This window comes from Stigmatopora argus, chromosome 4 (assembly GCF_051989625.1).
Source record: "Stigmatopora argus isolate UIUO_Sarg chromosome 4, RoL_Sarg_1.0, whole genome shotgun sequence".
Classification (NCBI taxonomy): domain Eukaryota; kingdom Metazoa; phylum Chordata; class Actinopteri; order Syngnathiformes; family Syngnathidae; genus Stigmatopora; species Stigmatopora argus.
Genome location: NC_135390.1, coordinates 17458323 through 17529650, shown reverse-complemented (window position 1 = coordinate 17529650; position 71328 = coordinate 17458323). Strand labels below are relative to the sequence as shown.

Below are 71328 nucleotides of genomic sequence, written 5' to 3'. Positions count from 1 at the left end.
CGTTAGAGCGCCGGTGTTGCCGCTGCGCTTCGGCGGGGCAAGCGTGGACGCCGCCGGCGTGCCGGTCAAAGCGAGAGAAGACGTCGGCGGGGGGTTCCCGGTACCCCGAGGGGGCGGCCGGGGCGTTGTCGTTGTCGTTCCAGCGGTTCCAGCTTTCCGCGTGGGGGCCGGCCGCCGAGGTCGTCTTCTCGGCGGGCCGCAGTTCGTCCTCGCCGCTGTCGGAGGAGCAGGACGAGGACGAGCTGGTGTCCATGGAGACGGCCGACTCGGCGTCGCGCATGGGGCAGCGCGGGGACGAGGGGTTGGAGCAGGATGGCGAGTCGGAGGAGGACGAAGATGAGGATGAGGACGAGGAGGAGGAGGACGCCGAGGGCGAGGGGCTGGCGTCGGCCGGCAGAGGGGGGCTCTGGTGGCCGTGCAGCATGCCGTGCAGCTGGCTGTTGTTGCTCATCATATTGTTCATGGCATTCTGCATCTCCAGGAGCATGCGCTGCTTCTCGCGCTTAGGGATGCGGCCAAATCGCACGGCTGCAACGCAAAGGCTTAGCGTTAAAACGTGACTTTCTCCATTTAGTAGAATCACAAAAAAATGGCTCACCATTCACTCTTTTTTTTTTAAATGTACATTTCAGTTCTTATGCAATAATTAAAATATTAGTTTTGTATCAAGTGTGCTACATGGTACTGAATTGTGAGACATTATAAATAATTGCAGTTCATTTCACGAGATAAATCAGACCCATTAAATAATAAAAATAAATAATGAAGGAAATTATTTTAATCGTACTTATCATACATTTCTATTTCATTCAGATGATTCGAATCATTTCATCCCATTCTGCAATGAAAATGTTCTCAGGAACATTTTTCTTCAGTGGCTTTGGCGCCATCTGTTGGCCAACCTATGTTACAGCAGCACTTTTTTCTTTCTTCCCCCCCCCCCCACAAAAAACTAACCTGTCCCAAAAAACATTTCCAATTCATTAGGCTCAAACGAGTCAATTGATTCTTTTCCAATTTCCTTCTTTTTATAAGACACATACTCGCGAGAGCATTTCTCCCCCGATCGACTCCACCCCCTTCCGTTACCGCGGCACCCCGTCCTAAAACGACCCGCTATTGCCCGCCATCACGCCGCACGTACTGACCATCTCTGGACATGCCGACGGCCAAGCACTTCTTGAAGCGACACTGCTGGCATCGGTTCCTGTTGATCCTCATGATGGTGCAGTTCTCCATCTTGAGGCACTTTTTATACTGGATGTTTTGCTGGATGCTCCTGCGGAAGAATCCCTGAACAGACAACGGCGCCGCGTTAGCCTGCGAGCGGATGCCTTTTTCTTTAGCGTAAAAGTCCAAGCGGTCGCTGCGACCCCTCACCTTGCAGCCTTCGCAGGCGTGGACGCCGTAATGGAAGCCCGAAGCCACGTCTCCGCAGACTTTACACAGCAGGACCATGCCATTGATTTCTGGGAGGGCAGAAAAGCCGCGTGAGGATCGGGACGGCGTCCGTCCGGCGGCGGCTGAAGGGAGTAAACCGGGCTTACTTGTGATACCGCTCTTGGAGGCGGAGCGCCCCATCTTGTCGGCGCTTCGGCCCGAGCTCTTGGCGGGTGGCGCGATGTCCACCAGCATGCCCACCGCCCTGCTGGGCAGCGAGGGGCGAGTCGGGACCGGCGACGTCGACAGGAAGCCGGTGCCGGCGCCGGGGCTGGTGCTCATGCAGGATTCGGGGCTGGAGGCGGCGCCCGACGAGATGTAGGCGATCACGCCGCCTGAAAAAAGATTTTTGTTGGTCAATCTTTGTTGGCTTTTGCTCGGATTTTTGAATTTATGCAGCATTTTAATTGGTCACTTGTAATGATTCTCTTGATTTAACTTGATTTTTTTTTAAAGATAATTAGGCAAAAAAAGAGGTTATTTTTTTTACTTTGAATTTCTCGAGTGAAGTCAAGTTTTAAAATCCAAATTTAAACATAAAAAAATAGAAAACTGTTCATAAAATAATTATAGATTTTTTAAATTTTAGACAAATTAATTTGAATAGATAACACTTTATAAAAAAACAATTCCTCATTTTAAAAGTCTTAATTTTGGTTTTACAATAAAAAGTACACGGAAAAGTTGAAAAATTAATACTGAGTGTGGATACTAGAAACTCATCAAAAAAAAGTTTACAAAATTCTGCTTTTACTTTGAAAAACAGTCACCTAGTTCCATAGTATTTATCGACCACCTTTTTCTTCCAATGCCATTTCCAGTTAAAATTCTAAACACTAAATAATAATAATAAGATAATACAGGCGCATGAGCTGATTTTTTGACAGGCACAGTTCATTCAAAGAGTAAGCTTTTCCCGCATGCCCCTTTTAAATTTAAAGGCTGATACTTGGATGGGTGTGGGTGAGGGTGAGACCTGCTTTATCACCTCCAGCCTGCCAGTTGGATAACGAGTGTTACATAAGAGGCAGTCCATGTGCATGTATCCATGTGTTTGCATGTGAACGCATCACATCGTGTACATAGACAACGGTTCACTAAACCAGTGGAACAACAAAAACATCTTAAAAAAATAAATAAATAAAATAATAAGTGTACGCACGCATCCACGCAAAGGACGACAACAAAAGAAAAACATTTTTGGGCAAGATTACAACTGGATTATGACAGAGTATATTTTCTGACGGGGTTGGTGAATTTGAATTTTGGCAAGGTTTAATGGATTTTTGTGGGATGATTCAAGAATGTTTTTTTTTGTTTTTGTCAGTTTGGCTATTTGATATCTTGTATGACACGTTCCAAACAATGTTTAGGGACATTTGAATTTAGCATTAGATTCTTGATAAACACGAGTAACGGGTTTAAATGGGAGGTTTTCATCCTTTTGTTTTGAATTTAACGGAGTTTGTCGCTAATAGATCCATTTGAACCGATTCAACTGGATTGGACGGCTATTTCTGTCAATGGCAGCTAGGGAGTAAAATATTGTTCGGTGTCAACATACCTAACATCTATTTAGGACCTTTTTAAGTTTTTATTCTGACATTTCAGAATTTTAAAAAAAATAAATGAATGAATCACAAATGATGGGTTTTGGACGTCTATCACCGTCATTGGCTTTGAAAAAAAATGTCTTTCAAAACCAGCCCTCCAAGTTTTCAATATGAGTAAATTAAATATTTCAACATAATTCAATTTATCAGCAGTGACTTCCTGTAAGTACTTTTGCATTTAATTTGTGGGAAAGCAAAAAAACTACAAGCGGCCATTTTAGAATGCCAACGAACGGCATTTAAACGTTGCTTTTCCACATGAGACGCGTGATTCGGATGGAGAGTTAATGAGCCTTCTTTCCATTCTCGTCGCTGTCCACGTAAGTGATTACCTAACATGCACCGTGACTTTTGTGTTTCTGCCCCCACGCACACGTGTCGCGCGTCCCAGCCGTGGGTGGCCGCCAATCTGTCGAGAATGTGGGTCATCCGGACTCACGTGTACCTCGCACTGGTGTCCGATGCTGGATTATGCAATACCACGCGTCACAGGCTCGCCGTCAGCCAATGAGAGTGCGGGGACGCTCGCGCGAAGTGGCAGCGACGTCACGCCTACCCAGCACGCGCTAGCCAATGAGGGAACAGCTGGAGACGAGCGTGTACACAGAGGCACATGGCTAGGCTATCGTGTCCATGTGAGCCGGGCGAGGAAGTGGAACACCGTTGTTGTCAATAGGAAAGTGAACGAAGCAAAGACTCCTAACCCACTTTTCGACACCAAAACGGGGGTACATTCGACTTTTAACACCGCGAAACCCCAGCCGGAAGACCCATGAAGGGTTTTTGAGCCCCACTCTCAATATATAGTGTTTACAACAAATGTAAAGGTCGAGAAAAGAGGGTTGTTGTGTCGAATGGGAGTGAATGAAACGACGGAGGACTGTCAGTCTGAACACTATTTTACACCCCAAAACATGTTTAAAGTCGACTTTTTCACGGTGCAACTCCTGCTGGATCACTAGTTTAACATATAAAACCAAGTTTTACTTTTAAAACGATTTATTTCCGGTCGAGGGAGTGCAACGAGGTTAATGTGACAAGTACAAACGCCGATATTAACACCCCAAATTCGACTTTTATCGTCGTGCATATCGCGGATGAACACATTATGAGGCATTTAAAGCTATATTTAGCATGTCACGACTTTGACAAAAAACTCATTTCGAGCTGCCCATTCAATCCGCCTGACGTGAAAGCCTCAGTATTACACGTGTATCGGGTGATTAAGTTCAGGTGTTCGGTTCCACAAAGCAACCGGCAGACATTTTAACGACACGTTCGTCACTTTACACTGCATTTTTCTATTCAAATAGTCGCTTACTTACCAGGTTTGGCTGGTCCGACGTCCTCGGGCATGTCGACGGTGAGGAAAAGACCGCAAAATAAACTCAAAATAACAAGGTTGCAGCTAAAATAGAGACTGCGACGAGGGGGGCAAAGACGACCGGGACGAGAGTAGGTTTAGGCGGTTCGTTCCCGAGGTCGTCTTCGGTGACTCGCAGCTTGTGTGTGAGAGAGAGGTAACGACTTCCTAGGAAGGAGGTTGAAAAGAAAATGAGAGCGAGAGGAGGGACCGTCAAGGCAGGTACTCCCCTCCTCCTCTTGTGCTCAGCCTCGCCGCACTAGTACTGAATGTTCCTCCACCGTCGTCGGTGCGCTCATGGGCTGTCCGCCCATGTGACCGAGCTCCAGCCTCCCCCCCCCCCCCCCCCCCCCCGGCCACGCCTCTCCGGCCAGCCCCGTTGCAGCCACTTTAACCCAGTGACACACTTTCAGGTCCCTGACGTGGGCGGAGCTTGTGTCGACGCGAGTGACGTAACACACGCAATCGAGGCGGCGTACGCGGCGCTCACGTTGCAGCCACAACGTGCTGCGTGAGACGGGTCGATGTGCGCATGCGCCAAGGTTGGAGCTCGTGTCACAGCAGTAGCAGCCTCACCCAACCTCATTTTTTTTCAATGCGTTCACTTGTGTAAACACTGAAATTAAATGACACACAACAAGATTCACATAAGCACGTAATAGAATGACCTTTCTTGTCTGGCCCGGATCAAAAGTCTTGCAAGTGAATGAAAACAATTAAACATGCTTTTTGGTCAAAGCGCACTGGTGCAACAAGTCTGATATTAACAATGGTAGTGTGGCTGAATTGCAGTTTAAAAATATATACAGGAAGTTAAGTTCATATGTTAAGATTCAGACGTTAGATTTTGTGATTAGTGCTAATAGTATTTTAAATTATTAAATCAATAGATAGATGCATATAACTGGGATTAAATTATTGAAAGAAATGGCATTCAAATAGGTATGAACAGCATGCATATTCATGCATTTATTTTTACTTTATTAAGTAGTAGTTTAAACAATGACAGTTGGGGAAATTCTATAGAAAAATCATTTTAAAATGAAACAACACTAAGAGAAACATGGATTTTTGTTGGTTTTGAAAATAACAAAAATATAAAAATTCATACCTGTAATGTGACTACATTCAAAATTTCAACAAATATGAAATAAGAGGAAAATTTGACCCCGCCCCTTCAACATATACCTATATCATAAACACTATTTAAAAAAAAATCAAACTGCACTTTCCTCATACATAAAATCCACATTGAACCGAAACTTCAGCGCCCCCCAGCGGTGGGGCAGAATGACCACCAAATGAGCAATTTCAAAATCTTCCCATAGCTCTCTAGGAAAACTTTCACCCCAAAAAAAGGCTTTGATGACCTCAGACATTGATATTCGGAATTAAAAACAAACACAAAAGAGTCACCAAAATGTTCCAAGGCATCTGTTGTGTCCTTGTTTTAAGTGTTGTGTACACAGGAAAACCACTAACACACACTGGAGAGCAACACCGTCTATTTAAAGGCAACGACACCCTGAACGGGAGCCTTTTCCCCCTTTTTTTCCTTTTACAGAGGTTTTCCTTGGGTGAGTGTTTCCTGCAGGCCCTGGAACATCGTGTGCTCACAACAGCTGAAAGACACGCAGCAGGCGCACGTGTCGGCAGTACCGCATGATCCTCTTGACAATGTACAGCACATGGCACTGTATAGTAAACAAAACAGTGGGTTTGAAGAAATATGCTGGTTTTATTTCGAAAAAAAAAATGATTTTTTTGGCTGTTTGATTGAGAGGAAATGCGTTTACTTTGAAAATCATGCATGTAATTTTTTTTTTCTGTCAGGCTAATGTTTAAAAAAAACATGTTTGTTACTATTTTTAAAGTCTGAGAACACTACAAAAATGTTGCAAAAAACGTTTTTTTTCCTTTAAAAACTTGAATTTTGTTGAACTTTGATACGTAGGGGCCAGACTCAAAATACATATATTTTTTTGACAAAAAATACGTACAATGAAACCCACTCGTTTGGTTCCTGTCAAATCTGAAAATAAAAATAAAAATACTTAACCTTAAAGCCTTTTTAAGATTCCAAATTTAAAAATAAAATCAATTAATTAAACATAAAAACAATGAAACCCATGCATTTGGTTCCTTCCACACCTAAATAAAATTCTTAAAAACCCTATAAAATGTTAAAAAGAAGCATTTTTTTAAAATTCCGAACTTAAAAAATTAAATACATTTCTTAAACATAAAAACAATGAAACCCATGCATTTAGTTTCTGCCACACCCCAAATGTAAAAACCATTTTATACAATCCAAACTTAAAAAATAAATTTAATTAAACATAAAACAATGCCCTTTTCAGTTTAGCTCAATATCTCCCATTAGTATTTTTGATCCAATATTTACTTACACTGTCAAAACTACTCATTGAACGTCATGTTCATTTTCAAGGCATTATCAGCACGCACAACTGTTGACGCAACAAATCTAGCGTGGTGACGTTTGGCATCTCGTTTGTGGCCGCAAAAAGTTGGACCATTAACTTTTTGGCTCTTGCTTCCTTGATTAACAAGCGGCACATTTGCATGCAACCCGCAAAACCGTCTTTCTTTTCTTTCAGCTACGTCGAGTTATATAATAAGGAAACCGAGGAGTGACGCAGACTTGTTAAGATTAGATAATAAAAAAGAAATCTTCCTCTATAACAAAAACATTGCGGTTAAGGTGCTTTATTCCAAACGGTGCACGTGTCAAGTACACGGGTTAAAAACAATGAAACTACAAAAGCCAAGACTTACTATTTGTTCACTGCCGGTGACGTCTGTTTTTCCGAATACTATTTAAAAACTACTCCGTGTTTAGAGAAATCCAAAATAAGCCCCCCCCCCCCCCAAAACCAATTTCAGAACAAAAAGAATACCCATACACGTCTTCTTTTTCCGTTGTGTTCTTTTATTTCATATTTGCGCAGATAACTTAATCAGGAAGCAAAAAAATATACCAGACAATAAAGTACTAAAAATCTGAGATAAAAACCAAAAACCCCTCCCTAACCCGAGCCCCCCAGCACAGACCAACCAAAACCCTGCCACCACTTCCACCTTTTTTTTCTCGCTCCTCGCCCGCTTGGATCCCTCGCCGTCGCCCCCTGCGGGTTCATGTGGCGTATCGCTTGGTCCACTGTTTGGCCGTTCGGTCATGTTCGGCTCTGTTGGTCGTATACTGGGTGGCGATGCTTCCCACCAGAGGGTCGGCTGTGGGTAAAGTGGGACATTTGCTTTCACTTATCACACAAGTGCGCCTTACCCAAACGTTAATGGACGCGCATGCGCTAATTTGGGAGCCATCTTCAGGACTGATCCGCAACATCGAAATGAGCTGTTGAACCAGCATGACTGCCGTGTTTATTCCTAAATAGCTTCTCGGGGCTTTTATGTAGATTTTACTGCCCAGTAAATTTTATGTTTCTGACTTCACGGCCTGATTTTTTTTTACAGAATCTTTACGACTACATTTGTGGACATGCCCACCAAATTCCATTGGCTGATTTAAAAAAAAGAATTTAAAAGGAGCTGCCAAAATGACCCATAGTATGGCATCCTCAGACCAAAATGGCTGCCGTCCTGACATCTTTTGAGCATGGTGCGTTGAAGCTTTTCATTGTTTTTTTTGGTGCAGGTCTACTCATAATCGAAATGCCCACTAACATTTTAATAAATAAATTTAGTTTAGCGTTTCGTCTGTTTATCTTTTCTCTATTTTGAAATAAATGACCGTATCGGCCGCACTGTCTTGCGTAATGGCGGTTTTTGTCACATTGCAGTTTCGTGCATATAAGCCGTAACCTTGATTCAGTCATCATTTTTTTGCGAAAAATACGGCACACATGCGAGAAATTACGGGACTCATAATGGGACGTGGCTGGCCAATTTCCTGTCGCAAAAGCAAAGCGTAATTTTTACCTGGGTTGCAGTCTGTGAGCAGGGAGCAGATGGACAGCAGCACCTTGGAGATGGTGAGGGCGGGGCTCCAGTTGTCCTTCAGGATGTCCAGACAGATGACGCCCTGGCTGTTGATATTGCAGTGGTAGATCCGAGTGCGGAAAGTCACCTAAAAAGGCAACAGCGGCAAAAACACGGAGTAAAAAGACAAGAACTTAACGTAATTGCCCAAGTCTCTTTTACTTTACAGTAAAAAATAAACTAGTGTCACCATCAATCATTAATAATGTTTGCAATTCCCCTTATTAAGCGATTAAAAAAAATGCAAATGCAACGCGGCCCATATTTACTCACATTGGGCGCACGCAAGTCTAAAAATTTCTCCCAAGTGGACGGCTTTCTGATGCCGAAATGGGTAAAAAGAGATCCGTTTTTACGAGAGAAAAAAACCGTACTTAAACAAAAGTTATGACGTACACAATTTGAAATTTAAAAAAAAGTATAAAATACGGTTGAGGACAGACTAGCGAGAAGAGCTTTTTTTTTCTAGAGTCCACGGGCGCCCTCTGGTGGCTACCTTTAGTGTGCGCATGCTGTTCAATATTCATTCATATTGATTCGCTGAACTTTCCAGTTCAAATGGATTGGACGCCTATTTATAACAAGTGGAAGTGAATTGGACGTCTAACTAATAGCATCTACTAGTGACAAACTCCCCTAAATTCAAAGGAGAAGACGATTGGACGTTTCTCCATGTCAACGGCACTGACCGAGTTACACGACCATTCAATGCAAGAAGACCGTTCGTTCCCAAGTATACAGCATGGATGCAATCGGGAGACACACCTTGGGGGGCTTGAAGGGGTAGTCGGGCGTGAAGGCGATGTCCAGGAAAAAAACGCCACCCTCGTACACGGAGCCCGGCGGTCCCAAAATGGTGGACCTCCACTCATAGATGTTGTCTCCTTTGGGGCCCGCACTGTACATCAAAAAATAAATAAAAATAGAACATTAAGAGTGAGACAAGTGAGAGTGCCGCCCCCAAACCACATCCTGAAAAGTCAAGTGACATATTGCTGCAAAGAAAAACAGTGAAAAGATGTGTATGTAAGATATCTAAATAAAGTGGGTTTGCTGACAATTCGTTCAATCTAAATACATTTAAGGCTGTCAGTTGGTATTCAGACTTTTTTTTGGAATTATGTTGACTGTACAGTGTCATTGGTAAGGTACATTTTAAAAATCAACAGAAAACATTCATTACCCCAACAAAAAAAGTCATAATATTTAACATTTAAACAGTGAAAAGTCTGGTGAGATTTTCAAAACAATAGGTTTTCCTACTAGAGTAAAAATGTTGGATCAAAATTAGATTGCCTGGATATTGTATACATTACTTTTAGATTGAAGACGTCCCACACTAGATTGGAAATCGATCATTCTGAATGGATCAGAATCGGGTAAAAAACAGGTTTCCATTGATCTATTTCAAGTATAAACTCATTGACTTTGATTGATGTCACATTTTGGCTGGGATTGTTGGATACTAATTATTGGCAGATTCACAAAACCACGAGCCAAAATTTGCGATCGGACATCCCTAATTTACATCGTAGAGACGGCCAATTTTTAGTTGATATGGTTCAACCGGACAGAGCACACAAAACCCACACAATCTGATTTTACCCGGCGCCAAAGCGGTCTGTAGATGGCTGGTTTCGTTAAAAATTTGGTTCCGGAAAAATGGTAAGACGATCTTTGAAATTCACTCAGCACTACAATTGACCGCAAATTATCTTGAGGAAGTCGACTTGGGGGTTTCGACTTTCGATAGTCCAAATTCTACAAAAAGAGGCCATTGTGACTCACCTGCAGTTTGGTGGAGGGTCCAGTGTGATGTCAGCCAGCTCTTTCTGAATCCTACACAAGCATTAAAAAAAGAGGAGAACCTCATCAGCACAATAAGTGGAAACTTGGCCTCCAAATATGGGCAAGTTGCTATTTTTGCACCAAATTGACACTATCGCTAAGCTGAGGCTAGAAATGGAGAAGTACGCGGAAGGTCGGAAGGAACTGAATTGCGTCTTTGTAGATTGAGAGAAAGCTAAGATAGGGAAGCAGTGGCGGAACCGTGGAAGTCTGGAGAAGTCTGTAAGACTAGTTCGGGACATGATTGACAGGTGTATCACAGTAGTCAAGTGTGTAGTGGGAGTGACAGAAGGTGGGAATGCCCCAGGGGTCCGCTTTCAGTCCCTTTTTATTTGACGGACAGATGGTGGAAAGGAAGTGAGGAAGTATCGTATCAGGGGTGATTGCTGCGTGATAGGAGAGTGTTAGCCAAGATGAAGGGAACGGTTTACAAGACAGTGGTAAGGTCAATCCATGTTGTATGGATTAGAGCAGTGTTTCTCGACCTTTTGTGAGCTGCTTTTTGCATTGAAAAAATCTCAAGGGACCATCTGAAAATCGTTTCATTTAAAACGATGTCGCCTATATTAACAATAGTCATTCTCATCAAAGTTTTATCAGCTGGATTGACATAAACCTCCAAAATGATTCCAAAATGTAATTTTTCACACTAACCTAATGTCACCAAAAGTTGGCGTCTGCGGAGCTTGAACAAAATCCAGTTTGAGTGATGCATATACAAGTCATGTTTTTTTTAATCACATGATTTCATGGCTTTTCTCTAAATGTGACTTCAATCTCCTAATATTACGCCCCCCAAAAATGTTATGCCCACACAGACTTTACATCACCAAAAGTTGATGCCCTCGAAACCAAACAACTCCCGGTTCATGTTAGATTTAAAAAAAGCAACAAAATGACTGTTTCACAATTTGAATCTTGTAATGCTATAACCTATAATTTACCTTTCATCATGTTTTGATTTAAACCTTGCAATAGTTCCATTTTAACCCCGTTATATTCATATTGATTTCTCTCTCGGAATATTACATTTTATGACTTCTTGCAATTACCCGCGGCACACCTGACCATTGCTTACGGCACAGTGGTTGGGAAACACTGGATTAGCTCTGAGGAAAAGACAGGAGGCGCAGCTAGAAGTAGAGAAGATGAAGATGCTGAGGTTCTCCTTAGGAGTGGCCAGGTTTGATAAGATTAGAAATGAGGGAGAGTTACGGTTAGACCAGGGGTGGGATATCTATCCCACAGGTGCGGGTTTTCCTTCCAGCTGAGCAAGAGGACACCTTTTCACCAATCTGGTGTCCTACAAGAACTTTTTGTTCAAATTCAGGTAGGTATGTTTAAAAGTGGACGTTTGGCTGAGTCAATATCACGTTGCAATATTGGTAGTTGGTGAATAACGGTGGTGCTGTAACTAACCTCTTGGCGCTGGTGGAAAGCAGCTTGGAGGTCTTGCTCATGCTGGCTTTGCTCTCACGCTTCTTCTTGCAAGACGTGTCCTTCTGTCTGCTCTGGCTGGACGAGGGCGGCGACGACGAAGAGCTGGTGCTGGCACGAGAATCCTCATCCGACATTCCGGTTTGGATTGGAGAAGAACCGAGACCTGTGATGATGGATGGATTCAAAAATAGTGTCAGTGAACATGCTGACATTTGGAAATGATCGGAAAATCCCAATCCCAGTTCTGCTTTTCATTTTAACTTGGTAATAATGTTAATTATGAAATGCTAAAGAGCCCAAAGGATTATCATATTAAGTTTCCTTTTGGTTCTCATTGAGGCAGAAGTGAATTCTGTTATTTTCTTCGGGTGCTGCCTGTGCTTCTCTTTAAACGCCATTACATCACTTGTCTCACAAGGTCGATGAAGAACGGGTCCAACTTCTGCCTTTTTAGTCTCCTTTCTTAACGAAAATGTAAATACAACTGTTACAATACTTTTATCAACCTGAGGACGAGAGGAGTCGACTTATTTCCAACCTTAGTTAGCACCCCGTTAGCTTCCCAGCTAACAACGCTACCATTTCCATCTCATGTCGTTTAAGTTCAAATGTCACCGTTGCGTCACGGGGTGGTTTTCAATCGCTATCCTGTTTTATCAAAAGTTTTTTTTAAATGTTGCAAACGGGAAAAACGTTAACGGGGAAGAGCTTTTCATCAGGCCCAGCGAGGGCCAGGACTACTTCCTGAAACGGCGTGGCTGCGACGTACCTTTAAACTAGCGCCCATTTTTACAATAACGTTTAAATATCTTCAAAGGCACGAGTGACGATTTTAGTCTTAACAAAGTGCGCCCAGAGGCAACAAAATACATTTGAATCGAACGCAAAACGAGGCCTTGCCAGTTCATAGCCGTAGCCGCTTTTCCCGTTGCCGTCTATTATGTTTTGTCTCGGCTTCTCAACGCTGTTCGGCGACCACAACAATCTTAACCAAAAACAATGAAGTCGGGGTAGACAAATGTCTTTAAATGGTGGTCTGATAAATGTCGTTTTAGCTTCGTGACATGCCCGACTTCATCACTTGGATCCGAACTCACCCAGTCTTTTGTGTCTGGACCTCCGCCGGCAAGCTGGCTGGCTGGCTGCTGCCTTGTCGCCCTATGCGGAACGGAAGTAGCTCTCCTCGGCGTAAGGGGCTGGACTGCGCCGGTGCCTGGTGGAAGGTGATGGTGGTGGTGGTGATGATGGAAGATGGAAAACGCCGCAACCGCAACGACCCTTTCAGACAGACGCCGTCACCCCCACACGGACACGTGTACGAGCATTTAAAAAAATAAAAATAATAATCTCAAAGTCAAGTGCAATCACGAGATATGCCTTTGGTGCTTGTTTTAAGGAGCATCCAATTGGGAATGGGATGAAAGGCAAACGTGGGTTTTAGACGAAGATCAAAAAACTGCTGGGTAAACAATGACGTCATAGTGGCAAATCACAAGGGGGCTGCTGGGAGAATCTCCAAAAGATTGATTTTTTTCCTGAATTGGCATTTCTGGGAATTCAGTGGGAATATTTTAACATTTCATATGACACCGGCTAAGAAGTGGAGGGGAATAATCGTGTTTCAGTAGCAATGACGGCGGTAGACGTCCAATTTATTTTGATTAAGGGGCAGAGTGAATAAACAGTCGGTAATTGATTTATTTGGGTGTCATTTCTGAGGGAAGGTCAATTTCATTGTTTTTCCAATGATAGTGTTGGGAACGCGCAAAGTGGTAGAATGTCAATGTCTGTCAGAAATAAAAATTGATTTTTGGGGTCATAAATCCCAGTGGTAATTGCTGGTTTTAACCATCAGATTGGAATTCAATCAAAGAGCAGACATAAGATTTTATGTGGGGAGCAAAACATTGATATTGCCATTCATGCTATGGTGTCAAAATTGTGTTTTTTGTAAAAAAAAAACAGTCTTTAAATTACCATTTGCATGAAGTGTCAATGTATTATAGGGTCATGTACACACAATTAGTACCTTTCATCTTCGTTTCCAGGATCCGTCCGTTTTGGATGAGACCATTCTTGCTCTTTAGCACCCTCTTGTGGCGACAAACAGCATCGAGTGATATGAGGAGAACAAAAGGAAGAGCTCTGACGTTTTTTTTTCTTGATCTCAGCACTCTGTCACTGGTATGACCTATAAATAAATTCATGCAATTTCTTTTTATCTTAATTTCACATTTCAGAACAAAGTGCAGTTTTACAAAACAACTTTAAAATATACACAAAAAGCTATCACTTCAATTAAAATGTGATTTTCCCTTTACTGAGCAAAAGATGAGCTTCACTTTTAGATTATTTGCATCCAACCAAAACAGCTTCATTTGGAAACAAAGCATGCCTTTTTCTGCCAAGTCATCCTGTAGAAAAACAAAAATGTCAATATTTCCAGGAACTTGATACAATTACTGTTAGCAGACATTAATTATTAGTGAATTGAGGCACTTACACCTCAATGCGTCAATAGAATAAATAGTCATATTTGTTACACTTTCTCCATAAACAAGTTTTACCTGGCCGAAAAGGACACAATCTCTGCTTGCACTCATACGGAAATGTAAAAAAGAAGCGGAAATGTGTCAAAAAATAGAGCAAGAACAGCCTTTTGGTGTGTTTTTCTTTCCTCACAAGCCAACCACAGTGTGTTTTATTGGGTGTTTTCAGTAATACAAGTGCACAACAGCAGCGGCGCGGGTTGCCAGTCAAATATACAAGTCCTGCCTTCTTTTCGCAGGCAGACCGACACGCACGCACGCGTTTTTTTTTCCTCTTTTCGTGCGGTCTGCCTGAAAAAAAAAGCCTTTGAAAAAATACATACAGTACAAAGAAAAAGCGGAGGAAGTTAAAGAAGCACAAGGACTCGTGTTCCATGCACGTCGAGACGAATACAACAACAACGAAAAAAAAAGTCAAAAGCGTACATTTTTATTCCGGGTGCCACGGAAAATAAGAATTACATATGTATGTGTGTGTGTGTAGCGGGAGGATGTTTTTTTATAATCAGGGGTGTGCGGGAAATTTTTATGTTTAGATGGGTCTGAGGCGATAGAGGTCCGATTTGTTTGAACATGGGGAGACCGGCAGCTAGGCCTGGGCGATAAAATCGTGGTCAAATAAATTTTGTCAATAAATCATAAAAATTCAGGATAAAATTGGATTAATCTGAACTGCAGTTACACTATTCAAACACTAGCGAGAACGGGGGCGCTGATGCGACGTGAACGCTAGTTTCACAGCAATGTTTCAGTTGACGAAGAAGATGGTAAGAAAATGTCCTTAATCCATTTTAAATTCGAGGACAGCCTGTAATTCATTGCATATTTGACATCAAGGAGTTTCCCCACTTTATGCAAATGTAATGAAAATGTTGCAAAAATTGAAAACTTGTTAACTTGTTGATATGGGTAAAATTCATTCAACTTTTTTTTTTTTTTAAATGGCCACCTGAGGTAAATTTACATTTCTTTTTGTGAAGCTGAAAATAGTCTTCAGTTGATTTACTTTTTAAAATCAAATCTTCTATTCTCTTTTCTATTAAAGTAAGTTAATGTAGTTACTTTCACAATTAAATAATAAGGGACATAATTAATTTACATACATGTTATTAAATTTGAAAGAAAAAAATATTGTGATAATTATCAACAGACTAATCTTTTTATTTTTAACCACGATAACAATTTTTGTTCTATCGCGCAATCCTAGTGGCAGCGATTTTTCCCCAATTCAAACAAATCCGCCGTCAATGGCAGCCAATGAGTTGACGAGGCCACGCCCCCTGCTTATAAAGGCGTGCGTGTTTTTATGACCAAAACAATACTTCCGACATTCACAATTGGAAAATAATTCCCCAATCTACTCTTTGTATAAAAAGAAGCTTTCAAGTCAACAAGGAACGAAAAAAAGAGGATTTTTTTTCTTGTTTATTATTCTTTTTTTGGGCCTTTTTCTTCTTTTTTTTTAACACATAAAATGTTTGGGGAGGAAGAGGAAGAGGAAGAGGAGGATCGGGGGGAGCGATGCACTTAGTGAGTGTGCTTTGACGGACCGATGGGGAGAAAGAGGTAGAGTGGTAGAGTGAGGACGAGGAGGAGGAGGAGGAGGAGGAGGAGGAAGAGCATGGCTCATTTGTGTGTACATGTGTGTATATGTGTGTGTGTGTGTGTTTATGTGGCATATCTCTTGGTCCACTGCTTGGCTATCCTGTCATGCTCGGTTCTGTTGGTCAGGTACTGTGTGGCGATGCTTCCCACCAGGGGGTCAGCTGAAACCAAATTAAAAAGGGGTAGGGGGGTGGACAACAGCAATATTTTAATGTAAAATGACTGAAAAATAGAATAGAAAAATGTTGTACCATATTTTCTTGCATATTAGTTGCCTCTGCCTAAAAGCCGCACCTTAAAATTGCCTTTAAATCATTGAATTTTACAATTTTTCTCGTATAGGTCCGTAGCGTAGGTCTCGTTTTTTTATGTTTTTATGGAAGATACGTTTTTTCTTTTTTGAATTTCATTCATAGACGTCAAAATAAATGTTGTCAAGCGTTTTATCTGTTTATCTTTTCTCTATTTTGAAAGAAATGATTGTATCGGCCGCATTGTGTTGCGTTATGGCGTTTCGTGCATGTCAAGTCTAATTTGTGCGCATATAAGCCGTACCCTCGATTCAGTCATCATTTTTTTTGCGACAAATACAGCATATATGCGAGAAACTACGGTTGCCTTTTGTTGTTAAGTCAAGCTCACATGGGGCTGGGGCTGAATTTTTGAAGATTTTTTAAGGGGCCGTGAAAACGGCCTAAATCAACTAAAAACGGGGGTGGTAAACTACGGTAGAGTATTTGGCAAAAGGGGAATTTGATTTTGCAAAATCATAGCGGCTGAATTGTTACCTGGGTTGCAGTCTGTGAGCAAGGAGCAGATGGACAGCAAGACCTTGGAGATGGTGAGGGCGGGGCTCCAGTTGTCCTTCAGGATGTCCAGACAGATGACGCCCTGGCTGTTGATGTTGCAGTGGTAGATCCGAGTGCGGAAAGTCACCTAGCAACACACACACACACACACGTGCCAATTCAGCCAGATTGGCATCCACTTCAAGTCTTTTTTCTACTTGCAGGGATTTCTTTTCTTTTTCGGAAATGAATTATTGCAGTTATCCGATGAACGAAAGAGGCTTGCCAGCCGAGACTCACTTGACCCCCCGGTCTCCCCTCTGTGAGAAGCTCAGGCATTTGCCTCACTGGGTGACACCAACGTGTAAATCAGGCGTGTCAAACTCAGTTGGGTTGGCGGCCCACATTCAAGGCAACTCGATGTGGTGTGGGTCGGACCAGTTTGAAAATGGACATCTAGCAACATCAATGGCACGGAAAGATGAGCATCCACAGCCCGTTTCGGTGAATTGGACCTCCTTTATTGGCGATGACTTCATTTTGCGTCACTTTTAGGGTACTCACTAAATTTTGGATCATTCCATATTGATTTTGAGGGACTTTTCTGGATGCCTCTTGTTCGTTTGTGAATTTTGGGGTATTTCCTGGTGATTTCCTGCTGATTTGGGGCATTTTTTAGATTCCTTAGGAACTCATCAGGCGCCAATTTTGACGGCAGGGGGCGAACGAACCAATATGATTGTGGATAGGACATTAAGCAAACTTCTACTTTTGTGGCGCCCTTGTCGAAAAAGCATTTCATTCTGTACGTACAGTACGAAGGAGCTACAAAGTGCCCGTCAGGTCGAACGACCGCGCATGTCGGAACCCCTAGCCGGCCCGCGACCCGCACTTTTGACACCTCCGGTGTAAACAAACTAATGGAAGTCATTAACTCCGTGCATCCCTTTTGAAAATATCCTAAGGGGTCTGGATATCCGTTTGGGTCCAACACAGAGTCCAGTGTTTTTCCTTGACTTCTCCCAGCACCAACATCTGGTCTCGCCTGAGCCCCCCCCCCCCCCCCCCACACACACACACACACACACGCACACACACACATGCACACAGACCGAAGCTCTAATAGACCACAGCATTCTGCAAACTCCCACAAGACAGGCAGTTATTAATAGCCTCCACCTTCCTTAAGCCCCTCCCCCTTTCCGAGGTTTGCGAGGTTGGAAGCTTGACTTGAGAAATTAAAAGAATGGCTTAAAATAACGAGAAAAAAAAGAGAAAAAAGTCAGCAGAATGTTTGTTTAGTAATCCCTTAAAAGTCATAAAGTGGCGTTGAGGGCAAAAGGTCAATTGGAACAATTCAATTAAAATACAGTGGTACCTCTACATACAAGCAGCTCTACCTACGAGATGCTCGAGACACTTTTCTTTCCACTAAAACAAGGGTGTCAGACTCGGGTTGGTTCGCGGGCCGCGTTAACGTCAACTCAATTTCATGTGGGCCGGACCATTTTAGATATATTTAGTTGTTTTTTTTTAATAAATGGATTAAAAGAACTGGATTAAATAAAAACCCTGAATATTCAGTTTTTATAGATCTAAAACAATGTTTATTTTAGCTTTTTTTAATATACATTTAGATCTTGCAAAATTATTTTTGAACTAAAAACACAGAAAAAATGATTAAAAAAAAGACAATTATTGATTTAAAAGGCGGAAAATCAGGAAATTTAATATACATCTATACGCTTCATTTTAATTTGATCCTAAAACAGAAAGTCGGCACTCATGATTTACTTTGTTGGGCCACACAAAATGATGCGGAGGGCCAGAATTGGCCCCTGTGCCGCCACTTTGACACTTGTGCACTAAAATCTAAAATTGCCCTCTTATAGTTGCATTACAGCTCGTATTTTTACACCGGCGATTGCACGTCTCCCAAATCCGCCAAAATGCGTTAAACCTCCCGCACTTAAGAACGGAACGGCTCACATCCTTCTGAGCGCACTCTCATTTCGCGCCATTGAAGAATTCACACGGCCGGGAAGCGTTGAGCAGCTGTGGGCCGCCAAGACGGCCGACTTGTGAGAAAGCGGGCTTTGGCTGCTCATCACGAGGGGTTGGAGGGGGGTGGGGGGCAAAGGCGGAAGCACTCGAGCCCCTCCGGAGAGGGGAAGTGTGGGCGGGGTCTGCCGAGTTATCTCGACAAAGACGGAGAGGCGAGAAGCGAGAAGGAGGTGCACTGCGGTAAAAAACGTGGCGCTACCGCTAGTACGCGCCAGGTTCTGGCGCCCCCCTCCAAATTAAACGCCGTCTCGCATGACCTCAAGTTCCAGGGTCGACTGGCCTACCTTAGGCGGTTTAAACGGGTAGTCTGGCGTGAAAGCGATGTCCAGGAAGAAGACGCCTCCCTCGTACACGGAGCCCGGTGGTCCCAAGATGGTGGACCTCCACTCGTAGATGTTGTCTCCTTTGGGGCCCGCACTGCAAAATGGAAAAAATAGATATATTATGACTTTATAGATCTCAGTTGATGCTGTCATTTTAGCGAGCGCAACTCCGGCACCAATTCCCATAATTGTTTGGATGTGTCAATCATAACGCATAAAAGGAACAGAAATGTATCCGTTTCAGAAAAGAATGGCACCACAATTCGCATATAAAACCACAAGTAAATTATGACATGAAAAAAAGTAAACAATCGCTAACCTTTCTAATTGACCACAAACCCCAAATCAGAAAACATTACGATGACCATAAATGGCTTACAGATGAGGATTTCCAAATAATGGATCTTTCAGACATATCACTTCATCATTTTTTTCTTTTTTTCTAGAAGTTTTCTCCCTTTTAATCTTACAGTGCTAAAAACAATGCAGCTAGCTCGCATCATGCTACCTGGTTTCATTCATGTTAGCTGAGTTGCTAGGACAACATTCTTCTGGCTACATTTGTGAGAATGGAATTTATTTCCAGGTAGACGCCAAGTTTTCAAAAGGAAGAATACCTTTGGTACTACTACAGAAGAAAAAATGAGGCTTTAACAGATTTGACAAAAATGCTACATTAGCACACTACTATCCCAGTTCGTTACACGCTATAGCTAGCAGTGGTGGGCCAATTATTCCAAAAGGGCCGGAGCGGGTGCAGGTTTTTGGTCCGACCCATCAAGAGGAAACCTTTGTAACTATAAAAATGGTAAAAAAAAATGCCAAATTTGATCATCAAATCTGTTTTCCAAATGTTAAATGACATTAATACTGTCAAATTCCACTAAGTAACTACAGAGATTTCTCGATTATCGCTGCTTCACTACGTTGGGGATTTTTTTCTGGGGACATTTTTTTTAAATTTATTCATTCATCTTCCATACCCTCATCCTCGAAAGGGTTGCGGGGGTTGCTGGAGTCTAACCCAACAGACTACACTCAAGACTGGTCGCCAGTCAGTCATAGGGCACACAGAGAGACAAACGACCATCCGTACTCCCAATCTTACAGTCGCCTGCGGGAATCGAGTCCACGCCTGCCTGCAACGAAGTCAGGCGAGTGAACCACTACACCACGAGCCGCCCATTTTTGTATTTTTTAATTTTATTATTATTATTTTTTAAATTCATAAAAATGTGAAATTCCACGCTGAAACTCATAACCAGAAGCCACTCTTGCTACTAGGACTTAGCACTGAAAATGTTAATTTATTCATTTTAAATAGGGGTGAGCCGACTTCATGGATTTTCACTTTTTGCCGGGGTCTAACCCCCCATTAACCGCAATAATCGAGGTATTACTGTCTTTCATAGCACCTGGACACAACCCTTTATCACCAGGTGGGTATTTGTTCCCCTTAAATTTCATTGGCTTAAAGTCAGGTGATCCCTAAAACGCGGAATTTACGCTAACTTTCAATCTCGCGCCGGTTTGACGTTGACAGGACGGCGCCCGAACGCTGAGCGTCACATCTGTTGTGGTCAATCCCATTTCCATAATGGAGACCCCCCTTCCCGCCGGCGCTGTTGTTTACGATAAGACCCTTTGCTGGCGTCTCGCCAGCGAGACACCAGGACAATGTCCACATCACAAAGCCTGGGAACAATGAACAAGCCTTGTGATTTCATGTAATTACCGGCAAGGGTGTTGGATGCCAAGACCCCGCCCCCCTACCCACATACACACACCTTCCCCCACTGTTTTAGCAAAGCGTGTGTGTGTGTAAATGGCCACTCCAGCTTTCCCTCCGGGCTGCGATATCGCCACTCGTCTTTTTTATTTGGACAAAAACCAAGAGGGACTTCCTGAAAACAGATCCTCACAATAAGACGGTTCTCCACAAATAGGAGTCGGCTGCGCCGTCTTCCGCCGTCGAGGCGTAATCTACTTTGCCACTTCTCTTTACCGAGGCCCCCGCTGACTAAGCCTTACTTAATTAGCTCATTACGAGGCGCACCGTCCCCGGAGAGTCCGAGAGAAATCGGCCCGGATTGGCTTTTTGTTTCTTCCTGGCCGGGATTGACTTTGTTCGCTGGGTGGGGGCGAGAAGATGAGAAAAATAAAAGAGGGGGCCATTGTGTTACAGAATCACGCTTTTGACCTTCTCGGGGAGATGAAAGCTGAAGGGGGTTGTTTGTTAGTTTGCAAAAAGACGAACGACACGGGGGGATTTTCACGGTACTTGGCGGAAGGTCGAGGCGTGTGGAGCGCCAGGTCGCCGAGGAATTTTGGGAAAGAGCCGTCGGAACGAGGCCCGGGCGATTATAGGATCGCGATCGTTAATTGCCAAGTATTTTAGGTGGATTTCGGAAACCGGCTGTGGCAAATGCACGTGTTTTCAAACTAAATATTACACTTCTACTTTGTGTTTTTATTTCATTTATATAGGCGATCAAGTGATGGAGTGGTAAGCACGTTGGCCTCTGGGGTCGAGGGTTCGATCCCAGCGCGGCCCTCACAGTGTAGAGTTTGCATGTTCTCCCTGGGTGTGGCGTGGGTTTTCTCTGGGTAGGTACTGCGGGTTTCCTTCCACATCCCAAAAAGGCGAGGCTAGCTGGTTGAACACGCTAGATTAGATTATTTTATCTTAATTTATTTTATCTTAATTTAGCTCATTTTAGCTTATCTTAGTTTATCCTAGCTTATCATACTTTACCTTATTTTATCTTATCCTATTTCATCTTATCCTAATTTACCTTATCTTATCGTAGTTTGTCGTAGTTTACCTTATCCTATCTTATTTTATCTTATCTAAGTTTATTTTAGCTTATCATAGTTTATATTATCCTATTTTATCTTATCGTAATTTATCATAGTTTACCATATCCTATCTTATTTTATCTTAGTTTATCTTATCTTATTTTAGCTTATCTTAGCTTATTATAGTTTATCTTATCCTATTTTATTTTATCTTATCGTAGTTTATCGTAGTTTACCTTATCCTATCTTATTTTAGTTTATCTTATCTTATTTAAGGTTATCTTAGCTTATTTTAACTTATCTTAGTTTATCTTACTTTACCTCATCTTATTTTATCTTATCTTAGATTAGAGAACTTTAGTCAACCTGTATTCGAGAAATTTCACTGTCACAGTAGCAAGAGGTTGAGAATACAGACAGGAAAATAAATATTAGACATAAATAAATAGGTACTAAATAGGTAAATAAATAAATAAATTGCCTCTAGGTTGAATTGATTGGCCGGTCATCGATTCAGGATGTCTCCCGCCTAGTGCCTATAGTTAACTGGGATAAGGTCCATCACCACCCTCCCGTGACCCTTGTGCAGATAACCGAATGAATATTTCATTTATTTTATGTATTAATATCATGTTGGGATTGCAGTTTTAAATATCACCAATGAAAAGTGTGGTTTGTAAATGGCCTTATCGGGTATGAAAAACTACTTTATCAGGTTTAAAAACAAGACCACCATTAGAAAAAAGACACACGAGATGAACCGCTCATGGACCATAATTCATCATCGTAACAATGACCAGCGTATTGACAACGTCCGTCGGAAGGCGACAATAGCGCGAACGCTTCCCCGGCAAAGCGCAAAATTGATTTAAGAGCGACGTGAGCGAGGCCAGCGTGCGCATTTGTGGCGGAACGAGTGCATGGGCGTGCGTGCCGCGAGGACCCATTGATCTCCGACGGAAGCTGCCGTTATCCCGCAGAAAAACGGCGAGTGCGGAACTATTTCTCCGGCAACAACGTAGCGCAGAAGGAAAATGCTATTAAATGTTTGCGATGGAGCAGAGAGACAAACGCCGAGTTGATTGAGGTTGAGATCTTAGATAAGAAAGCGTTAAAAGCCAATTAAATTGAATGTTTATATTGTCATTATATTAGATAAATGTAGACATTAAATGAGAGCCCAGTAGGAGGAGGCGATGTTCATAAGTGAGAATCAATCCGCGACAATATTTTCACAATAAAATAACAGATAAGGAAATGCTTTTTACTTTTTGGGGGATTTCGTAACTTGGATCTTTTTCGCATCTCGAATCACTCATTTGCATATAAAAAAATTGTAACCTGAAAATTTCGTACCTAGAAGCATTCGTAAGTGGAGGTATGATTTTACTTGAAAAATACCTAAACGACACATAAATAAGCAGTTCTAACCCGCTAAAAACCCAAGTTGTGATCGAAGTCGTGATGCAGGTGTTCCTAATGAAGCATCATGCGGGTTAAAATCCTTAGCGCGGCGCAGCTGCCGATCTTCCTGGGCCGCCGCCACCGCCCCTGAGAAGCTTGGAGCGAGCGGATCCGCATCTGTCAGCCCGAGGCCTTGATTCACTGATTATTTGGGTCATTTCTTTCAAGGGTCTGGGACACATTAGCGGGCGGGATTCTCGCCCAGGTCCTGTCTGTCGACATTACGCTCAGGCGGGGAAGGCGCTCAGACAGACGCCGCCCCCCCCAATCTCAGGGTTTTGTGATTGACGTGATAATTAGCATTGGTGTTGCGGGAGTTCGAAACCTTCACTTGCGATAACTGTTTGTTTGACGATATTGTTTAGTAAGAAATGAGCCCAAAGTTAATAAACCTTCCGTTGGTAAACGTTCTCAAACTTTTGGAGTGGGTTTCAACCGAATGAAAAATTACTTTGGGAATGATCGACATATTGCTATTTTCCCACAGAATTTCCGCTAACTGAATCATAACACTACTGGGCGATATTTTTGGCGGGTGTTGTTTTAGGTCTAAAAGCTGTTTGACTAATTTCGGGGTGCAGAATCCAAAAATGACCTCACTTTTACTATCAATACATACAATCATTAAAGATCATTAAGTACTGTATTTTCTCGCATATACGCCGTATTTGTCGCAAAAAAATGACGACTGAATCGAGGGTACGGCTTATATGCGCACAAATTTGACTTGACATGCACGAAACGCCATAACGCAAGATGATGCGGTCGATACGGTCATTTATTTCAAAATAGAGACAAGATAAACCAATTAAACGCTAAACAAAATTTACTTTGATGTCTTTTTATGAAATTCAAGGGGAAAAAAATCAAACGTGAAAAACCACGCTCGCTCAGCGGTGGGCTTGATTGGCTCACAAATTAGACTTGACATGCACAAAACGCCATAACGCAAGACAATGCGGCCGATGTCAGAAATACCACAATTTTTCTAAGATTTTCCCTTCAAAGTAACATATTTATACTCCCTATTAAAACCATGAATATGGAGTTGAAAATTGTGAATCAGGGGGCGTCTTATACGAGAGAAATTGTAAAATTCTACGATTTAAGGTGGTTGTAAGGGTACGGCTTATACGTGGATGCGGCTAATATGCGAGAAAATATGGTAATTCACTTTCCAGGGAATTATAGGCAGCCATTTTGAAGCAGCAATAATTGATCGCGCGTGCACGGCGCTTTTGGAGTAGAGGCGCGCGCAAATAAAGCCCTTATCTGCATTATTTACAATTCCGGCTGGTCTCCTAATGGCGCCGTCGCTCGCCTTGCGTCTCCTTTCTGCAGCGTTGACGCTAACTGGAGGAGAGCTTTAATGAAGCAATCTTTGGCGCTGACCGTGAAAGCACCCCGCTGCCAATTGGCACGCGGCGACGCGGGGCGGAGGTGACGCCAATGACGCAGTATGCTTTTCAAGCGCGCCGTTTAGCGGCAACTTGGAGGTTGCCGTGAATGGGCGAGGCTGTTACCATTGTATGTACTTTTAAAAACACTTTATTCATATTTATTCATACCACTACAATTTTTTCAAACAGTTTTCTAGCCGTTTATTTTTTTTTTGCTAATTCTGTGTAACGTTCAACATATTGTGTATTATGATTACATATACCGTATTTACTGGATTATAGGTCGCACTTTTTTGTTGGGGTGCCTATTTAGTTATTCTCAATTGAACTATTTTTACTTTAAATAATGGCCCATATATAAGACAGTGTTTTTTGAATTGAAATAAGGCTGGAAAAAGTGGGGGTCGTCTTACATTCAGGGTCTAGATATTATACCAATTGACAAGGCTAGATGGCGCCAGATATCTTTAAAGCGAATGCTGAACATTTTGATGGTTAATGCAGCTATTCCAAATTCATTGTTTTATCACAGTAGATTGGTTAATTTACATTTCAAAAAACAGAAGCCATTCCTTTACAAATTTAGTTGACATATTTAAAAGTTCAGATATTAAGATGTGATACGGTTTTTGCATGATTTGAATGAGGCAAAATACATTGTTTTTTCTCCAATATATTTGTTTCACATAGGATACTGTCATTATTTCTCTATTTTGTGTTCAAAGTCTTTTTTCAAACTCGAGTCTTGAAAAAGAGAGGGTGTCGTCTTATATTCGGGCCATTACGGTAATTTTGTTCTAGGTTACTGATGAAAGAAAAAAATTGCCCTCCCTAAAATGCGACATATGGTGAGAAAAATACGGCAAACTAAACAAATCCATCAAATGAAAGAACAGGCTCTCCATTTTGACCCAAAAAAATTATATTCTAAATTTTATCATTCAAAAAAAGTGACCCTTTTGCACCAAAAAAAAACGAACAAGCCCAATATTGCCCCAAATTGAGATTTGTTAAAATGACGGATAGCAACGTAACCATTGTTCCACAGCCAAAGATGGGTGCCGCAATTAATCGACGACGAAGCGCTCACCAATTTATCCGACAACTCTCTTTATAATCATTGCCTCATTGACTTGCAGCAAAATGCCGGCACGAACGGTCTCAGCGCGCCATTAATGTCGCTAGATTCGACCGGAGATTAGCACCGTCAAAGAAATGAGCGGATGTTGACCATTAATCGGCGGAAAGATCGTCTGCAATGCATCCTGGGGGTTAAAGTCACTCCATGTAGTATATGGAAATGATCACCACTGCTGATTGGCTATTTCTCATGAACTTTCCTGCCAAAAAAATCCCATCTTGCTAGGGAGAAAATGTTTTCACAGCTTGAGTCTTTTCATTAAAGTTTTAGCTAGCTGGTATGAGGGACAAGGTCGGCGAATAAAACGGCAGGTGAGGCCAACGCGGCTTGTTTACGAGAGAATGGCGATAGCAGTTTTAGTGCCGCCGCTAGCTTTTAACGATAGGCGGTACCGCGCAAAGATGTGCTATTTTTTAATGAGTGGTTATCCATCTGATAACTGAAGAGCGTGTTTGACAGTAGTAGAGTATCGTTAAAAAAACAACACTAAAGACTGTTATTAGACGTGACAATTTAGCACCATACTGTGTTATAGTGTTATCTTTTCCCAATCATATATTTTTTTATAAGAATTAACATGTGTAAAGGAATAGCAATACACTCGAAATGGATAAATGGGTTAAGCCATCCATATTTGTTTGAATTAAATTAAAATTGGAAAAGGGAGTAAAGGGTGGAGGAGTGGTTAGCGCGTTGGCCTAACAACTCTGGGGTCGAGGGTTTGATCTCCAGGTGGGTCCTCACTGTTTGGAGTTTGCATGTTCTCGCGTGGGTTTTCTCCGGGTACTCCAGTATCCTCCCACATTCCAAAAACATGCATGTTAGGCTAGCTGGCTAACACTCTATAAATGGTCTTTGGATACGATTGGTTGTTTGTCTCCTTCTGCCTTGCGATTGGCGGGCCACCAATTAAGGGTGTCTCCTGACAGTTGGCTGGGATAGGCTCCAGCACCCCCCGTGACCCTTGTGAGGATAAGCGGTTCAGAAAATTAATGAATAAAAAAAGCAAGTGGTTAAACTCAGGTTAGCATCTTGCTGTTAGCTGCACATCAGTCTGCACTAAGTATAAAAATGTGCTAATCCCATGTGTATTAGCAATGGTAGATTATAAAACTAATCCAAAATTTGAGAATGCACTTGTGCATGAAGACTGAAATGTGAACAGATGTGGAATAATGTCCAATCAGGAAGGCTGATATGGAATACTTGAGCGTGAGGAGGACTGTTAATGAATAAAGCGGAATAATGATTGTGTGAAATACATTTACGTGATGTTGAATCAAGTGGAATCATTTTGATGTACAATAATCGTACATGGTGAGGAACGATATGAACACATGCTGAATGATTTATAAACGGCAGTGACTTGGCATAAATGTAAGAACTTGTGCTGAATGAATAATGAGGTGCAAAGTGGAGTATCGTTGAATGGCGTGGAATAACGATCGTTAATCTGAAATCTTTTGAAATGATGTTCAAGTCAAGTGACCTCAATTGGATTGCCACAAATTAAAGTCCTACTCAAATAAAAGGGGACTTTTCAAGCTTCAAATGGGAAGGACGGCAGTGTCTGATCATTTTTCAGCGTTATTGACAGCGATGGATGACCAATCCATTTGAACGGCGGCTATCATTCCTATCTTTTATAGGTATTTAATCCCAGAAATCCATTTTTTGGGGCATAATCTAGAGCAAGGGTGTCAGACTCGGGTTGGTTCGCAGGCCGCTTTAACGTCAACTTGATTTCACGTGGTCCGGACCATTTTAGATATAATATTTAGATTTTTTTAAATAAATGGATTAAAAGAACTGGATCAAAATCCCTGAATATTCCGTCTTTTATAGATCTTAAACAATTTTTATTTAACAATGCTTTTTTTCTTAGTAAGGGAAAAGCTCTTTTAATCGATTTCAAAAGGAAACCACATTTTTCTTTATGTTCCATATTTAAATAGAAAACAGAAAATATTTTTATATATTTTTAGATTTTACAAGATGATTTTTGACCTAAAAACACAGAAAAAATGGATGAAAAAATTCAATTATTGATTTAAAAGGGGGAAAATCAGAAAATATAATATACATCTATATCTATCATTTTAATTTGATACTAAAACAGAAAGTCGGGAATCATGATTTACTTTCTCGGGCCACACAAAATGATGCGGCGGGCCAGATTTGGCCCTCGGGCCGCCACTTTGACACCTGTGATCTAGAGTTTTTCTGTTTGAAGCATCTTCCTCGCACGATAAATCATCTCGTCGTTACGACCGAGCGACGATGTATCGCTCCTGTAAATGATGGCGTTTATTCGCTTGACTGACAGAATGACTTTTGTCGGCGACCTCGCTTGCCGCACGACGACGGCGCCGAGGCCATCGATAACGCACGAGGACAGACGTTTACGGGGAAAAATACCTCCGCCACGAGAGCGCCGAGGATTCCGTGACGCTCGTGAATCAGGCGCGAGGGGCGCATTGCAAAACATTAGCGGGGAAATAAAACACTTTCTGCCGTGCGATGATGGAACGGGGAAGCGGTGCGGCGTTTGGGTTGACTTTTCCGTACGCGGGTGGGAAACGCGAGAAAAGGATTGTGGGAAACGGCGACCGAGATGAGTTCGGAAAATACGACGGCGGCCGTTTGGGAGTCGGCGTTGACCATATGTTAGCTGTTGGAAGCCGGAATTGTTTTCCCACTTTTTTCCGGGTCGTCGGCACTGACACGCCATGTGTGTGTGGGGGTGTCTTCCCACACATGTTCTACCCGGTAACAGAGAAGTAACACCTGCGTGAGGGCATGTTTACACAATAAGTATTTTGTCAATTTGACAGTTTTGGGAGCTTTTCACCTTCAGGCAATGCAACATTTTCCCACATATTTTCCTTCTCTTAATGCATCGTATTTTAACAGAAGTGGGACATCAACTTGAAAATTTGGATGGAGGAATGAATAGCAAAGAAATAAAAGAAAAGAAAATGAAGACATTTTAATTGAAGGTTGCTTGAAAATTTTGATGGAGGAATAGCAAAGAAAGAAAGAAAAGAAAATTTTAATTGAAGGTTGCGTCCACATGGACTACTAATTTATTACTTATTTATTATTATTTATTATTTATCTGTGTGTTTGGTTGTTGTTGTTATTGGTGCACTTCCTTATTTATGTTGTGGACTGCTTATTTATTCAATATTTATTTATTGTTATTATTTATTGATTTATTCACACCTGTCAACTTGTACATTTTCTCGTATTTTATACGTTTTTTAATCATTTCAAATTGTGTACGCCGTGTAACAACTTTTGTATTGGGATTTTTTGAAGTACGTTTTTTTTGTAAAACTGTCATACCGCGACATTTACAGAATCTTGAATTTAGTGCACCAAATGATTGGGCACCCCGTCCACTTTGGGGGAAATTTTAGACATTTAAGTGCGCCGTATGTGAGTAAATATGCATTTGTATGGTTTTTATTGCTTAATAAGGGGAATTGTAATCATTAATCAACATACCTGGCAACCTGGGCCACTTGCTCCCCTTAGCAAGTGGCCCAGGTTGCCAGGTATGTTGATTTGTCTGCTTATTGCTTGTTTGTTGTGGTTATTTGTGCACTTTGTGGCTATGCTTTAAATATGATTATACTTGTATCATGACAATAAAAGCATTCAATTCAATTTAATTCAAATAACACGACGCCTTGTTAGTAGGGATGTCCCAATGCTATTGTTTTTGTACTTAAGATCCAATTTTTTCAATGTTTTGCCAATGTTAATCCGATGCCGAATGTTTTAAAACTATAAAAATAATACAAGCAGTATTAAAGTGAGCCCTGCTGGCAACTCCTAAAGAACTGCTCTGTTTAAAGGTTCTCTAGTGACCCAAGTCCTCCACCAAATTCTGTGTCCTAAAAGCCCTTGAAAGGTTAATGTCATGTATAGGATGGCGCTGACTGAAGGCTGGATATGATTCATCAATATTCATAAGCAAGTAAGGGCGATGACAACAATCGATCAGTGGAGGTCAAACGTAAACGGTGCTCTTGTTTTTGCTCACGTCTTTCAGCTAACAATCACCGCAGTTGAGCCACCCGGGTCACCTGACACCAAAGCCCCCAACAACCCTTCGTGAATATTGATAACAAGGGCCGGTCGCAGCGGCAAGATGACAAGTTGGAGGACGCGACGTGCCATAAAAGTGGCTTGTTTGGAGATGAATCACGGCATGAAAGCGACATTTATGACGTCATTAGCATCTTCGTCTCGTGTGAGGCATAGCTGCTGATAAATCAACGATTGCAGTCACTTCGAGGATGTCAAGTCTAATTTGTGCGCATATAAGGCGTATCCTCGACTAAGTCATGTTTTTTTTAGCGACAAATACGGCTTATATGCGAGAAAATACGGTAACTGTTAGATTAGATTAGAACTTGATTTCATCCCGTATTCGGGAAATTTCTTGGTTGCAGTAGCAAGACAGACACAGAAGACATTCTAGACCTAGGTAAGAAATTGTTACTAAATTTATACTATTTATCTATTTATTTTTTATTTATATTAAATTACTAAAACTGTTACTAAATCAACTGGAACAGTGCAAAATTGAACAGAACGTCCTTCTTCCAACAAACTTTTTTTGGGGGGGCAAGGTGGGTGCAAGTGTCATGTAATGATCTCATACCTGTCAACCTCTGCCGATAACTGCCCTTATAAATGATTATGATTCCCCTTACAAACCCCAAAAAAACCTTACAAACACCGTATGACTGTACGGTGTTTGTAAGGTTTTTTGGGGGGTTTGTAAGGGGAATCATAATCATTTATAAGGGCAGTTATCGGCAGAGGTGGACAGGTATGTAATCTGTCCCAATCTGGCATTTTTACAGAATCTCATTTAAGATACGAGCACGACGCACTTGTACAAGCGGAATAAACATTCCAACCACTCTTTGGTAGCGTCAATCAAAAATCCCAGCCCTGTCACCGGGGTGCCTACACCAAGATAGAGTGACTCATCGACTCGGCAGAGCGGGATTAGCGAGATAGGAGTCAGGTTATTACTCAAGTCTCGCGTTTTGACGCCCGCTACACTTTAATTGCCCCCCCCGCCGCTCGGAGGTAATGCCGTCTGTCACTTTGCTGTCGCCTTCGATGACGACGTCACTTGATCTTCTTCGCCGGAAAGACACCGGTCCTTTCGCGTGCGGAATGGGCCAATCGCCAACGGGAGGCGACCACGACGTCAACCGGATGTCGCTTTCTCTTTGTCGAGTGGTGGTTAATGAACGCTAAAATGACAGCGACGTGTGTGCAGGTGGGAGCATTATGTGAACACAATGGAGAATAATGACCGTGTCAAACATGCTCAAGTTTGCCATTGAACTCATTGGCCGCAATAGAATATTTTATGCTGATCAAAACTGAAATTGTAGCTTTTTTCATATCACTTCAAGTTGATTCTGTCCACAAATGATCGAATGACGACGTTAACACTTGCACGTAACCAATTACTGTAACCATATCCTTTGTAAAAACAGTGTTAAATAACCATTGCAGTCATGCCGTTTATGCCATATTTCATTGCATATACCGTATTTTCTCGCATATTAACCACCCCCACATATAAGCCGCACCCCTAAAATTGCCCCAAAATCGTTGAAGTTGACAATTTCTGTCGTATAAGACGCCCCCTGATTCAAATTTTTACCTCCATATTCATGGTTTTAATAGGGAGTACAAATATCTTACTTTGAAGAGAACATTTTAAGAAAAATCATCGCACGTGGTATTTCTGAGATACTGTATCAATCGAAAGGATCGTCTGCTGGATTGCACATTGCAAAAGGTTGTTACCTGTACGTAGACAAATTCAAAAAAGAAGTCATGTGAGCAGTACAACCAGGAAGTGTAGTAAATAGTGGTCAGGTTTTTTCACATATTATGGAAATACGTTTTTTCCTTGAATTTATTAGACATCGTTAAGCGTTTTACCTGTTTATCTATTCTGAAATAAATGACCGTATCGGCCACATTGTCTTGCATTATGGCGTTTCGTGCACGTCAAGTCTAATTTGTGAGCCAATCAAGCCCACCGCTCTCAATCAAAATAATTCACACCATCAAAGGCCTTAAACACGAGCGTTCAAAGCCAGCCTTCTCAGTTTAAATTCATTAGGCATCAACAAATTCATGAAATATGAACACCCCCCACACAAACTGGAAAATCCCCACCGATAGGGTTCGGTGAGGATGTGTCGACATAAATCAACCGGCCCCTACCCCAATCCCAACCCCACCGAGCCCCCCCACCCCCACCGCTAGTAGGTTTGTGGAACGCTCCCAAGTGGATGTCTTTAGCGGCGCTCTCCTTCCTGCCTCCTGAAGACGGCCAACAGCCTGTGACTTCATTTGTCGCAGCCGCTCCGATGAATAACCTTTCAAGCGGGCTCGGTCCGGGGGAAAAGCGGCGGGCGGGTGGCATACCAAACGAGCCTGAGCTAATGTCGCTACTCATGCGCTGCCGCCGCTGCCGGCCGGCCCTGCCATATACATCAATGCAGAGTAATTATTAGGTATCACCCCCCACCCACATACACCCCCCCCCCCCCCCCCCCATACACACACATTGGTAAGGATTATCTCGAGAAAGCTTAATTGTTTCCCGGGCAACCCCCTCACCAGCACCACTAGCAAGACTCACGAAATCTCCTCTGGCGATTATTCTACTTTCAAATGACTTCCTCCGGTCAAATCCTTCATGTGAGCCAACCTGGTTTTATTTTTCCTTCTAAATAAGAGGGGTTCTGAAATAGATTAGAGTCCTCGAGGAAAACAACATGTCTTTTAGCCTGGGGTATCATAACAAACGGGGCTGGGAGCTGCAGCGAAAAGGTTAGCTTCGTGTTAGCGCTAACCGCAGTGGCAGTGATTGATGCTCATTGTAAATGAGGCCGTCAACGGCCAGATGACTTCGATTCAAACCGTTGGAACCAACAAAGCCTGCCAAAATCATGATAGAGCCTCTTTGATTAATCAAACCTGCATGTTTTCATCACGACGGAAAATGCTCTCTTTGACAAACGGGGCTAATTATGTTTATAAACATTGAACATCATTTAAGCCTCTTTAGCAAACCTAATGTTATATCAAAACCTAGTAGTGAAAAAGTTAATGTTTTATACCAAAAATTGTTAAATTCATTTGCTAACAGTCGCCTAGGACCCAGTGTCTTTGATGCACTGAATGTAAACGTTGACCAAAAAGTGTCTGACATACTTGAAATTTGCACGCTTGGGGTGCGATGCACAAAAGGTCACGTAAATTCTTTGAGAAAAGCTAAATGGTTGAATAATATTTAGCACGAATGATATTTGTTTTGGTACAGATCAAATACATTAAAGTGTCTTTGATATAACATAAAATACTGCTAGTATGAAAAAACTGATATTCAATGAAGCTGCTATTATTTGCTTGATCAGTTGAACCATATCAATTGTAAATATTTTGCAAAGCAAAAGCATCTATTTTCAAATATTTAGATTCCTTACCAAGAGTGACTGCTTTCATCATGGAAAATGGAAATCAACATGTGAACAATAATTAAAATAGTTGCTGATTATTTGGCAGGGAGTTCTAGTACACACAGTGAAATAGTTAGCTTTGTATATTGTAGCGTCGACCAAGCCATGAATGCTAAAACAACAGCAAAAATAAATCAATCAACTAATTTCTTGCAAACAACCAACATTGCGTCTTTGAAACCCTGCTAGCTTTATACCGTAATCGAGGCAGTCAACAGGCAGACAACAGTAAACTGGCGCCCCCAGTTCAAAGCCAGAAAACATCAACAACAGCACGATGGTCTCCTCAAACAACAAAGGCAGCGTCACGGAAACGGATAAAAAAAGCTCCTTCCCGCGCGGCATCCCCGAGGGGAAGACGGACGCCGCGTGTGGCTCGACGTCTCTCGTCCTCAAAAGGCCGAACGAGAGAGCGACGTCGCGCAATAAACATCGACTGCTGGCGCCGCACAGAGGCGGGGTTAATCATACCAAAAAAAAAAATGGCATACAAAAAATAGAAAAGGCTTTTAAAAGTGACAACGCAGCACCTTTTTCCACGCTCGAGCGTGAGAACGAGGCGGGCCGACACAAATAGGAAAACATCTACGAGGCAATCGTCCGGGAATGGATAAAAGCATCTTACCTGCAGTTAGGAGGCGGGTCTAATGTAATTTCCGCCAGCTCCTTCTGAATCCTAAAAAGAAGAAAAATAGACATTTAGTGAATGTCACGGTGAATATAGGCTCTTTGGAAAAGCAGAAATGTGACGACTTTATTTCCCGTTTCCCACCCCCCAAACGGTCCCTGAAGGCAACACTTGACCAGATGCGTAGTAAACGAACATGAACCGAAATGTGAAATTCCATTGACATTTTCCGGACTATAAACTGCTATTTTCTTTCCCTTTCAACTCTGCGGCTTGAAGACCCAAGTGGCTAATTTTGAGTTTCCGCTCGGAGTTTATTGTACAACGCGCCTTTGGCTTTGGCGCGCAGGCGACAGTAGGTTTGTGAGAAAAATACTTTTTTACAGATACACGCCAATTTGTTGTAAACAACATTTTTTTGGGTGTTACTCAAAAAGAACCATTTAAATGAATGGATATCAGTTATAGCTTGCTAGAACTAAGCTACTATGGTAGCATACTGACAACCGAGTGGATTAGGCACGGCATAGTTTTTTTCCGGGTACTCCAATTTCCTCCCATAATTTCCTCTAATAATCTAAATTGTCCTTTGTCTCCTTGTCCCATGCGATTCAAAGTTGAACCTCCTTGCTCCGGCTAAAATCCTCAATTGCCCATCATTGTTTGCATGGACATCAGTTTTGCTCAAATCACTCAAAAAATGACCAAAAACTGCAAATAGGAACACCAGAAACAAGGACAATCAGAAATGGGCATTCCTAAAAGTCCCCAGCAGATAATTGGCTACCTTGTAGAACATGGTGTCACAGTGCAGTTATAATAAAACCTGAAACTTTTCCACAAAGATCACCTGTTTTTTATTCACACTCTTAAATTACATTTACTCACTGGCTGCCATTGCGGTGATAAACCTGTATGCAATCCACGCCAAATGCGTTGGACGTCTAGCGCTGTCAATGGCGGTAAATGGTGAACATGGGAGGGAACGCAGCATCAAGTAAATATATTTTAAAAATCATCTTTCAATGTGCAACAGTACAGAATAACAAATACAAGCAATACATGCCAGCAGTACACTAAAACAGCTCTGTTTGAAATGCAAGTACTATTCCAACCAATCAAAATGTGAGTATCTCACTTTTTCCCCGTGTACCAATTATGCATTAGCAACAACCTTGAGTGGTCGCAGAAACTGAACTGAGCTTCAACTGTGTCGCAGATTATTTTTTTTTTTAAATGAAGAAAAATGGATTGCAGATGTACAGAAAGAGTTTGTGCCTTTTTTTAAGCTACTTTTGACCTTTTTTGAGTGTGTCTGTGTCAGCATTTATGTGCTGTATGCGCGTTGCGGGACTGACATCATCACCGTTTGCCACTGTGTCCGCAAGCAATGTCATTTTTTGCATTTAATCATTATTTTCTCAATGACCGGGGACCAAGAAAAGCACAATTTGCATACTTAAATACTTTGGGCAACCTTATTTCATATGAAATGTCATTTGTAGCAGGTGTTTACAATTCCTATATATATATATATATATATATATATATATATATATATATATATATATATATATATATATATATATATATATATATATATATATATATATATATATATATATATATATATATATATATATATATATATATATATATATATATATATATATATATATATATATATAAAATATTCTGTCTTTGTGATGTGTACAGTAGTCCTCAAGTTCCCATTGAGGACTCCAGCAATTTTATTTCAATTTCATTTCAGTGGAAAATCGAGGTCATCGCTCATGATTGGACTCGCACGGGTCGGATGCGGCGCCTAGGTTGTGTGTGGCTTTAACACATGTGGTCTTTATGTTCCTTTGGCAGATTGGAAGTGAAAAGATTCATTCAACGTGGATTTCGAACATACTTGGCCAAGAAAGAGCTTTCTGATTCCGAATGACATGGCTTGGCTGAACATCTGGGTATTCAAATATACAATGTTGAGTGAATAAACACCAAAGAATACATGAAGTGGTTTTGCATCGGTTTAAACACGTCACAAGGGGTAAAAGTATTTGCTTTGCTCCCATAAATGGAGCTTACTTATTTATTTATTATGTCGACTACTACTTATTTATTATGTCGACTACTACTTATTTATTATGTCGACTACTACTTATTTATTATGTCGACTACTACTTATTTATTATGTCGACTACTACTTATTTATTATGTCGTCTACTACTTATTTATTATGTCGTCTACTACTTATTTATTATGTCGTCTACTACTTATTTATTATGTCGTCTACTACTTATTTATTATGTCGTCTACTACTTATTTATTATGTCATCTACTACTTATGTCGTCTACTAATTTATTATGTCGTCTACTACTTATTATGTCATCTACTACTTATTATGTCGTCTACTACTTATTATGTCGTCTACTACTTATTATGTCGTCTACTACTTATTATGTCGTCTACTACTTATTATGTCGTCTACTACTTATTATGTCGTCTACTAATGTCGACTACTTATTCATTATGTCGACTACTTCTCCATTATGTCCACTACTTATTCATTATGTCCACTACTTATTCATTATGTCCACTACTTATTCATTATGTCCACTACTTATTCATTATGTGGACTTATTATGTCAACTACTTATTATGTCAACTACTTATTGTGTCAACTACTTATTATGTCAACTACTTATTATGTCAACTACTTATTATGTCAACTACTTATTATGTCAACTACTTATTATGTCAACTACTAATTATGTCAACTACTTATTATGTCAACTACTTATTACGTCAACTACTTATTATGTCAACTACTTATTATGTTAACTACTTATTATGTCGACTACTTATGTCGACTACTTATGTCGACTACTTATGTTGACTACTTATGTTGACTACTTATGTATTACTGCTTTGTTGACAATTTATTGATTGATTATTTATCATTTTGTTTGTTTGTTGTTGTTATATGTGCACTTCCCTACTTATTTATGCTGTGACCACTTATTACTTATTTATTTGTTGTTGTTATTTGTGCACTTTTGTGTTGAAAGCTTTAAGTCTCATACCTGTATAATGACAATAAATGCATTCAATTCAATAGTGTAAGCCCTAAGATGTCTATCTGTGTCAATGGAAGGCAATGAGTTATTGACGAATTGACGAACGTGCTTCCAATGAGGATAATGAACCCCCATTTATTTGCGTGGGTGCGTGTGTCAGCCCCTTTGTAAAGGTTTACAGTCCCGCCGAATAGCAAGCATGTTTGAAATGACAATACCTTCGGGACTGCAGTGTTTTTTTAACACAGCTTCACACCCTCGGGGCGCCATTTTAACAAACAACTCAGTGTACCCTCTACACTGGAAAAGGGGGAGGAGGGGGCGTATAAAGGGGTGCCAGCGGGTGGGGGGGTTGTCTTACCTCTTGGCACTCGTGGAGAGTTTAGCAGCGGTTTTACTGGAGATTTTGGTCTCCTTCTTTTTAGGCTGCGCTTGCTCGCGCTCCTGCTCAGCCGGTACCGACGACTCGCGCTGCTCGATGTCCGAGCTGCCGCCGCTGGTGCTGGGGCTGTCGTCCGGTCTTTGCACTTCGCTGGACATCGTGGGGCCTGAGAGAGGAACGGAAACATTAGTGGAAATGGACTTGCCTGAAACCCTCGGCCTTTTATACACACTCTTATCTTGTCCAAATCTATTATGAGCATTTTTGGCCTTGTCCCAATTTGCATTTATTCTTAGGTACTTGCATTTAAAGAGACTTTTATATCATTCAAATTCTGAAAAATGCTTAGGAAAGGTGAGAGGGTGTATCTTTGTTCAAGATTTCACAAAAAACAGAAGATAAAATACCCATAATCCATTCTGACAACCAAGTTTGCAGTAATTCTGACAATTAAACTCTGAAAATCTGTCAAAAATTTTGCCTCACGAGTTTAATGATGGATAATTTTGACGTTGACGTCACACACATCAGATTTTTTTATTGGAATGACCGATCCAACAAGGCCTACATTGACATTCTGGGAAATCTAATCAGATAGAATCTTAAACATCACATAATTATAAAAAGCCACCGATTCCTTAACCCAAGCCAAGCGGACAGCCTTACTCACAGCCCGTTTCTCAAACATGTATCGAAATCATTTTAACAACAAGGGCCCTTTTGCTGTCGTTACACAGACATTTTGTTAGATTGACATGTCACAAAGGCAAAATCATTAGCTTCACAGTCACTGCTCTGCTTGACATTTTTCATCCATCTATTTAATGTACCGTTTACCCTCACTTGAGTCCCGGGGGCGCTGAAGCATATCCTAGCCGATTATGGGCTGGAGGTACAGCCCAGAACTGATCGCCAGCCAATCGCAGACCCTCAAACTCAACTGTGAGGCGGACATCATAGCCACTTGTTCAAAATAATTCATGTTTTGCTATTTTTTTCTAAAGTATTTACAAAAGCATGTTAAAAGTGGCTTCTATTTATTTATTATTTTAGTATAGCTAAGTTTATTGAGGTGGAACACAATATTTTATGGGTCCTGAAAAGGTGAGCCAAAAGGGAGAACTCGACTCAAAAAACGCCTGGCAGTAAACGAAAGGAGAGTAAAGTTTTATTTTAAAAATGCCTTTTATCACCAGAAATTGGGAGTAAATTCCTATGGAAAGTTCCTGCATTCAATCAAAGAATGTACAACTCTGACAAAAGCACGCCATTCTACACAATTAATAGATATTATTTTCACGTTTTACGTGGTGTTGGGTTATTTTAGCATGGCAGTGCGATAGCATGGTAACAAATTAAGACAAAACAATGGTGACACATCAGCACTTCGATAGAAGACCGTCATTTACGCCCTTCCCAGGTGACAAAAACAAGGCTAAAACGCGGGCATGCATCAAATTCGCTACATAGGAGGTAAAAACACGTATATTTCTCAATATTTACAGTATCTGTGGATGCTATCTGGACAGCGAAGTGGACAGACAACAAGCTCGCCTTCCTTTGGCGGGGCTGGCGGAGGGGGGCGTTTCATGGCGATGGTAGACGTCGGCACTCAACCGAATCCTTAGCTGTATCGCCGTACGTTAGGGGGTAACGATACCCCCAAAACAGCAACCGACGTCGGCCAAGGTACGCCGCGGTCCCCCGCGCCACTCACGAACGCCTCCCCGCCGCATTGTCGGGGTTCAACACACAATGGGGGTCAAGCGGGGGCTGGAAACCGAGCCGTCAGTGAACGTCACAGGGGAGCTAGCTACGAGGCTAAAAGTAGGGTGCGTTACAACATCGCCGACGGGGGGGGGGTTAAACGCAAACGAGGGAGGGGGGCGAGAATAGGCCTCGGAGTTGGAAACTTGAATAAAAGACGCCGAAAAAGAAGGCGTTTGGGCCGGGGGAACGACGGCTGCTCCGGGAGGACGCTCGACGGCGGGGCCGACGGTGACGACGGAGCGTCCGTCGAGCGTCCACATTGTGACCCCGCTGGCGCCTCCGCACAAAGGGAGGCTCGCCCCCCCGGAACATCCTCCTTTCGCGGGGGAAACACAAACACTTTCCACGGGACGTTGACTTCGACTTTACGGCGTGTACCTGCTTGGCGCTCGGCCGTCAACGCTGCGTTCGGCGTGATTTTTAATCCCCACCAACAACAAAAAAGGTCGAAGGAACGAGAAGCTTCAGTTAGTCACACGGCCGCCTTTGGCTCGCTCGCTCCCGGTCGTCCCTCGGTGATTTTATTCCCCAAACTCGCGTGGTAGAAACAAGCGGCGAGAAAGGAGCAAATCAGCGCAGAGAGGAAGAAGAAGGAGAAGAAGAAGAAGCTGAGAGAGGAGAGACGAGGAGGTAAGCCTCCGGACCGCCTCCGCGTGCGCGCTCCCGACACGATGCGTGCACACGGGGACGCGCACCACCACTGCTGAGGCCTAAACTGCGCGTGCGCGTTAATGAATCAATTAAAAAAACAGTGAGAACAAAAGATTCGGAATGTCAAGAGATTTACCCATAATATTTTCAATTCTTTTGCCACTTGTTTAGGTTGGTTTTCCAGTAGTTAACAGGAACTCGTTGTATTTGGAGTAATTGAAGTATTTTAACTTACGAGAACTAAAAAGAACACCAAAATGTTGGCAGGCATACGTCATATGTGGAATAATTGAAATATTTTGGCTTATCAAAACTAAAAAAGAACCCCAAAATGCTAAGTCACGTGTCTTCTTCCTCTTTCAGCCCCAAAGATGGAGCTGAATGCCCAATTCATTTGGACTGGGAGATTGGACACATGATGATTGACGGCACACAGACAGACCCAGATTTGACTTTTCTTTCATTTTATTTTGTATTTTGATATTTTTAAAACTCATTTCTCTTTTTTTATTTATTTTATTTATAATGATGTTAACCAAAAAGTGAATAATTATTCTCTTTTCTTTTAAATTTCATTTCTCAAATTTCTGTAGCCCTCCATGAAAGCAGACTCATTAAAATGGTATTTACTTAAAACTTTTATTTAATTAATTTATGCATTCCAACTATCCACTATCAAAATAACTGTATATTGCTCTTAAAGTTAAAATCAATTTGGATTAAAAAAAATGACTAGACTGCTGCAAATGGACGGATAAAAACAATTTCACGATTCAAATACAGTAATACCTTGAGATATGAGCTTAATGCGTTCCGGGACCGAGCTCGTATGTCAATTTACTCATATCTCAAATCAACTTTTCCCATGGAAATGAACTCAATAGGAATTAATTCCTTCCCACCCTTTGGAAAAAAAACACACTAAAAACAGGATATTGGAATGTAAAAACATATTTTTATTTGTTCTAATTCGCCATCTACTAAGAAAGTAACATAAATATCTGGTGGTTATGTTGTTGAATACTAAAAAGAGATATTATTCAGTAAAATGCGGAGTGAGAGAGAATTTTTGCACAGCAATGCGCTTGTAACATAACATAAACAAATGTAAATGAACTTGGATTACAATATAGACACACTCAAAAATAAATTTAATCCAACCTCACACTAAACTTAATTCTAATTTTGTTGTCTCGTATCTCAAGGCAAATATTTGCTGGGAATTTGACTCGTATCTCAAATTCCCTCTATGTCGGGGCACTCGTATGTCAAGGTATTACTCTATTAGCATCCGTGTTTTCATGATACATATACAGCGTGCACATTTAGCTTGAGCGTGTTTCCCAAAGTTGGATACAAACGCAAAAGCCTGCCAAAAAGATCCCAAAGCGCTTCGGGCAAGCGAGTTAAAGGCTTGTTACGTCAACGCGTCTGCATGCTTGGCTAGCGGGGAACGCACGAGATTTAAACGGTCCGACTTTCACGTCATGGTACGTCGGGCCCTCAAGCAAACACTTAAAAAAAAAATAAACAGAAGAAAATGGAGTAAATGCAAACAATGGATAAAGCTAGTCGTTAATATTGCTCCAAGCTAACCGAAATGATGCTAACGTTTTAGTGTCGTCCGTCCCTGGTTAAAGTTTCCTAAAGTACACAAATACTGGAATTGGAGCGTCCAATCATGATAGCCATGCCCATTCAATTCCGTATTGATTGCTTCAGCTGGTGATGATCTATTTTGTAACTTTCTACGACCGTGCGAACCCTGGAATCTGATCCGAAATGACTGCTTGAATGCTAAACATGAAATTTCCTGTTCAGTTTTAGCTTGAGGCTTTTGGGCGGATCCTGTCATGATAGGCGTGTTCATCCATTTTCTCATTTGAGAAAATGGTTTCTTGGCCTGATTTGTTTTGTAACGTTCACATCAGGTGTGGCCCGTAGAATCATTCCAAAATGGCCGCTTCGGGCCAAATTGTTTGACTTCCTGTCCATTTTCGGCTATGCGGCCTTGTGGGTTTTCCCCGAGTCGACCAGTTTCCTTACAAACCCCTAAAACACGTGTCAAAGTGGCGGCCCGGGGGCTAAATCTGGCCCGCCGCATCATTTTGTGTGGCCCGGGAAAGTAAATCATGAGTGCCGACTTTCTGTTTTAGGATCAAATTAAAATGAAGAGTATAGATGTATATTAAATTTCCTGATTTTCCCCCTTTTAAATCAATAATTGTCATTTTTTAAATCCATTTTTTTGTGTTTTTAGTTCAAAAATCATTTTGTAAAATCTAAAAATATATTTTAAAAAAGCTAAAATAAACATTGTTTTAGATCTATAAAAAACGGATTATTCAGGGATTTTAATCCAGTTCTTTAATCCATTTATAAAAAAAAATCTAAATATTATATCCAAAATGGTCCGGCCCACATGAAATCAAGTTGACGTTAAAGCGGCCCGCGAACCAACCCGAGTCTGACACCCTTGCCCTAAAACATCCATGCTGGGCTAGCTGCTTGAATACTCAAAATTGCCGCTTGTTTGAATGGTTGTTTGTCTCGTTTTGCCTCGCTGTTGGCTGGTCATTGATTTAGGTTGTCCTCCGCCTGGTCTTTGAAGTCAGCTGGGATAGGCTCCAGCACCCCCCACGGCCCTTGTGAGGATATACTGCTCAGAAAATGAATAGATTAGCCACCCTCGTGTATAAGCCGCACCCTTAAAAGTGCCTTAAAATCGTTGCATTTTACAATTTCTCTCGTATAAGCCGCCCACTCACAAGTTTCACCCCCATATTCATGGTTTTAATAGGGAGTACAAATTTGTTACTTTGAAGGGAAAATCTCAAGAAAAATCATCGCACGTGGTCTTTCCTAATTAGCCTAAATCAACAACCAGCTATGGGTTTGGCCTCTGACCCGGAGTCAGCTGGGATAGGCTCCAGCACCCCCCGTGATCCTAATGAGGGTAAAGCGGTTTCATAAAATGAGACGAGATGGCTTCCTGAGGCTTTTTGATGGTTCCGTCTTCCTAGACACGCCCCCTGCCCCAATTTCGGGTTGCTCAGTAAAACCAGTGTTCCGGGCTAATTTTTCCAGGGTACTCTCGCAGTTCACGTGACCCCTAAGTAACACTTGACTCCTGCTCGCCACCATTGACTCGCCCCGCGGGAACGAAGCCGTGTTTTAACTTTTACATCCTCGCATTTCCATTTTAATTGCGTCGGCCGCGACGCTAAAAAGGCCTCCGGGGGGGGGTCAACACGCGGTGCGGAGCTTTGACGTGGCCCTGATTGTGTTTAATGCGTAGCAGCTAAAGCTCGGCCAGATAATTGCAAGCACATGACTGTCGTTTTGGTTGCGACGGACCTCGTAAAAGTATCGTAAATGGATAAAAGTGTGCTTTTTAATGCAAGGTAATCAGGATTAATTTCGACCTGTGGGCAAAAGTTGACGGATACAGCTCGGTCGATTCCCATCTGCTCATCAATTAGACGTGGTGGGTTATTAAATTTAGATTATTTGAATTGTGCGTTGACATTTTTTTCAGTCATTCATCACTCCTTTGCAAGTAATTGAATTGGGGTCAATTGCACGTTGAGTTTGTGTGTCAGATTGATGCTTTTTAATAAAAAAAAGAGAAGAGAAAGATAGCAACCCTGAATTATTATTGTTATGTTGATAGGTCAATTTAACCTGCTATATGTTTGACGGTAAAAAATGGGTGTTATTATTTGTCCATTTATTGTGATTTTGATCTAAAAAATGAACTGTTTGTGTTTTCATTTGGTGTATCATTGGTCAATTTGACTCAGAACACAACAAAAGCTAATAATTGTTCAATAGTTTTCACACTTTTGTGTGTTAATTTCTTCATTTAACGACGATACATGTCCAAATCTACTTTGGACGTCTATTGCCGTTAATGGCAGACCTTAGTTTAGTAAAGATCAGACACATTAACATGACATTGGGTTGTTCTTGTACTGCTTTTTTGATCTCAAAGTGCTCTATTGTGCTCCATTTGAGGATTAGCAAGCGCTCAGTCGTTGAAACTAAGACGACCCCCCCCCCCCCCACCACCACCACCACCACCACCACACCCACACCCCCCGCCATTTTCTTCTCTCCAGGATTTCCTTCCAAAATCCTTGGAGATGAGTGTGAGCGCCTGAGGGGATACTTTCAAAACTAAGAGGAATAAATTGCTCAATCTTTGATTTAAATCCACACATGTAAACAAGATCTGTTTTTCAATAACACTCAAATAATGCAACATCATGAAAGAGAAGTCTAGACTTCAAAGCTCTGATTGATTTTTCATTGTTGAGATTGAAATTGCAACAGAGAGAGGGTGGAAATCTGATTGGACCAAAAAAACAACAACTCAAGCTCCCTTAGTAAGCCATGTCTTATATAGAAACATTGCTTTGGCTCCATCTAGTGGACATGAAACTATGTTGACCTGAGAGTGATCATTCAGGTCATTGAAATGAATTGAATGCTTTTATCGTCATTCTAAAAAGTATGTACTATAATGAGATTTAAAGCTTCATCAATACGGCTAGTACCTTAATTTGACTCTACTACCAAAATACTCACTAGAAAGTCGTCTTTAATTTTATTAAAAATAAATTTCAGATAGGGTTAGCACACCGGCCTCACAGTTCTGGGGTCGACAGTTCGATCCCAAGTGGGTCCTCAATGTGTGGAATTGCGTGGGTTTTTTCCGGGTACTCCGGTTTCCTCCCACATCCCCCAAAACATTCATGCTAAGCTAATTGCTAACCTAGTGGCTAAATTGCCACTAGGTATGAGCATGTTTGGTTGTCCTTTGTCTCGTTGTGCCCTGTGATTGGCTGACTACTAATTCAGGGTGTCCCCATAGTTGGGTGGGATAGGCTTCAGCAACCCCTGCGACCATTGTGAGAAGAAGCGGTTCAGAAAATGAATGACATTTCAGCTAATTAGCAGTGGTTATATTTGTCTTGGGCACTTTCTCATTTTGAACACCAGGGAGCGGTAAAAGACCTGCATAAGCACCGCACCACCCCCTCCCCTCCTCTTTTTTGTGTGCGTGTTTGCGTGTGTATAAGTGTGTGCGTGTGTGTTTGTGTGTGCTTGTTTTTGTGTGTTTGCGAGTGTGTGTGTTTGTGTGTTTGTGTGTGCTTGTTTTTGTGTGTTTGCGAGTGTGTGTGTTGTGTGTGTTTGATTTTTGAACTAAAAACACAGAAAAAAATGGATTAAAAAATGACAATTATTGATTTAAAAGGGTGAAAATCAGGAAATTTAATATACATCTATACTCTTCATTTTAATTTGATCCTAAAACAGAAAGTAGGCACTCATGATTTACTTTCCCGGGCCACACAAAATGATGCGGCGGGCCAGATTTGGCACACTTTGAGACATGTGGTTTACAATGTACAGTAATGCTTTGAGATACGATCTTAATTCACTCCGATCTTTTTTCTATTTGGAAATAAATGGCCATATCGGCCGCATTGTCTTGCGTTATGGTGTTTCGTCTTTGTCACCTTGCAGTTTCGTGCATGTCATCTTTTTATGCGCATATAAGCCATACCCTCGATTCAGTCATCATTTATTTGTCAAACAAATGCGCCTTATATGCGGAAAAAAAACATATTCCACCACGGCGTTTGAGGCGGAACTACCTGATTCTCTCCATGCCTCAAAACCGAGCATATCCCAGTTTGTTTTTTAAAATGATCCAACCAGCCTCGACTCACTTTGAAGGCTTTTGTTGGTGTCTTTTTCAGATGCTTTCTAGTCCATGTAGATTACGCTGGATTTTTTGCAGATTATCGATTCGGTCACGCTATCTCCGGTAAAAAAAAAAAGCAACACAAAAAGTACACAAAAAGTGCAGGATGTAATTTGAAGTGTATTGTTATTGTACTATCGACATAATTCCTGAGCACGTGTTAGTGGTTATTGGAAATAATAGAGCAGTTTACACAATGCAGGACATGAAAGTCATTTTGTGTTACAAAAACACACACACACACACTCACACAAACACACTCACTCACACAAACAATAGTGTGCTTTGAGTTGTTTTTCCTTTGGTGACGAGAAAGCAATTTTTCAAGCGTGCTCTGTGGGAGGTCGACGCAAATCAATCAGTGGCTATTGAGACACAATCAAGAGGCCGCACTTAAGAGAATAAGAACAAGAAAAGCTGTCCAATTTAAGAACACAATGGCGCCTGATTGCCGACCGAAGGCTGCGGCGGCCTGGTCACTCACTTTTCCCAAGGACGCTTCGGTGGTCAAAGCGCTTTTGTCTCGGTGACTCGCGTCTTTTTATTTATTTATTTATAAAACACTTGCTTTTAGCTCTTTTCTATGGCCATTACGAACAAACGGGCTAAGTGACCAATGAACATGGCGGCTAGAAATCGAATCAACGAATGAACTAGCTTTGCTGAATGTAACGATATGAAGTGACAAAACCAAGAACTAACAATTTACAGTTCTTGAACTAACATATTAACTTACACAACCCAAAAAACAACATACCTAACCTAATAGTTATTGATTTAACTAACAGAATACGCGAATTGTCCAAACGTCCGGTCGACCAAACGTCCGGTCGATCAAACGTCCGGTCGACCAAACGTCCGGTCGATCAAACGTCCGGTCGACCAAACGTCCGGTCGACCAAACGTCCGGGGACCAAACGTCTTTCGACGAAACGTCCGGTCACGGTCCCCCACAACCCTAGTGATATGCGTACGTGCATTCCCCTTTCACACGTCCGTCCGCCTTTTCACTACATAAATATAGCGTGTCAGCAAGCAATGTACCCAGACAGTCAAGCGGTCTGCGTCATACAGCGACATCTACAGAATCTTGAATTTAGTGCATGTAAAAGTCAAATCCACTTTGGGGAAAATTTTAGACTTTTAAGTGAATAAATATGTGCTGTTGTTGCATTTGTACGTTTTTTTTAATTGCTTAATAAGGGGAATTGCAATCATTAATAAGGGGAGAAAATGGCTGAGGTTGCCAGGTATGCTTTGAAAATGTTCTCATTCTTTTGAATGACAAATAACGCAACCAGAAACACATAGAGAAGCTGCAGTCCTCAAAGTGAACTGCAGAGGGAACCAGAATGACATTTAAACATTTTCAAGGATGACTTTATATCCTCCTCCTCCTCCTCTTTCTTTCTTTAATTAGCTTCATTCCAAACGCCCAGCTCTTCTTCTTCTTCTTTTTTTTCCACGTTTCGCTCTGTTGGCCTCCTTTCTCTTCTTTTCAAATTGTTTTCCCAAAACACGTCACACCGCTGCCAAGAAAAATCCAAACACCCAAAACAAACGATCAGCAAATCTGTCCCGAGAAAAGAAAACAGCCATGTTGTTTTTTTATTTTATTTGATGCTCCCAGAGAGGCAAACAAAAGCAATGATTTATGGCGGGTTCAGTGGCCCAATTGGAACCCAGTGTTCCTTTCACTGATTGTCTTTGAATTATTATTTTATTTTAGGATTGTGACCAGCAGCGAAGCCAAAATTGTAGCAGAACAGAAAATTTTCCTCAACCCTAATTTGGAAAAAAGTCTTTTTTTATAAATTAATTTCCTTCAAAATTCTGACAACACGTCTCCGCGAATTGTCCGGGCGCTAATAAATTCTGGATGCTAATCCCGCGGCGAGGTCTGTGGTGCTGATATTTTACGTCGGCCATAAAAAAAAAAAAAAAAAAAACCTCAACCGTAGCTTTTTACGGCATGTTTCTTGGGTCGTCCTAACTTTCTGAGTCATTGCTCTGATTTTAAAAAAGCTGCCACAAAAATATCAACATGCGAACCCAGCGCGCAAAAAAACTCGTTTGAAGTATAAAAGAATTGAATCTGTTCACCAGAGACGCCTTTTAAAAAGAGACAATGTTTGAAGTCGGTTACAGATTTCCAACTTGCTGTTTTACTGGTGGGTGGTTGGCGAAAAGAAACAATGTAAGGCGTAAAAAAGGCCTTTATAGCGTAAGAAAAATTAAAAAAAAAAGTACTATTGCCTACAAACAGCTGCTTGTTGTGATTGCTTTACGTCTTCTCCTTGTCTTTTATTGACCCGCTTTCATGCGGTACGTCAACACGGAGGAAAAAGTGCCCTGCAAAAAATGGCAACAGTTGAAGGAGGCCAAAAAAGCCACATTTAAGAAAGCCAGTGTTTCCCAACAAGTGTGCCGTAAGCGATGCTCGGGTTTGCCAAGGGAAATTACAAAAAGTCATACTATATCGTAATAATCCAAGAGAGAAATCTCAACATTGAGAGATTCAAATCGAACTATTACGAGGTGAAAATGGAAATATGAAATCTTAGATTGTACTGTAACAAGATTCAAATTGTGATATTAAAGTGATTTTGTTGCTTAAGTAAACCGGAGGCTCTTTGATTTTCCAGGCTTCAATTTATGTCGACGTTAAGTCTGTGGAAGCACAAAACGGCTCTTCTTTTAATGTTGGGAGGAAAAAAAGACTGAATTACAGTGGTACCTCGAGATACGAGCTTAATTCGTTCCGGGACTGAGCTCGTATATTTACTCGTAACTCAAATGAACGTTTCCCATAGAAATGAACTAAAAACAAATGAATTTGTTCCAACCGTCTGAAAAAAACACCAAAAACAGGATATTGGATTGGAATTGTTTTTTATTTGTTCTAATTGGCCATCTATTAACAAAGTAACAAATATCTAGTGGTTTAATAGTACTAAAATGTGTTAAATAGTACTAAAATTAGACGGATCCCATCAAAATATTCCCAAAATTATGCACACAAGTGTCCTCACAATTGGATAACGCACGACCACTTGCCAACGAGAAGTAGTATATGGGTCATTTTCACATAATTCAGCAAATAACGGTAAAGACACTTTCAGAAAATGAATAATTTACAAAATGCAATTCAAGCATTCTGATTATCTCTAATTAGCAACACTAGCACTGCCTGGAAATATCTTAGCTGGAACTTTAATGAAAACATAATTAATTAAAATTTAAAAAATATGGATTGGTCTTTCCCGTTATTCCAAAAACGGTAAAGACCAAGCATAACGGAAAAGACAGTATGGTGAAACTTCAGTCTATGTCAGGGAAAAACTAAGACCTTTATGTGTTTTGTTGTGGGTATCAGTAGTGTGGAAAAGGCCATTAAGAACTAGTGGCAATTATATAAAGTACTCTTAGTTGCAATTTCAGTAAAATGATGGTAACAGTGTACCCCAGCCCTTATATTGGGATATCTGCCGGGGAAACTTTGAAGTCAAATTCAATAAAAAAAATTTGTTTTTTTTTTTCTTTTTTCTTAAAGCCCTGCAAAAATAAAATATACACATTGATTAATATCTGTAAACTTTATTGTAATACAACTCGAACACATATATACGGTCTTACGGAAGAAATTGTAAATACAGATTTACTGTCAACAACATGAAATTGTCTTAAAGCCTAAACATCTTAAGCTAATACTGACAAATGATAAAGAAGTTGCCAATATAATCAAAGTTAGCAATGATCAAATGATAGGATACTTGAGTGCACAATCTTAACAGTTGTAGTTCCCTAGGTCTACATCAAAAACATGCTGCTTTCCAGTGCGTGAGGTTCCTCCTGTTGTTGTAGGAGGTGGCAATCTCATAACAATATTGTCTATGTGTATGTCATCCAAGTCATCCATTTCAGGATACACAAACAAAGGTTTTTTCATAACACTGGACTTGCGACGCATAAATTGCACCAGAGCTTCATCATCTTCATCAAAGTTTTGAATGATCTTTCCCACAAAATGTTGAACGGACTTTTTCCCGCAATACTTCACAAGAACAAAATCACCTAACTTCAGATTTGTGGTACTGACTTCATCTTCGATAGGAAAGATTTCAGTAGATTCTTCCAGGCTGTCATAATCAGAGAGTGCTGCCTTATTAGCGAAGGGCCTGATCTGGACAGGTGACAAATGTTCTCTGTCACAAGATACTGATGCTCCATGCTGAAAGAAAGCACAAATCATTATATATTATTATATTCACGTCAAATTGGTACAGTATTGACAAGAGACAAGGTGATTGAATTAAGCTGTTACATATATAAATAGGGAGTGAGATTAAATTAAAGTAAATGGCTGCTTGATGAATAATAGCACTGACATCTTTTCTTCGTCATGTAAGACTGTTGTTCCAAACAACTCTTTTATAACATTCAATTTTGTCCATCTTCACGTAATGGTCTATAATGTTAAATCAATGTCACAGCACCATCTCTGTTTGATAAAGTCAACATTTTCAGCAATTTTACCACCCTGACTTTAACTGTGCAAGAGCAGAAGGGTAAGAACCTCAAACATTCAGCAAAATGCATGCACAATTTAAAAACCAGAGCCAACCTCATTAGCTGGCTGATCCTTTTGGCGAGCTGGCTGGTCCTCAAGGATGTCTTGTCGGTCCTGGGTATCTGTAAGGGCAGCAACTTGGTAGGTCAGGTCCTGAAAAACAGATTGATTCTCATAGCAATGACATGTTCTTGGCAAACAAATGGTACTACTGTAGGCATAATCCAAATTGTTTCTGTATCTAACAGACAGTTTAATAATGTTTATGGTACTGTACTGTAATTTCTCTTCTACTGTTAAAGCTTGTGAACAAAGTCCCACTTGTGGTTAATAAAGTATATTGTTATCATTAAATGTAACAATTTTAACATTGTTCATGTGAAAAGCAGTACCTTTGGTCTGTCATCAAGAGTCCTTGGTGGTAAGCTCTGGGAGGTGGCCGGCTGGTCCTGAACAACATCATGAGGTGGCGAGTCTGGGTAGCAAGCTATGCTTGTCTCGTCATCACTGCCATTCCATTCACTTTGCTCATCATCACTTCGCTCAACTCCGTCGTCGCTGTCACTTTCCTCACTTGACTCCGTCAGAGGTTCTTTTCCATTGCTCCCACGTCCTTGTTGACAGGCCTTTGTCATCAAAGCATTCCAAGATTTCCAATATGCATATTCTTGTCTTTCAGTAACACTCAGAATTGATAGATCCATATGTACAACGTCATATCCATTTTCCAATCTCCTTTGAAATAATTGTAATTGCTTCTCTGTCAGTTTGGCTTCTAGTGCTTCCAATGCCAAGTTTTCTTTTTTTCTCTGTGTTGTGCCAACTCTCTTGTTCATTTTGGTTTTCTCTGCATTGGTTACTGCAGGTTTGTAAATTTTCTTGGTTTCTGTGTCTGGTTCTTTCACTTGGAGCCTTCGTAGTGGAGGGTGACATTCACAGTCTGTCTTGCAGAAGCAAGACAGCTTTCTATGCAGCAGCACACCTTTTCGAGGTACAATCACTTGGTGGATCAACATTGTGCCTTGTATGGTTTCGCCCTGTAAATTTTGTACTATGTTATCTACGTCATTAATGTCTTTTGTGTTGACTTCAATGATTTTCACTTCAGATCTCTTCATGTTGTTCAGGAGGTCAGTGCAACTGAGGATGTCAGTCCCGCTGGCAACTAGCCTATCTGCAACTCTCTTTATTGCCGCACCAATTCCATCAGCTGGGCCCTTCCCATGGGATGTCTCCAGGAAGTTCCAAGTTACCCTTTCAAAGTGGTACTTACTGAAGGGGAGGAGACACATCAGCTGCAAGTTCGTTTTGTTTTTGTACTGGCTAGTTGGCCCATCAGAAACTACATGAAGCACCTTGACCCCCTTACTTCTGAGATCACTGAGGACCGGGTCAAGATGGGCCCACACAGAAGAGGCATTATGTCTACAATCGTGACTGATAGTACAATAACATTGGATATATTTTGTACCATCCTCCTTGGCCAACGTGGCATGAGCGGTGTGCAAAGTTATTTGTCTCCTGCTTCCCCCAAAATGCATGGCCTGGATTTCTGTAGTTGCTTTACACCCATAATTTTCTGAAAAATCAATCTGGAGGACACATGCATCTGCAGACAACCTGGATTTTACTAGTCTGAGCTCCTTGTACTGGTGAATGATACGATATTGGTGCCCCATAAGAGCCACAAGGTCTTTCTCAAGGTCATCACAGAGTTTCGCAATGGTGACAGATTTTTCTTTCTTCTGGATGACAACAACATCAATTGGCCCATTATTTGTCATTCTGGTCTCTACTCCCTTCTCCCATTCGTGGTATAACACTTGCTCCTTTGATTGCCTTATGTCATCAGTTCCATCCCTGTAGATCTTTTTGATGTATTTCTTGCAGACAGCACAGTTTCTAAACATACAATCATGCCTCTCTACAGAGCAGGTTGCAGCTGAGAGTAAGTCACTGGGGTTACGGGACGTAAGTAGTCCAATGTTGTGCAATTTTAATGCTTTCAACTCAAAATTTGCATGCTGCTTGCACTTGACTGTGTCTCTTCCGGTCACATCTGGGTGCACACAATAAAACGGTTTCCGTCTGGTGAACCCCACATAACTAAGCTTCAAATCTGGGTTTTGAGCCTTGAACTTGACATACAAATTTTGCAAAGTGTCATTGAGATATCTCTTCTGCCTTTTGTCTTTATGCACTGTCTTGGTGTCTTTTTTGCCAGCTGCAGGGGTACTATTGATGTCCTCGAGGAAAAATTTCTTGACATGCCCAGACACAGTTTTACTGTAGTCATAATTTCGTGTCTGACGGGAGTGCTGCAAGAGGGATTTACAGTTGACATTTCTAGTTATACCATGCCTGGTCAGCTGCAAATCATCTTTCGCCTTGTTGATCAATCTGTACTTTTGTAGAATGGGACCAACAACTGCAGCGTGTATAGCCTTTCTTTCATTTTGTCGCTTTTTGCTGGCTAGTACCTTTGCTTTGAGATCATCTTTGATAGCATAGCAGAATGTTAGCTCCTTCCTTATCCTGTTGTTATTCCCGCTGGAAAGGAGGGAATATGCCTTCGATGCTGGAGAATCGCTGATCACGTTAACACTCAACTGCTGAGCATTCTGCATTCTGCTGATCTTTCTTTTCAATTTCCGTATTTCAGTTTGATATTGCTTGATCTGAGCATTATTCTTGGTAATTGTTCTGTATGCTTTGCGGTCCCGGGCTTGCGTCTTTCTCCTGCCAGCTTTCTTTTGTGTTGATGGTTGCGATGGTCCTGGTTGTGGTTCACCAAATTCATCAGCATCTGGGCTAGGTGGGGGAGTGCTTGGCAGATCCTCTTCCAGTTGTTGGAATTTCTTGCTCCTTTGCTTTCGTTGGTTGAGCTTCCATTTTCTTCTCAGTTGCCTTTGCTCCCTCTCTGAAAGCTTGTGAATATTTGGAATCTTTCCTTGTGCCTTTCTTTTCTGATATCGTTCCCTTTCTTTCTCTAAATATTTGTGATAGGCTCCAGGGTCATTTTTAATCTTCTCCCTGCATTTGCGCATCGCTGCAGCATTAGATTTTTTCGCAGGTGGCTTACCGCCTTTTTTCTTAAATGGATTCATGTTCTGGAAATTTTACAAATCAAAGCAGGAATTAGTATACACATAAACATAGCATAACATGTTAGCGTCATCTCTACATATCTGTTGTATATTTAAAAATATGTATTTCATCTCTACATATCTATTGTATACACCTTTTCTACTTAGTCTTTCCCGTTATATGATACGTCTTTCCCGTTATAACGGTAAAGACAAAATTTATTAACGGTAAAGACACAACATTCCACCTCAGCCTTTGACATTGGTAGATGGTATTTCTTGGCACTCAGTAAATGATAGTGTTCTGCATGCATACACCATGCCCAGTTCATTAAAAAGCAAAGTAATTATGTTCACCAAGTTTTTAGGACATCGGTAAAGACATGGAATTGTTACGACATTTCACAGGTATGGTCCTTACCTTGGTTTTAGTTTCATTCTCATGGCTTCTGCTTAGCTGGCGTTGACAATATGGCTGACAACATCCTGGTACTTCTCCCACACCAGCCACCTGGTGTATTTACTGTGAATTTTTTGGTGTATTTCTCATGTGATAACGGTAAAGACACACTAACTGATATGAAAGGTACATCAGTAAAACTGTTTGCAGTTGCAATTCTTTTGCATTTTTCTCAAAGACAACTTGAGTGAAAATACTATTGAAACAAATCTAAACAACACATTCTAAATAGAGACAAACAAATAAATCATAACCCGACTTTTCATTCCTATAAACTGTGACACTAGATTCTGGACATCTAACGGAGTGGACAAATTCAACATAAACTGGCTCTCAATGTATTTGTGTCTCAAATAGATTTCTCTTAAAATTGGTGCCAAATGTAGTATAATATGTGGCAAACAAAGCAGTAGTAATTAATTTTTATAACTTTGTAACACATAAAGGGAAAGTCCAGGGCCATATCTTTACCGTTATTTGCTGAATTATGTGAAAATGACCCATATATATACTCTTGTCGTATTAGTGATCGATCTGCCATTCACAGATATTTATCTTCGTATCTCAAGATAAATATTTGCCCGAAATTTAACTCCAAATTGCTCGTATGTCGAGGTACCACTGTATTACAAGATTGAAGTCATTTTCCTGTTTTTACAGTATGTGGACCGGAAATTTTTACCTTAATGACTAACTAACTCTCTGACTGAATGACTAACAAACATTCATTCAAGCCCGAGTTCCCCGAGAAAACCCACGCAGGCCCGGGGAGAACATGCAAACTCCACACAGGTGGATCAACCTGGATTTGAACCCAGGACCTCAGAGCAGCAAGGCCGCCACGCTAACCTCTCAACCGCAGAGCTGCCACTTTTTCAGTCTTTTTTTAATGCAAAAAAAACATCGTCTTATATTCGGGCCAAACGTTAAAACCAATGGATGTACAGCACCTCATTTCTTTTCTGCCCGGCAACAAGTCGAGCGTCGAGTTGACGTTTGAGGCGTGTTCCGCTTGGAGACGCGAATGGCACATTATTCCAAATGTGTTCCCGTGCGGATGCGGCGGGAGGTTCGAGAGCTCCGGATTACACCCCGTTCATTCATTCCTTCTTTTTTCCCGGCCTTTTATTGGGCTGTCATGCGAGCGCCTCGTAAAAGTCATTTTTATACTCCCTGAGTGCACTCAGGCAGAAGAAAGCAGCGCTGCCTGTGAGAGAGCCTCGCAAGAACAAAGTCAAATCATACCCAAACACGCACTTGACAAGAAAATGGAGTCGCGACACCCCCGTCGCTGACATGAACTCTGAACTCAGCTGTCGCGTCGGGCCCAGACACTTCTGCTCGTGAATATTCATCTTTTCATTTGCATATTTTCACATCAGTGCCAGCGGGGGTAGGGGGAATTGCATTTCCCCTCAAAATATTTGCAGCTCAAAAAAGATTGGCACAACACCAACAATTTTACAACCTAAGAATGTTATCGTGTATGAAACATTTACCTTTTTTTTCAAACATATAAGTAGCGCCAGCTAAAGAATACATAATGAAGAGAAAAAATAAGTCGCACTGGGGTTATAAGTCGCATTTTTGAGAGGGCATTTTTATTTTTATTTTATCAGAAACCTAAAACAAATATATGTTAAAGTAAGTTAAAGTAGAGTAATCCCTAGATTATCGCAGATAATGTCGACCAGACAAAATGAACTGGATAAAATTAAGAACAAAACCTTGCTGCCTTTTTACTGGATGAACAACTGGAAAGCCTGGATCCCGAACGTGAAGCTGTGCCTTGCAAAAAGGGGGGGGGGGGGTTCCCCTTCAAGGACTTGGACTAAAAACGCTTATACCAAGCAGAGAGAAACTATTTTCATGGTGAGTACGGTATTTACATTTTTTTAAAATATATTCATTCATTCATTTTCTGAACTGCTTTATCCTCACTACGGTAGCGGGGGGTGCTGGAGCCTATCCCAGCTGAATTTGGGCCAGAGACGGGGGTCACCCTGCATCGGTGGCCAGCCAATCACAGGGCACGAGGTGACAAACAACCAATCGCAGTCATACCTAGGGGCAATTTAGAGTGTCCAATCCGGCTACCGTTCATGTCTTTGGAATGTGGGAGGAAATTGGAGTACCCGGAGAAAACCCACGCAGGCCCGAGGAGAACATCCAAACTCCGCACAGGTGGACCGACCTGGACTTGAACCTAGGACCCCAGAGCTGTGAGCTGACGTGCTAACCACATTATACAGCTCGTTAACATTATACATTATATTTAGATATTACGACATTACTGTCTTTTGATATGCTTATAGCTGTAACATTTAATAAACATAGACTTTTTGATCATTGTGTATTTCTTGTATATTTCTGTAAAGGTGCGAAAACATGTATTGTGGTAGTAATAATTTTTTATTTTGCAGTTTTTAGTTTATCGCGGCCATGACTGGTCTGCATTAACCGCAATATTCGAGGGATTACTGTAACTTGATAAACAACAGGCTAAATAGACGTAAAAACGCGTTAGCTAGAATCCTGACGTTAATCGCCATTCTCCCAGTCCAACCGGATTGGACGTCTACCCCCGTCCACGTTAAAACGGAGAAATCACCCCATCTCTGCATAGGCGTAAGACAAAGGGAGGCGTTTGTGTTCACGTTGTGTGCTCGCAAAAAGGTGAAGCAGGCAATTTATCCCGCACGTGTGTGAGTGATGGTTTGCGTCGGCCCAGAAGTGTTATGTGGGTGCACCCGAGTGTGAAATGAACGCCACCGTCTACCCGACGAGGCCCCTCCTCTGACCCACACAACACCGCCAGGGAACACCGCTAAGTTAGCTAGCGTGTGTGTGTGTGTGTGTGTTTGAAAACGGAAAAGAAACGATAGCAGTTTCTGCAATTTGACATTTCCACCCGTGTTTTTTAGGTCAACCCTCGTAGCTTGCCTGTGAGAAAAAATGAGGCAAGTGTTACTCACTTGGACTCATTTGCGCTCTTAGCGTAGCGACGATAATGCTAACGAGCTAAATGTTGTGTGTTTGGCCCGCCGGTGCTGAGAAAGAGAAGAGCGTCAGTGGGAGCCATCAGTCTTACGTACACTCCAGCGTATTGCGATATCACACATCTTTGAGTGATGGAAAAGGGGTTTTAACGCGAAGCTTGGGGGCCAATCGGTGCACGCTGGATATGTTCTGGCCCCCTCTTTGATGGTTTGGAAGTTTAGTGTCAGGGCAGTACAGTAGACCCCCGTGTTAGGGTGTCCTTTTAGTGTTTATTACCGTGTTTTCTCGCATATAAGCCGTATTTGCATACCTGTCAACCTCTGCCGATAACTGCCCTTATAAATGATTATGATTCCCCTTACAAACCCCCAAAAAACCTTACAAACACCGTACGAGTCGTACGGTGTTTGTAAGTTTTTTGGGGGGTTTGAGACCTACCGTATGCATGCATGTATATTTATGTGTATGTATGTATATATGTGCTAAGCAACACGCTTATTTATTTATATATTTATTCATGTATTTGTTTATTAACTTACTTTTACCTATCTATTTATGTCTAAAATGCCGTTCCTATTCCTGCATCCTCACCCTCTTGCTACTGTGACAACAAAATTTCCCGAATACGGGATGAATAAAGTTATCCAATCCAATCCAATCCAATATTTTGGGTATATGACAGTCCTTGCCTTAATTTTTTTCACGTTGTAAAGCGGAATATTAAGTTTTTTTGTCCCGTTTTCACAGCATTTCGACAAGAATTTCTCTTCAAAACTCAAACTTGGCGGTCAATTGGCATCCCTTAGATGCCGGAACGTGACGAAAACAAAACAAAAACAACCCTAATATGACAACTCTTCCACACATGTGACGTAGACTAAGAAAATAGCATTAAAAAAAAACTGACAAAGTTGATCTCATGTCGAAAAGTGTTTTCCTATTCTTTGTCTTTGAACGTTCCCGGCACGTGGTCTGTTTTAAAACACCCACCAGTGTGTCATTATCTGTTTTTTGTTTTTCTTTCATGTTTTGAATCCCGAAAATCAAGGCCTGGGATCGACTCACGACTCTTCGCGTGCCATTGGCGAGACTCAGACAAACCACGCATTATGTGACTGTTTTTTTAGAGAAGAAAAATCCACCGCAAAGGGGCAAAGGTGCCCACCATTAATCAGAAAACCCTCTTAAAAAACATTCCACACACAGCCGGCGCGGGGAAGCCCAAAATGCGAACCCGTGTGCCAACCACGTAAACAACTTGATTGGAGTTTTGCGACTGGGGCGGCGAGAGTGACAGCCGGCCGGGCGGGACGCGACACGCCGCTCCCAGAGGTCGGCCCGTCGTCCGCTCGCGTGTCATTTTGAAATGGAAAAAAAAAGAGCGAGACGGGAAGAAGCAAAAGCAAAACCATGTGTGCCTTTTTTTTCCAAAGCTTTTCCACTCGCTGCTGATAGTCGCCATTACTGTCAATTAGTTGTTGGAACATGACTAATAACGACACGTTATGTAAGCCCGGGCTGGCTCGCCGCACGGCGGTCCGAGGCGGCGGCCCTGTGTCGCGCTCGTCAAGGAACGTTGATGCTTCTGTTATCTTTGTATATTTAAAACTTCACCTCAAAGCCATTCCACTGAAACCAGTAGTGCAACCCAGACTTGGCCAGACTAGAACTCTGGGAACAAGTCAAGCTGAGATTGAGATGAAGCCAAACCCAAAAACAAATTCAGTTTAAAAAAATATATGTGACATTCCCGAAACTAGTTTAAAATAATGTTATTATTGCTTTAAATAATTTCTTTTTTGGACAATTGTAACGGTTTTCCTGTCTACCGCAATTCAAGTGTTGGCCACTGGGTGGCAGCACTTCACAAACGAGACGGTTTTTTAACTTCAAAACGGAAGCTCATAATCCAATTGAATGGAGAACGAGCAGCATGATTTCCGTGTTGCTGATATTTCCTCTGATAACAGGTTTGTTTTATATTTAATTTATGACCTCAACGTTAGAAGCATAGACGAGTTGCAAGTGATGTGTATTTATTACACTACATTAATTTTAGTCGGTTTTAAGTACCCATGTAGAACGTTTGTTAGCGCAGCTAACTGTGAGCTAAACGGAAGTTGGTAAGATCATTAATTTAACATTTTGTCATCTCATTTTTGGGTCCTGGGTGTTTGTGACTTATTTTAATTTAGGCAATTACGGGAAATATAGCAAAATGAGTGTGCTTTGACTTCGGACCGTAGCCAACTAATAGTAATGCTAACGTAGTTAGCAGGTTCAGGCCTACACGTAGCCAACAATGGCAATGTTAACTTAGTTACGAGGTTGAGGCCTACACATAGTAGAGCCAGTACAATTTTAAATATGTGCCAAGTCAAAATGGCGTCAGGTTAGATAGTCGCCATTTTAGGGTGAATCTTTCTATACTGTATAAATATTGTTGAATCATTTTGTGAATGTTGTTTCAACTGTAAGAGGCTTATTCTGTTATTAAGCACCCTCATAAGGAATGTACAATATTTGGATTAACAGTTAAAGCTAACATCATTACGTCGTGTGAAGCGACCTCTAGAACATGTTTTGATAATGATGCAAATGTCCAATGTTTATTTTGTTAAATGTGTTCTCAGGAACCTAAACATGTGAAGAGTGAAGATTGGATTGGATTGGATAACTTTATTCATCCCGTATTCGGGAAATTTCGTTGTTCCAGTGGCAAGAGGGTGAGGATGCAGGGCAAAATAACTAATTTTTCTTGAGACAAGAAATAGTCAAAATTGCTGAGACGTGTTTGTATTTGAATGAATAAAATACAATTTGCGACGCTATCTGGGGCTAACAAAAGCCTTTTTTTCTTAGTTCCCATGTCATTGTTAACCACTCTTCATTGGTAAATCGTGATTTGTCACTTGGTTAAAGCAGTCTTCAGTAAAATGTTTTAATGAAAGCAACTTTGGCAGCCCCACTTATTGTCTAAAACCAAGCGGAACAAAATACAAAGAAAAAAATCAATTTGTTTTTCCCGTGTTGTATTTAGCAATAAAGTGGCTCAAAAACATTATAAAACAAATCTTGATGTGTCGATTCATGGTGGCGGCCCAACAAAGCTAAGAAAGAAAAAGAAAAAAGCAGTTTATTTATTTTTACCATAGCACCCGAACTAAATGAGACGACAACAACAACCTCCGCCAACGCTCCGGAAAATATGTCTTCCTCGGAAGAGGTCATGAGATTTCCAATCAATGAAGTAACGGTTTGGCTTCCAGGAACGCCGCTGAGATCTTGACGCCGTCGCCCTTCAGATAAGAAGGAAGGACGTCCAACAACAATGTCGGAAGCACGTGGACGCCAGCCCGCAGCGGACAACGTGAGGCGAGGACAAAAGCACTCAGGTGACCATTGTTCACACCGGGGCCGTGTTAACGCCGGGTCATTGTTCACGCCGGGTCGTTTACCAAGGTGACTCAAGTGGTGATTGATAATAGCGCTCTTATAATAGAACGGTGGTAATAGGGCAGCGCCGTAATGGAGCCTCATCTTGATTCACTGCCCTGCGCCGTGTGTTTCGCCGGCACAGCGTTGAATCTCAAACACCCGCTTTTGACCCGGGGGGTGTCGCGGTAGGGGGACGTCAAGGTCGACCGCTGGACGAACGGACACGCTCGGCTACAGTCAACCTTTTTGCTCGGAGCGTGATGAAGAAGGGCGCGAGGTTGTGTTGGACATTCGAAACTGGTCTTGCTTGATATGAGACAGATTTTCTTAGTAGAGTCTTGGACTCAATTCTTTTTACTGCATTAAGCAACAAAAAAAAAATCTGCCATTAATGGCAATCCAGTCCATTTGAAACTGGGTCCTATTGAGAGTGATCAGCGGGCTACAAAATCAATACCCATTGGAGAACATTGACGTTCTTACCAACAAAAAAATCTCAGTTGGTGGTCTTTGTTCGTAATTAAAATCTCCCCGTCAACTCCCAGTGAGTCATTGAGATTAGAACAATGTTAGGCACTGTGGCTGTTTTAGCGTTGAATGAAAATGAGTCAATATAAAGGAAGACTGTGCTATATAATTTAAATGAGACATGTTTCCGTCAATTTTAAAGACCGCTCTATCTGCCAATTCCAAAAATGTGAAAAAAATCATTCAATTCCAACAGAAAGTGGCCCAAAAATAATCGGAAGTAAACCCCAAATGCTCCCAAATGAACAGCAAGTGACCCCAAAAGGCCCTCAAATCAAATCAAAGCCCTGAAATGAACCCAAATCAACAGCAAGTGACCTGACAGTAACTGGAAATGACGCAGAACTGCCCTAAAATCAATAGAAAGTGACCCAACGTCAATAGGAAGTTCCCCAAAATGGTCCCAAAACAACAGGAAGTGACTTGAAAAGCCCCCAAATCAAAAGGAAGTGTCTTAGGTGTTTACTGACCATCACAGCAAGGCTACCATAGCAATTTCTCCCCAAATCGTATTTTCTAGTAATTATTATTGCTCAGTTGGTTTTCAGTGCGAGCTGTAATGAAGCGATTTAGAAATGAAGCATCACATGTCCCAATATCCGTAAAGACAAATTACGCGTTGATTCCAGGACTCATTACACGTGAATATCGCGGTAGTTCTATCCGAAAACAGCACTAGCCGTCTGCCGAGGGCGGGTCTGGAATGCAATCCCCCCGGCTAATTAACACGGGTTCACAGTGGAGCTAACGTCTTGACTTGTTGCCGTTATCTGATGGTCGAGCCGCGGCTCCAAACAACTGACTCGTGCGTTTTTCTACCATCGGGCCTCATGGGACGTGTCAACCTTTTTGATACCGAAGAGCAGCAGTCTTTTAAAAAAAATGCTCCTTTTTATTTTTACGGCGTAGCTTCGCGGCCTCGTTCGCTCGTCGTTGTTTAGCGATTGTTTTCCTCGCGGCCTCCGTTTTATGTCGACGCTCGTAAACGTTGCCAAGCGGTCGGCTCTCGCTCCAGCCAGAAGGTTTGGAGCGTAAAAGATGAATCCCCCTCCAGACTGGACTTTTTATCACTCGGTGCGGTCCTTTTGGATTTAATAGACATCTTTTATTATGGAGAAAAAAAAACGCCTCTCACGTAGCTTTATAATAGTGTATAACTAAATTCCAAAATAAGTGCGCTGTGATTTGAAGTGAGCAAACGTGTTGTATATGAAGGTAAAAATATAACATTCGAATTCTCGGGTCTTGAAACTTTTTTTCTCTCCTGAGGGCCGCTTTTAGGAATATGAAAGAATGAAAGGGTCAACTTGAAATGTTTCCACTTATTTGCTGAGCAGGGTCACACGAAGCTCCTCCTCCACTGCAATATTTTGTACCAAAAATTCCAATACGTCAACAAGGGCTGGCTCCAGAGGTGAATGTGTAGTTCCCTTCAAAAAGACTGCTAAATTAGCCAAAGCACCTTCTCTCTTCATACCTGTAACTCAATAACAATTAACATATGTGAACTCCCATCTCTGAACCTCTTGGCCAATCATCGTAAAGCCTGGCTATTAGACGAACAAAATTGCAACCACAACGCTCTCGAAAACTGCGCTACGAGTGTGTATGTGTGTCTAGTATGTGTCATCGTTTATCTTCAATCTACACAAGGAACTATAGCCGGAAATTAGCGTTTGGCTACAATCGTACATATTTACTTGTTCATTTACATCAATATAAATATGTTCATTAATATGTGCTGTCCCCAAACTTAATTTAAGGGGAAGAAAAATTATTATTTTGAGGTATTAACTCATTTGGCTACCTCAATTTATCACGCTGGATTATTTTTTGTAATAGGAATTTATGTCCAACAAAGTCCTCAAATTCCACACAATTTAGAGCTAATGATGAGGCACGGTCGAAAGGACTAGCTCAATCTAGTGTTAAAAATGAGAAGTGCCACAGAATGTATTTTTATAATTTCCTGTGGGCCAAGAAAAAATTGAGGTGCAGCCCACCGCGGGCCCGTGCTCCGCAGTTTGGTCACCATTGTTCTAATTGATGATACAGTCGTGAAATTCCTAATGAAGGGTTGTCCAATATCAACGCATGACCAGTAAGTTCTGCTCTTTGTCAGTTTTAATGTTTGTACATCAGGAAGCAAGAGGATCAAAATCAAACGGTAAGTCCAAAAATTGGGGAGTATCAAATTCAATTCAAAGTTGAAAATATGTGCGCACGTGAGCATTTTTTCGTACCTTTATAAATCAACAAAGTGTCGTTTTCTCTCGCGAAACTGCGGCCAAGGCCGGCATGTAGAAGTGATCTTTTTCATGGTGTTCACGGGTTGTCAGATAGGTGACGGTGATTCATCGCTTCTGGCTTCTTTACTGTTGATCAAAGACAGGACTCATCTAAGCTCATTTCCTTCGCTTGCTGAACTCGGTTCACGTGTTCAAGGGTCTGTCCGATTTCAGAAAATGCGGGGGATACTGGAATGAAAAAAATCCCGAACAAAAATGTATGATTGAGGGCCAGTTTGCCCTAGGTCACTCACATATTTGGCCTTTGTGGACTAAACATTGTTTGCCATGGCCAAAACGGAGCTCCAAAGTTGCCCAGAGGCTTTAAAAAAAAACGCAAAAAGAGACAAGTTAGATCATGACTAAATCTCAAGAAAACAAGATGGAACCTCCTCTCCAAATGACATATCAGTAAAAGAAATCTGGCAAACTGCGGACAGGACCCTCAAGTGCCTTTGAGTCTCTGGAATTCAGCACCCCTGCTCCCCTACGGCTTGTTTCAGATAACCTCATTGACCGTGAGAAATCTTCGAAATACGCCGGTCACGGTGCAGATGAGAAACCTAATTGGCCATGATAAACCTGACGGAACCCCATTGGAAGTAATCTGCATTGCGTAGTTTAGTCTCTTTGTTTGCTGCTTAGCGAATTAGCTGTTGATAGAGAGCCAATGTAATCAAACTTTTATTGAGCTGTTTGCTGTAAGCGCCCCACGTGTTGACTGGGGGGGGTTCATTTCACAATCTGGGGAAAACCTCCACGTACCGTGAGAAATTTGAGGGAGCTCCCGGCATTCGTTGTAAACCCCCGTAGTGTGCCTTTGAGACCAAGGGACGAAGCCGAGGCCCCTCCCCCTCGACGGCTGTCAGGGCTGCCCTGATGGAGTGTGAGAAAAAACAACAAGGCCGCACTATGTTTGGGTGTTCGTAATGTAAACGTAACATAAAGGGAAGTCTGGCATGTTTCTACTGCATGAAGGCAGTCGGGATAGCAAACGGGAAGGGGGTGCTTAAGGAATCTGTTTGTGACTGAAACTCCAAAAGCCATTGGAACAGTGGCAGAACAAATGTGAACAGGACCCGAGTGTCAACCGGCCCCTTGAGATTGAGGGGCTGAGTGTGCTTTCTTTCGTGGGCCCCTACAGAACTCGAGTTGAGTATGGTGACAGCTCTTGGGAAGAAACTGTCATTGAGTCTGTTTGTCTTGGCTGTTATGGTTCTGTAGCGTCTTCCAGAGGGCAGCCGGTTGAAGTGGTGGAAACTGGGATGTGACTTGTCTTTTATCATGCTCTGTCCTTCTAAGGCACCAGGATTTGGGGACGCTGGACAGGGATGGTAGGGGGCAGTTGATGATCTTTTGGCCTGTGTTGATCCCCCTCTCCAGTCTTTTCCTGTCAAGTGAGGAGTCAGTTGTCGTCCCCTTTACAACTAAGCAGACCCTTACAGACCACTGGCGAGTTATCACTCCACCCCCTTTGTACTACGAGCCCCTACTGACGACATCTTGCGTCTTGTTGTCGGGCACTGACGTGGACTTCCTCGGGCAATGCCTGCTTCAGACTTCATTCCCGCGAGGTGAAAACATTATTAACGAGGAGCATATCAGCGAATAATCCCTTCCCGTGTTCCGTCTTCCTCGCCTCCCCCCGTTAATAATTAGCCGACTAACGAGAAGGACGAGCAGCCGCCGATTCTCGTTCGGCACGTCGAGCCGGAGCTGGAAAAACAAACGGAGCGGCAAATGGACGGGGGAGCGCACACGCGCACATCTGGACGCTCAGGAAGGGGAAAAGAAAACAAATGAGAAACGCTGGAGCGAACTGTTATTAATTAGCAGAAGATGATGAGAAGGTTGAGGAGGACAACGGGGACGGCCCGCCTCGTCTTGGAAAGCCACGCCAGCTGCGGCCCAGTCAGTCGGCGGGAGTTCCAGGAGATTTAAATCCACAGAAGATGTATTTGCTGCGAGGATGTACAAACTCGAAGGCATGTGGAGGAACCTCAAAATGGAATTATCAAGGATCCATCACAGGGCCGCTTGTTTTGATTTGGAGTATTGCGAACCCCAGTTCATGGGTAAAAAAAAACCTGCCAAGTAGCGAGATCCTAATCCTTGTTCCAACCGTAGAAAATGGTTTTGCTGCTGCACAGGTTGTACATCACGAGAACAGGAGACAAAAGTTCAGAATTTGTAGACCATCCCAGGATTGGAGAAGAATTTTGACCTCAAAATAGTTCAATAATGACGCCTTCACTTTTCACATTTTCTGCAATGTTTTCATCAATAATAAATAATAAACCATTGAAGGCTTGATTGGCTCATATTCATGATTCAATGGTAACATTTTTAGTGACATGATTTATTTTTTGAGTCAAAGTCAAAGGCCTTTATTGTCATTATACATACAGCTGCGTAAAACGTAACAGGGTTACCGTACTAATGTGAGCTTTTTATCACGTCCACTGTTTTCCCCTTTTTATTGATTTACTGTATTTTCTCGCCGTATATGTCGCTAAAAAAATGACTGATTCGAGGGTACGGCTTATATGCGCACAAATTAGACTTGACATGCACAAAACGCGATTACGCAAGACAATGCGGTCGGTACGGTCATTTATTTCAAAATAGAGAAAAGATAAACAGATAAAACGCTAAACAAAATTTATCTTGACGTCAATTAATGAAATTCAAGAAAAAATTAAATGTAACTTGCGTAAAACTCGCTCGCTCAGGCCGCCGCCATTTTAACTAGGGATGACAAACCAGACCACTACGGACACACTTTGTCTACGTGCAGGCAACACCATTTCAGAATGTGCAATCCAGCAATCGACCTATACAATATCTCAGAAATACCAGATGCGATGATTTTTCTTACGATTTCCCCTTCAAAATAACACATTTGTACTCCCTATTAATACCACTAATATTGCAATAAGGCAATTTTAAGGGTACGGCTTGTACGCGGACGGGGCTTATATGCGAAAAAATACTGTATTTGGTCTTCAGACAATTACTTTTACTCAGAAACTGTCTGTTTTAAAAATCTGTTGGTAGATTCTTTGAAATGACCTTCACATCCCAAAATTCTGGACACTTTGTCATTGACACGTTACAAAAACAGCAACGGAGAAGACCAAAACAATCGAGCTCATTGTCGCCCCGCCAGTTTTCAGAGCACTGCAACGGAATCGGGTCAGCGAGCTTGACAAACGACCGGCGATGGCGAGGCACGGCGCTACGCCGACCCGCAGGTCCGCTCAGGCCCTTTCCAGCCCGCCCGGACCCACGCGGATAATGTCGCCATCCTAGTCGTCATTAATTACCGTCATTCTATCAATATCTAATTATCCGATCTGTCGGCGGGATCGCACCCCCGAGATGAAGCCCGCCGTGAAAGCATTTCAACGGCCAATAAAGCCACCGAGCAGCGATGAAGCCTGCGCTCCAGCATTTGGACTGGGTCATCATCGTCATCGTCCGCTATTCTCTTGGCGGGACGTTATTAATTTTCATTAATAACCCGTGCGGGAAAATAAAAACACCACGGCGAGACGGAATACGTTGCGGACTACGAATTCTTGATGTATTTTTCCCATTTCGCGCATCCGCTGCATTTTCAGTGCCCAGCGAGTTCACTCAAAGAATCGAAAATAAAAAGCACAATTTTAATGAGCGGGCTTCAAACTCCAAATACACGAGGAGTATTTAAATCTACGTGTAAATACTACCAACGCTATATTTTGACCTTCCCATGTGACTCCCACGGGTCCCACTCGTGTGGCTTTTGGGTGGATAAACACCGACTAAAATGCTATCACTGATAGCACTTACTGCGTTGACACGATTTGTTGGCAAAAGCAGCGTGAAAATGGCGTTTTATCAACAGTGCGCCTCCGCACTCTGATTATCGTGCAAAAAAGATAAGCAAGTCGTCAGATAGTACACACAATAAAAGTCTCAAGCAGGAAGGGACCGACCGGAATGTTTTGTTATTCCTCTGACGTTCCAATGTTTTCTGTTATGTTGCAACTCTGCATTCTCTGTCCTCCATAGGGGGGTTGAAAATATAAATAACATGTCCAAATGGCTTATAAATACAGTGCATTTTCTAATAAAATTCTGTGCATGTTTAGAAAGGGTCCCTGCTGTTGGCCCAATACTGGGATGTTTGGAAATTCAGCCCCTGAAGCCTGTTGAAACCGCTGATCGCTGAATTTACATTTAACAAATATACTTAACGTATTGGAGGAATACATTAGTCGTTAAAAGTGGTACTGTATTTTCTCGCATATTAGCCGCCTCCACGTGTTAGCCACACTGTTAGAATTGCCTTAAAATCGTTGAATTTTACAATTTCTCTTGTATAAGACACCCCCTGATTCCCAATTTTCACCTCCATATTCATGGTTTTAATAGGAGTACAAATGTGTTACTTTGAAGGGAAATTTTAAGAAAAATCATCGCATGTGGTATTTCTGAGATACTACAGTATGAATCGAAAGGATTGCCCATTATTTGGGTCAATATCATAAGGAAATTAAATTAAAAAAGGAAGTCACGTGAGCAGTACAACCAGGAAGTGTGTCCATAGCGCTCTAGTTTGTCATCCCTAGGTAAGATGGTGGCGCCCTGAGCGAGCAATGGTAGGCACATGCGAGTTTCTTTTTCACGTTTTATGCAAGATATATTTTGTTGTTGTTGCGAATTTCATTCATACACATCAAAATAAAATTAAGTTAAATGTAGTCTCTGTTTATCTTTACTCTATTTTGAAATAAATGACTGTATCGGCCGCGTTACGCCATTTCGTGCATGTCAAGTCTCATTTGTGCGCATATAAGATGTACCCTCGATTCAGTAATTTTTTTTAGCGACAAATACCGCCTATATGTGAGAAAATACGGTACTTAACGATATTTAATGATTGTTGGGTTGTCCGCCCCGCCTGACTCCAGAACCCCCTGCCACACACTTGAGGGTAAACCCACACAAACCCGGGGAGAAAATAACAAAATCCACACTGAGGACTGACCTGGGATCGAGCCCACGACCCCAGAACTTTGAAGCCCACGGGCCAACCACTCGTCCACCGAGCCACCTAAGTACAGTATATTTAATTTAAAAATATAACGAAAAAGCAGAATTCTTCTTCCAAGTGGCCATTTTAAGTCTTGCTCATTTCAAGGGGTCATTTATGGTTAAACTCTTCCACAAGATTCTTTCTTGTGGCCTCCGAATTCGAACCTCAAGACAAACCATGACAAATTGAGTCGTTTTTGGGAGTCGAACATGGCGGCTTAATTGAAGTTGCCATAAAACCGCACACTAATAAGTCAAGTCCACAAGTTCATCGCCCGACTCGCCATTTCTTTCAAACTCCGGCCCATTTATTCTCTTCACTTTGTGTTCCGTTTGAAACTTTAATTACTTTTAGGGACATATCACGGACGTTATTTGTTCATTTTTTTTCCGCGTCGGAGAAGAAGCCCAGCCTGGCAAGGAGGCTTATTTTTCCAGAGGAGAACAAATGAACGGCGCGCAATTCCCGTCCGTCTTCCTCGCGGATCAAATTCGAGTCACACGTTCGAGTTTTATCGACGGCGAGCGGGATGACTCCTGCTTTTTCTCGTATCGCCGCGGTTCCTTCATCCGCTAAGGATAATTTCTCTGCCATTGATTTGTTCTTTTGCACATTATTTCTTGGGCTGGAGGTGAGAAAGGGGACTCCAAATGGGAGGATGATTTATTTCTTTAAAGAACAAGAGCAGCAGAATGTTCCGCCACCGTCGCTGCTTACACACACCGGGGAGCTTGTAAAGGGAATTTTCTCCTTGTGCGGTGATTTGATCGTGTCGTTTGTACGCGCCGCCATGTTTCTAGCTATAGTTAAGATTTTTGGGGGGGTTAGTGTTTTTATACGGGCAGTTTGAGAATAGTCGGGAATTAGATTTGCGTGAAAAGGATGCTAGTTTTTATAGCTTCTCTGAGATGTTTTGGATTTTGACATTAGCTAGCAGATTTCTGCCTACCAAAATGATTTTTTTCAGGGTGTATTTTTAGGTCAGCTAACTAAATTTAATGTGTTGTCATCATTATACAATTGTAATGAGATTAAAGCTTCACCATGAAGTGCACAAATATATACCATATTTTCTCCCATATAAGCTGCATTTGCCGCTCAAGAATACTGACTGACTGAATCGAGGGTACGGCTTATATGCGCACAAATTAGACTTGACATTCACGAAACGCAATAACGCAAGACAATGCGGCCGATACGGTCATTTATTTCAAAATAGAGAAAGATAAACAGATACAATTGTAAAAAAATTGTACTCCTATTAAAACCATGAATATGGAGGTGAAAATTGTGAATCAGGGGGCGTCTTATACGAGAGAAATTGTCAAATTCAACGATTTTAAGGGTGCGGCTAATACGCGGAGGCGGCTAATATGCGAGAAAATACGGTAATCAATAAAGAAGTAGTCAACATAATAATAGTGAACAAAAATGATTATTATGTTGACTGACATGACTTTTTAGATCACATTTCAGGACATTTGACTAATTTTCTTCTAATGTATGATTAAGTACACAAAACTTAACAAAAATACTTTTTGGGGGGAACATTATTACATCCGTCTGTTTTTATCTTTGTGTTTAAGATAAGTCAAGAAAGAATGAAACGATTATCATCACCACTTCAAGTCTATTGCCATCATGGCAGGCAATGAGTTCAATTTCTTCTTCTGTCTTAGCGTAGCTTCATTTTATGTCTCTCAGGTCAAAGCTAATATCTTTAGTGCCTATGTCAAACAACCCTTGGCTTCTCCTTGTGTCCCGCAGAGCGTCTTCGTGTGTTTCTGCCGCAGTTAAGTGGCTGGAATGTGCTAAACTGAAGTCACGCTGCGTTCATAAGTTGACAGGAAATTACATTTATTTCCCATTTGTACCCCGGACTTCCCTGCTAAGCTGTCGCTAATTAGAGAAAAGTGACCAAAACTTTGTGGAGAATCTTAAAAAGGCTGAAGGACTACGTGAGCAAATAGTTGAAATGATTTATTTGCAAGTATGATTAATAGAGGACGTTGGCTGGATGATGTCAAACACGGACGCCAAGTAGGAGACGTGGCAGCCATTTTCTTTACTTTCACTTGGACGACATTTCAATCGCTAAAACCTACCCACCTCAACTTTAGTTGCAGGAATGATGAGATACTTTCATAAACTCTCTTCTTGAGTATAAATTTCAGCTCTGCAATAATGAATGAACTAATCAACAACTTATCGGTGATCAAATGAATGAAATCGATGAAAATGTATTCCTGTTGTAAAGCAGTAAATACTGTAAAACAATGTAATTTACATCAACATTAGTTACTTGACACATCACAAAAATAATCAGTGATTTATTAACCGTCAAAATAATCGATTCGGACATCCCGGACTGTACTTCTATTTTTCTTGCTTTTTTTTTCTTCCCTTTTCCACCCTTTTGTTTTTCCCTTTTCCATCATAACGTGTTCTTGGGACCTGAAAATGTAATGTACCCAGTGTGGGACAAATAAAGTATAACTTGAGCCATATATAATATATATTTGGAGTACTTTTCCCTTGTAAGCACCATTGTTAGTTGTGTTAAAAGTCCGATTTTGAAGCTCTCCCTCTTTTGTTCCTGTCAGGCAGTCCAATATTCCAGACAAATGAGGTGTCTCGTTTCAAAACGTTTCCTTCGCCAGCAAGACGACTGCGATGAGGTCTCCGGGGGCACGGGGTGGAATTGTGGGGGTCCGCTAATGGATCGAGGAGCGCAGCGTCTCCGGAGCGATGCCAGGTGAGTGTTCTCCTTCCACCTTTTATCTCAAAATAAGAATCTTTTTTGCTCGGGTACGTCTCAAGTTTCCAATAGAAATGTTATCGTAAAATGCATAACAGCCAAAATGGCATGTTTGAGTCTTGTAAATGGACTTGTACATTTGAGCTCTTAAGAGATTAATTTGATGTAAAAAAATACATTTGAGAATGTTAAATTTGAGGTAAAAAATAGGATGTTACATTTTGGGCATAGAAACGTTATTTTTAGTGTAGAATTAATGTACATTTCAGGATTCTAGACATTAAATTTAATGTCAGAATGGAATGTATAAATAACAAATTTTTAAATGGGGGTTTCAAACTGGGGCTAGAGTTTGTATCAATGATTTTCAACTAAGATTGTCCTTTGCAAATGTG

General features: G+C 41.6%; 4 protein-coding genes and 2 long non-coding RNA genes across 6 annotated transcripts in view; 2 read left to right on the top strand and 4 right to left on the bottom strand.

Moving 5' to 3' along the window:
- Positions 1–4707, bottom strand: part of nr1d2a (nuclear receptor subfamily 1, group D, member 2a) — a 5827-nt gene extending 1120 nt beyond the window's left edge. The window contains exons 1-5 of the mRNA XM_077597743.1: positions 4379–4707; positions 1548–1775; positions 1381–1469; positions 1149–1293; positions 1–528 (exon numbers count right to left, since the gene is read on the bottom strand). The exon at positions 1–528 is cut by the window's left edge and continues 14 nt beyond it. Coding sequence (XP_077453869.1) covers positions 1–528; positions 1149–1293; positions 1381–1469; positions 1548–1775; positions 4379–4409 — 1021 coding nt within the window. The 5' untranslated portion in view covers positions 4410–4707. The remainder of the gene's footprint in view (positions 529–1148; positions 1294–1380; positions 1470–1547; positions 1776–4378) is intronic.
- A 2420-nt stretch (positions 4708–7127) lies between these two features.
- On the bottom strand, positions 7128–13147 carry LOC144072862 (ubiquitin-conjugating enzyme E2 E1). The gene is made up of 6 exons (XM_077598222.1): positions 12822–13147; positions 11704–11887; positions 10225–10275; positions 9202–9334; positions 8377–8524; positions 7128–7668 (listed from the first exon to the last, which is right to left on the bottom strand). Exons 2-6 carry the CDS (start codon positions 11856–11858, stop codon positions 7571–7573), a joined length of 585 nt encoding a protein of 194 aa, XP_077454348.1. The 5' UTR covers positions 11859–11887; positions 12822–13147; the 3' UTR covers positions 7128–7570.
- Positions 13148–14381: 1234 nt separating this feature from the next.
- Positions 14382–39972, bottom strand: LOC144072860 (ubiquitin-conjugating enzyme E2 E2). The gene is made up of 6 exons (XM_077598221.1): positions 39677–39972; positions 37508–37694; positions 34057–34107; positions 19015–19147; positions 16667–16814; positions 14382–16039 (listed from the first exon to the last, which is right to left on the bottom strand). Exons 2-6 carry the CDS (start codon positions 37684–37686, stop codon positions 15942–15944), a joined length of 609 nt encoding a protein of 202 aa, XP_077454347.1. The 5' UTR covers positions 37687–37694; positions 39677–39972; the 3' UTR covers positions 14382–15941.
- LOC144072863 (uncharacterized) lies at positions 38855–40574 on the top strand. Its single transcript, XR_013299960.1, has 3 exons — positions 38855–38948; positions 39034–39928; positions 40313–40574. It is a non-coding gene; the product is annotated as an uncharacterized LOC144072863 (long non-coding RNA).
- Positions 40575–49303: 8729 nt separating this feature from the next.
- LOC144073333 (uncharacterized) lies at positions 49304–54234 on the bottom strand. Its single transcript, XM_077599069.1, has 4 exons — positions 53800–54234; positions 50685–53402; positions 50347–50445; positions 49304–49953 (listed from the first exon to the last, which is right to left on the bottom strand). The coding sequence occupies exons 2-4, from the start codon at positions 53397–53399 to the stop codon at positions 49510–49512; spliced, it is 3258 nt and encodes a 1085-aa protein (XP_077455195.1). The 5' UTR covers positions 53400–53402; positions 53800–54234; the 3' UTR covers positions 49304–49509.
- Positions 54235–58757: 4523 nt separating this feature from the next.
- Positions 58758–70992, top strand: LOC144072875 (uncharacterized). Its single transcript, XR_013299962.1, has 4 exons — positions 58758–58808; positions 59472–59564; positions 60108–60233; positions 70779–70992. It is a non-coding gene; the product is annotated as an uncharacterized LOC144072875 (long non-coding RNA).
- Positions 70993–71328: the final 336 nt, after the last annotated feature.

Bases quoted from the DNA above. Each gene is read 5' to 3' on its own strand.
- LOC144073333 (XM_077599069.1), bottom strand. From the start codon at position 53,399: ATGAATCCATTTAAGAAAAAAGGCGGTAAGCCACCTGCGAAAAAATCT. The intron at 50,446-50,684 runs GTACTGCTTTTC...TCTGTTTTTCAG, and splicing joins CTCTTGATGACAGACCAAAG to GACCTGACCTACCAAGTTGC. The intron at 49,954-50,346 runs GTTGGCTCTGGT...GCTTTCTTTCAG, and splicing joins AGGATCAGCCAGCTAATGAG to CATGGAGCATCAGTATCTTG.
- LOC144072862 (XM_077598222.1), bottom strand. From the start codon at position 11,858: ATGTCGGATGAGGATTCTCGTGCCAGCACCAGCTCTTCGTCGTCGCCG. The intron at 8,525-9,201 runs GTGTGTCTCCCG...TTGCCTTTTTAG, and splicing joins ACCCCTTCAAGCCCCCCAAG to GTGACTTTCCGCACTCGGAT. The intron at 7,669-8,376 runs GTAAAAATTACG...CTTTACCCACAG, and splicing joins GCTCACAGACTGCAACCCAG to CCGACCCTCTGGTGGGAAGC.
- LOC144072860 (XM_077598221.1), bottom strand. From the start codon at position 37,686: ATGTCCAGCGAAGTGCAAAGACCGGACGACAGCCCCAGCACCAGCGGC. The intron at 34,108-37,507 runs GTAAGACAACCC...TCTTCTTTTTAG, and splicing joins CTCTCCACGAGTGCCAAGAG to GATTCAGAAGGAGCTGGCGG. The intron at 16,815-19,014 runs GTAGGCCAGTCG...GTGTGTTGCTAG, and splicing joins ACCCGTTTAAACCGCCTAAG to GTGACTTTCCGCACTCGGAT.